Genomic DNA, 72089 nt, shown 5'->3' on the forward strand with positions numbered 1-72089 from the left:
TGCCTTCTTCCACCAGCCATTAAACAATCTGTCTAGAAGTCCCGCTGGGCGTGCCAATATGTTTGGCTCTTAAAAATCGTGGTTCCACTTTCCTGGTGAATGGAAAGTAGGAGTGGATGTCGGGTGTGCCAGGAACTGTTGTCGTTCCAAAGTAGATATCCGAACAACTATCTAATAGGAGATTGTAGGGATCAGGCGATTATATGAAGGACTAGAATTACCACCTTCAAAGGTTCTTTTTGCCTTGAAAAAGGACTTTCGGACTGAACTATGGCTAGTGGAAAGCAAAACGGTATTGAAAGTGTAGGATTTCAAAGTAAAGCGCTAGAAAGTAGGAATAATAAGTGCAGGACTTGAATTAAACATATTAAAACTGCATTACATGAATGTAAAGATACATGAATGTAAAGAAAATTAAAGTGCTGCTGGTTGTGTGTGTTGAATAGGGTTTGCAAACTAGCTCTAAGTGGTCTATTTATAGAGCTTTCCATGTATGCAGCAGCTTGATGTGGTAGCTTCAGCAGCTTCCACGTGGCCAAATTCTGGACTACCAAGTGTCCCATGTTCTTAGCAGTTGTAACTTCTTCCTTCCATCTTCTCTCTCCTCTGTTGCAGACTTCAGCCACGTTCTTCATAACCTTCATGAGCTCATATCGTAGTCTTCTCACAAACTGAAATGCGTCCCATATTTCATGCTCCTCCTCTATCTCCCACAAACCCCTTCTCCAATTTGAATACGATTTATATCATCATAATTCATGATCACCTTTTTTTAGTTAGTGGTAGCAGTTGCTTAAGACACCACCACTTCCAACTGATGCTGTCATAACGAATCAAGTGACCCATGTTCCTTAGTGATCCTTTCTTCTATAGAGTCCTATGTCTATGTAACTTCCATACATATATCATGCAGGTACATAGAAGTTAGTTGAAGGCCCACGTTATCCTCAATTCTAATAACCTCCTTCAATCTGACTTCCCTTCAAATAATGTCATGGCCTCTTAAATTTCAGCATCTTCTCATAGTGGGTCGGCATCCTTAATCCCTGTAACTTCCTTTCTTGGGACTCTCCTTCTGATTATAGAGTTCATTGCACCATGGATTTCTTTCTAAACTTCAGCGCCTTCCTTGATTCATGGTGGGCTTTCCACATTAACTTTACGGCATCATGGTCACCGAGTCTACACCGTGGGTTGTAGTCATGGTGAACTTCCTTAATTCTAGCAACCTCTCTTCAACCTTGCCTCATATGGGAGAAGAATTCAAGGCATCATGGACTCCCTTTTCACGATAATTACTCCATCATGGGTTAAATAAATATATATATTCACACATTTATATATATTCATAGAAACAAATTAAATTTCCATGCCCCGCTGAATTTTATCAACAGTAGTTGACCTGGCTTGAGTAATTGCTGAAGTCTCCTAAAAATAAGGAGGAAACCAATCCCACATTTTTCTCTCTTGACGTGGTCAATTTTGATCTTAAATGGAAAATATCCATTTAATTGTTATCTTATAAGAATAAGATCTTCTAATAAATTCAACTTTAAAAGAATTGATCTGACGTGGCAAGTTTAATAAAACTCGCCACATGTTGATGAATTACTGGTCTGTTGATCTTTTGACTTTAATCTTCTCATGAGATTGCACACATGGTAGTAACCCTATGTCACCTTCTTATCCTTTTAGGACTTTATATCCCAAGTTTGGTAAGTCCTAATGAGACTCGCCACTTTCTTTTAATTTCTCGTGGTTTTAATATTCCAAAGGAATATTGCTAGTATTACACTTTGACATGGCAAGTTCCGTTGGAATTCTCCATATACCTCTTTTCTATTAATAGGCCACATTAACAATTCCATGTCGCACCTTCCTATTCTTGGATAATTAGAATATTAGATTAATATAGTAAGCTTGTCAAAACTCGCCATCTGTCTTCTTTCCATTGGACAAAATAATAGGGTAAACACATATATCATCACATAACTCATTTTTGGTCATTTTTTTTTTCTTGCAAACCGTGGCTAGATTTCTCTCTCTACAAAGCAAACTTTCTCTCTATATCTACACCTTTAAGCCTTGATTTCTCCCTTTTCCACTTAGATTTGAACTTTGCCATTGAAGGCAAAGTTGACGATCTCGACGCGACCTATACTTTGATTGGAGCTGATTGCCATTTAGGCCACCTTTGGATTTTGAAAATTTGGGGCTTTTCTTGGTTATGCTCTTCTTTTGAGGTAGGGGTTTCCTAATGCCTATTTCTTTGAGCTTTGTGAATTATCTCTTTAAATTTGATGTATAAGCACACTTTGGTTGTGTTAAATGTTTTGAAAAATGAGCCTTATGTTGTATATATATGATTTTTATGATGTATATAATGTGTATATCTATGTGTTAATTGACATGTCAAGAATAAATATGCTTGAGTGAATTTATTTCATTCCTTATTGGTTAATATGCTGAATTCTTGTTATATAAAAGCATGATATGAATCTTGGGAATTTCTTATAAGCACGCTATGATGTTACGGTTTGAATGAGGGGTATGAGAATGTATACTTGACAGACATTGGAAGAGCATGAATTATTTATGCGTGGCATTGGGCAAAAATGGGAAAAGTTGTTTTAAAAAGAAAATAAATTTGTTTTGGGGAAAAAATTTGAAAGTGGTTTGTAAAAACTCGGGCACCCAGGAGTTACGTAGTGATTTATGAAAATTTTTTGCTGTGTTGTTGTTGACACACAAAAATGGCAGCCTTAGTTGTAGCCAATTTGGCATTCACGTGGAAAAATGTGGGAGAGACAAGTGGATCAAATTCATGGTCTAACAATAGATTGGCATGTAGGCTTCGTTGAAGGGAAATAAAATTCCAACACTTGTGTAGTCCGGTAGATAACAAATGTGTAATATTTCAACTGACACTTGGAAGAATGCAGAAGTTCACATGTGACAGAATTATATAGTAACAACTAGCTATATAATTTAGCCACAAAATGGGTATAATTAGTATTCCAAACAAGTCCTACAAAAAAGGGATGATAGGATACACTTGGGCTATTTACGAGAGGTATAAATCAGATTAAAATTATAAGTTATTAGTTTTCTAAATTCAAGAATAATGGGTGCTATAGTGAATTAGTTTAGTTCCTATAATTGAGGGTGTTAACTAGCTACATGGAACATGTTTTCAGAAAAGAGAGTGGGTCAACTCAATACTATAAATATGGAAGTGGCACTTAGCGATCATAAAGATGATGATAAAAGTGAAGGCTTAATATCAAGGTAATGGGTATCAGATTGTTGATAATGGCTATACAAGTTATAAGTTATAAATTCAAGTGGATAATTACATGCTTGATACTTAAACAAATGATGATAAATCATGGAGAAAGAAGACAAGACACCTGCCATAAAAAAAAGGAATTAAAACTAAAGAAGTTCAACTACATCAAAGTAGGTCTACAAGTTATAAGAGTGGTGGGACACATGGCACCACAAGATTAAAGCTCAGAAGTAAGCATGCAAATCATGGGTTTTGAGAATTAGTTTACAATAGATCGTGGGTCATCATGGCTGGTTACACGAAGACTTAGAAAATATATAAATAGAATACATATGACTATATTTCAAACCCTCTCAATGACATCAATCAAACATTCAATACTTGTCATTTCAATTCAAATAATTTCAATACAAGTTATTTCAATTCTTTTACATTCATCCACTTACTTTCAGTATTGCATTCCAATTCACCTGATAGCATTGTAGTCTTAACTAAAAGTCCTTTCATCGAAGGGAAACCTAAAACTTCTCAATCGCCTGATCGTTCCAAAAAGATCTTCCTTTTTGTTCGACCTCTCTGAATCTTTCGAGATTCTGGCATGCCTACGCATTCCAAGTGTCCCAATTTTGTGTGAACATTAATTGGCACGCCCGGTGGGACCTCCGATAAGATTGCAATGCCACAACCAATGATATTTCGACCAACTACAACAGGTGAATTGTAGATTGGATAGTGAAGGCTATCAACTGAATTAATGCTTGCTTGGATCGGATGGAAGAATCTGCCTCTCAATTATTTGCTACTTTTCAAAGTCAGCTGGTACAAACAGTCTCTTCTAGAGCCCAAAAATCTATTTCTTAGCCAATTGTTCAGCAAGTTGTTCAATCATCAATCATACAAACACCAATGGAAATTCCACCAGTAACGACTCAGTAGATCTAGTAACTTCCGCAGGCAGTAACTTTCTGGCCACTTCCAATAGCAAGTTTTTCATAAAATTTACCAACGGCTTGGCTTGAAGTTCCGATGTAACCTATCATTCTACCATTCTAGTAGCCGTTGGTGAAACTGCCACCTCCGTAGCTGTTGTATCAGCCATATGCACCGCCACAATGGCCACATGTATTTCCATAAGATGTCTCTGGGAGGGAACCTTCTGACCTGGGGGCAATCAAGTTAGGTGGAAAAACAATCCATTCTTTACCCGAGCGCCGTAATTTGTAGTACTCGGTGGGAAGTCAATGGCTAATCTTCCACAAGCTTGGCCAGAAAACTATCAATCACCTATGGCAAATCAGCCGCTAGTGATAAATCAGACACCACAACATAGTTTGTTCTTACCAAATTTTATGCCAAATCAATCAAAGATTTGGGAAGAAAATCACTAGCAGAGAAATTTTGGACCAGAAATGTCGTAACTTTCATGTCTGCAGCAAATTCTTCCACAAGTAATTTAAACTCCATCACAACTAAATCTTCCATAACCAGTTATTCAAGTTGTACCAAAAGTTCCTCTTATAGAGAAACCTCCTGACTCGGGGGGCAATCAAGTTAGATGGAAGGATCCAAATCCTTTGCATGACCCTACACCACATCATGTGTTGTTATAGTGGCTTGGAATGACAAATACACCAAATTGGTCTGAATTTAGTCCTCAGCCACAAGTTCATCAGCCGGATCATCAAGTTGTACTTGATCGAAAAATATCAGCTACTATCTTTCAACAAGAATTTAAGAAGAAGCCTAAAGTTATGGTTGATAATAATAACACATTTTTAGCCATGATGACTAAGAATGATGTTAGATATTATTCTAATCATCCTAAAGAGCAAAAGGATTTAGAAGAAAATAGACATGCGAATGAAAGAAAGCAGGAGTGTTTAGAAGAAACACCATCTGCCAATCAAGGCAGGAAGATAATGGAAGAACTTCTTAAGCAGCTTAGAGAAGTTCAACTCACTTTTAATCAGTATGGTTGTTGCTGATGAGCGCTAAAAAGTGCGTATTTAAACCTCTTAAGCTTAGGCATTCTAGTACCTTTATCTATCTTACTTTACCATTTTAGATTGATTTCATATTATTTCTATTTTCAGGCACTTATCCCAAAAATAAGCTAACTCAGCCAAATAGGAGCTTAATTGAAGCAATTCTGGGATTAAACGAAGAAAGGAGCAAAGTGGAGAAAGAAAGTAGCAAATGAAGCCAAAGGTGGAAAGCAGTAAAGTTCGATCGATCCAACTTCAAGATTCGATCGATCGAACATTGATCGATCTCAGCACTTCAAGATAGACCCAAACCTTGACCTAAAGCAGGAAATCCAAAGTTCGATCGATCCAACACCACCCTTCGATCGATCGAACACTTTTGTCCTTATTGAAATGATTGATCCTATCCACAGCTGTACCACCCACTAACCACTTTTGTCCTTTTCCCAAAAATATCCCCCAAAATATCTCGAATTTGTCTTTTTCCAAAAAGCTCAACCAGTTGGATCGATCCAGCCTAAGTTCAATGGATCTCAGCCAGTTCGATCGATCCAAGTTGATGGTTCGATCGATCGAACTTCCTCCAGTGCGAAAAATTTTAAATTCTAGCTCATTAAAAGTTGTCCTTTATCCAATCATTGGGAATATTATGTGCACGACCCCAGCTCAATTTGGGTGTTATTTGACCTACCTATAAAAGGAATATGATGTACTTTTTGGGAGAGCTTCTTAAAGAATTAGAGAGATAACCTTAGAGCCAAGTTTAAAGGAGGAGGAGGTCAGAGACACTATTGGAGACTCTTCATCATCCAAGGAACAAATCTCTCACATGGAGTTAGCCCTTGAGGGTTGGAGCAATATCACCATGAGTGGCTAGACATCCTCTTAGGGCTTGAGTTAGCCCCAAGCATGCTTTCTATATCTTAATCTTGTGTATTATTGAGGGATTAGTGTTGTAATTAATGTTTTGACACTATGATATATATAGATCTTGTTTATTCAATGATTTATGTGGTCTAATGCTTCCAATTGATCATTTCATTCTATCCATATGTCTATGTATGCTAGAGTAGATGTTTATATGTTTGCCTTTATTTCTTATGTTATTGATGCATGTCTATGTGTATTAATGCTATAGATTTAGAGATTGTCAAAACATTGTGCTTAAAAGAATGCTCTTGTGATTTTCTAGATGGTTCATACTTATTCCTTGATGGATTGTGCCTCTCCCCTAATTTATTTTCATGCTAGTAGTGTAGATGTAATATAGTGTTAAATGGAAGGACAATCTATGCTAGTTATTTGATGTTCCATGCTTTTGAATGCAAGTAGCATAAGTCTCTAACCTTGTGGTGTATTTGGCTTGTGAGTTTAATGAAAGGATTAATGACTTGCTAGATATGTTATGCTTTTCACATGCCATTTAAACAATATATACTTAATTGCTAGATATATTGTGCTTTTCACATGTTGATTAGACAATGTATGCTTAATTGGTCACCCTTGCTAATTGAATCAACCAAACACATACACACACCAATATTGCAACACACATTACCCTCATTAGTCACTAGTTAGATGTATAGAAAAGCATTACTTGGTGGTGACCTCTAAACCCCAAGATTTCTCTCTCTCTTACTTACTCTTTGTTGCATTCAATTATTTAGTTTAATTTAGTTGCTCTCTAGTTTAATCAACCAACCAACCAATTGTTTGATCACTCGACCTACTAACCCTAATTGCGATTCCACAACCAAGTACGACTCCAATCCCTTTGGACGATCCCTACTCGCCCTAACTATATTTTTAGTGAAGGTAATAGTGGCTTTTATAAATGCAAAACTCTTGGCCCTCGCCTTAATGCACACTCTTAAACTTGTGGTGCGGCGACACACCATAGTTTTGAGTGCCGTTGCCGGGGATTAGGCAACGTCGTATTTGTGGAATCAATTAGGAATTAGTACTCTTTTGATCGTGTCTTTACATTGTTTTTATTTTTTATTTTTAGATTACTTATTGTGTTTGTTCATCTTTGACAAGGAGCATTGAGCTAGGATCCAAGCAAAGGAGCCATCAAGTTAAGGAGCTAAGCAAGTAAGGAAAAGTGCTAAAATTTAAAAAAAAAAAGATTTGCTAAGCTAAGCTTTAAATTTGGAGTTGAAGTGCTAAAGGACCTTTGTGAGACTTTCTTACTCAATCCCTTAGTCAAATCGTCGGCCCGCGTGGAGGCTAGTTTTTAATTTCTTAGATAAATCGTGAGCCCGCGTGGAGGCAATTTATTTTTCTTTGCATTGTTATCAAAGCATGGGAGTATGGGAACATTGTATGTGGAGGAAGTTTGTTGATTGTTGATTTGTTGCGAAGGCGGAGTGCTTACTTGTTTTGTGGTGATTTGTATGTCATTTGTAGCCTTGTATAGACCTTGTCGTATTATACATTCTAGGCATTCACATGGAAAATCTAGAGGGTAATCTTGGCCACTTATGCGCACATTTCATGCAAAACCTACCTCTTAATCAACATGGCCCCGGAGTTCAAGCTCCTATCTATCCAATGGTCCTTCGTGATCATTATAATCTTCATGCATACCATACACCTACTTGCATTGTGTTGCCGAATTTTGAGGCTAGTCAATATGAAATCAAGCTCGAGACCATTCAAATGTGTCCACTCTTTTATGGCTTAGATGAAGAGGAACCATATAGGCATCTTAATGAATTTCTTGAACTATGTTCCACCGTGAGGTACATGGATGTCCTAGAGGAAGTTCTTAAATTACTCCTCTTCCCTTTCACGCTTAAAAATAAAGCAAAGCATTGGTTCAATACTTTAGGGGTAAATTCAATAACATCTTGGGCACAAATGCAAAACAAGTTTTTAAAAAAAATTTACCCCGTAAGTTTGACCAATGTAATGTGTGCTTCAATTAGAGAATTTTCTCGAAGGGAAGGAAAGTTGTTGCATGAGGCTTGGGAGAGATTGAATGACTTACTAAGAAAGTGTCCACATCATGGTATTCGAAAATGGCAAGTTGTCCAATACTTCTACGAAAGCCTATCCGATATGCAAAAGGACATGGTTGATACCTCATGTGGAGGTTCATATTTTGGAAAATATGAAGATGACATTTGGCACCTTTTTGAAAAAATAAGTGAAAATTCTTTACACAAATATTATACTTCACGGCTTGATCATGGTTTTACTAAAAAGGAGAAAAGTGAAACAGTGTGTCAAATAGAGAGTCCATTAGAAATTGTAGCCGAGATTAAAACTCTTTCCCAAAAATTTGATAAATTCTTGTTCAATCAAAAACCAGCTATCAATGCATCTCCTTTTCATCATACAACTCATCTTTGTGAGCCTTGCATAACATCTTCAAGTGTTTTGCATACTACTTTCAATTGTCCCCATGGACATATTGTTAATAAACACTTTAAACAAGTTAATGCTACATTTGCTTACCCTTATTCAAATGCATATGTTCCATTATGGAATGAAAGCTTAAGCCCTTATCAAGCTAAAAATCTTCAAAGAAAATACATTCCACCTCATAAAAGAAATGGAGGTTTTCAAGGATTTGCTTCTTCTTCCTCCCATCATCAAAGTATGAATAATTTTTCACATCCTCAAATGTTTGATTCTCAAGTGGATTTTTATTATCCTCATGCACTTTCTAGTAATTCTACATTTGAAGATAAGGTTTTAATGGCATTGGGTAGTTTAGAGAAGAATACCAATTTGTTGCATTCCCACGCTCAATCTATATCAAAGCTTGAATCCCAAATTGGGACCATAGCTAATGCCTTGAATGTTAGGGCAGCTAGTAAGTTACCTAGTCAACCCGAGACGAACCCAAAAGCCTAATTTTGTGTGGAAGCAAACCCTACATTGGGGTATTCTTCCCAAGCTCAAGCGCAAGCCATCACCACCTTGAGAAATGGTAAACAAGTTGACAATAGGGTAAAACTACTAAAGGAAGATAGCGAATCGGTGCATCCTAAAGTTGTCACCCATCCAATTCCCAATTCCACTCCTACATCCTTGAATGAAAATGTTCCTAACCGAAATTCTCAATCTTCTCCATCATCCTCTCAAATTGTAAAGTCTTGTGACCCAAAAGCTCCATCGTTTATGTTTTAAAAGAAACTTTGCCTTATGGGTGGCAAGAAGAGAAAACACATAACATGATGGAAGTTTTTAAGCAAGTCAACATCAATCTCCCTCTTTTGGATGCCATTAAGCAAATTCCACCTTATGTAAAATTCTTGAAAGATCTTATGACGGCCCAAGTTTTGTAAACTCGGTGCGTCAGTGATGACCAAAAGATGACTCGATAATGGATTCGAAATGCGGAAGTGAAAGGTGGAACAACGGTATCTAGAGATACAATGTGTCTCTAAGACACCAATGTGACCCTTAATGAGGTCACGAAACCCAAAGGAAACAAATGCAGAAGTGTCGTTTCAAAAACGGACAAAAAGAACCTAGGGGCAAAATGGTCATTTTGTAAAAAGTGGACTCAAGTGCTATCGAGTACACCACTGGAGAAACAATAAAAAATTAATCATAATGGCCACAAGAATTTCATCATTTAGGGTCCGGACGAAGGAGAAAGATCAAAAACAAAAATGATGTCGTGGCGGCTCGACGAGGACAACCCACCACTGCTGCAACTGAGAGTAAAAACGAGCATCTAAACGGACTTTTTTGGAAAAACTCAAAGAAAAAACCCCCCCCTAAAAGCAAGTTTTCTACCCTGCTCATGTACGGAAGCAAAAAAATGCATTGAAGAATGCCCAAAATGCCCCCAAGAAAATCAGGTCAAGAGGAAAAAAAATAATCCGAATGGCTGCCCAAGTTTTGGAAATAGGGCTTCGGGAGGTTTTTAAATTGCCTAAATTGAAAAGGCAATCTTAAAATACACCCACAAGACCTCCAGAAGTTTCGGATCGGTCGTGACGATTTTCAAAAAAAAGTCGATGAATAGTACCAACTACATTTGTACTAAAAATTTGCGAAACCTGGCAGCAAGGATTTTCTAGAAAAATATGGATTTTTGAGAGCCGAGATAATGTTTTCTGGAAAAACACAAAAAATAAACCCCCCTCAAAATCAAGTTTTCTACGTGACTACCAAGGAAAAATGAAAAAAACACATTTTGAAATACCTGAAATGCCCCTGTAACAGAATAGGGTCAAACAAAAAAATATGCAACTTTAGGTTTTTGCTTCATAAAGGAAGGTATTGTTTGCCAAAGTGAGCATGCAAGTGTATGTAATATGATAAAATAGATGTACTACAATGGCCTATGGCCTCATTACAACACATTTACAATATTTGACATGTCAAACCTCCAAGTTAGAAAAATTACATTTCATAGACAAATCATGAATATGCTAACACTTGCATGTGAACAAGAATGCTTCTAAAAAAGTTCAACCCAGCAAATCACCCAAGCAATCGCAATCTCTAATCTTGTATCCTGTACCTAAAATATGCCCCAGTATCGTAGGGGTGAGTAACATAAAGCTACTTGTACGAAATGAGCATACATCGACCTACGTTTTACAAGTGTAAAAATAGTGGAAGACTTGGACATCACGTCTCGGACTAAACCAAGAACAAATTAGTTATTCCGGGCATTAACCCACTGGGAAGACCACCCTAATGCGCACTATCTGAATTGGGGAGAACTCATACCTCCCGCACTAAAGCCGAACTTTAGCCATATCCCAGTAACAATGTCCCCAGACTCCAAAATAATCAAATAAGTTCACAACTTATACGTAATTTATATAATGCACTAAGTCACCTTCCATGCACAAGTAGGTTGTAACCACACAACACATGCTCTAAATCCACAACTACTATAGGATGACAATGTCAAATCTTCAGAGCGCGATTCGTTATGCACTATAATAATATCACATGTCAAATCTTCAGTGTGCGATTCGTTACACGCTATAACAATATAATTCAATATTGGAACATAAACTCATAATTCATTATAAGCCTAAAATCATGCCTTAAACATATTATCAATGTCAATTACATGATTCAATCAACGGTGCAACAAGGTAGAAATTTATTACATCATGATAATTAAATCTCTCAATTCTAAAACAACTCTAAATGGTCCCAAATTAACATATGCTAGTACATAAGTCATAGTTATCACAAATATCAAGTTAAACACTTAATTAGGCCAATGGAACCCTTAATTAGATTTTAATTAATTATTTTTATTAAAATCTCTAGATTTTCATACTTGTCCAAATGCTCTCAAATTAAAGTATGTTAAACAACATACCAAGACATAATTTAAAAGCATATCACAAGTCAATTTCATGTAAGGTACGGCCATGGGATTTAATCTTTCGCAAAAGATAAATATTAAATAAAATATGCAATTTTTTATTCAATCAATACCAATTTAATATATGTTAACGATCATATTAAAACATGATTTTCTAGCATGCCACAATTTAAATCAAAGTTATATATCATCATGAATTTTAAATCTTATACAAGGAAATAAAAATTACCAACTTTCTAAATTTGATACAAGGCATACATATAAGTTGTATAATCATGAGAAACACTCAATACAACACATATAAATCCTAAAACAATTCCTACCTCAATTTGAGATGAAAATCTCAAAAGCCATCAAAATGGAACGGCTCTGAATCCGACGAAACTACTCGGTTTTGTCGGGGACAACGCCGTGAACATAACCCCCATGAAAGCCCCATCAAAATCATAACTTGACGTCAAAACCAAACTCAAGAAATGGTCAAAACTGAATTCTAATAAGGGGGAAAGGTAGAGCACGGCGAGGGGAACAACAAACGTTAAGGCCGAAGACTTTCAATCAAGGAAAAATGAACCAAAACAGGAGAGAGAAGATGGCAGCATCCCTTGGGCTGCCATGGGAGCTCCAGGTCGTGCATGAAGAGGGGAGAAGATGAAAAATGAAATATCTCACCCCCTTTTTTATAGAAATCTCAAAAAGTGCCCCGAACGGGCCCCGCCAGATCCGAAAAAGTAAAATTTGAGCAAACGCACTCAAATGGCAAAACTTTGTGAACAAAAAAGATTCAAAATGATAAAAATATGAACAACAGAAGAAACAACGTGAAAAACTGAGTCCCGAGCAGAATGTTATGCCCAAAACAAGTTTGGCGCAAACTAGGGCCAAAAACCCTGAAACCGGAAAACTTCGACCAGGAGGAAATTCCAAGAGTACATAACTCGACGAAATGTGAAAATGAATCCTGCACGAGGATCCAAGCTCAAAATAAGACATTTTGCAATAACTTTCATTAATTGCACAATGGCCCCTCCAAAAAGTAAAAACTGCACTTTTGGCCCACAATAAAAATATCTTCCAAAAATATTTTCTTAAAAACCCCTGAAATAAAATATATTCAAAAGATATTTATAAAAAACACCCGAAGAAAAGAAAATAATTTCAAAGAACTTTGCAACCAGAGTACTTTCTTGCGAAAGTAAAGATACGTATTTCGTGAAAACCACTCAAGATGGAGATACATGAAGTCAAAAACCAACTCCAAACACAAGAAGTGTGGTTGCGCCAACAAAGTGTCAAACGGGGAAAAGACAAAATAGGGAAAAAGGACGAAATAGGGAAAATGACGAAAAGTGAATAGTGTAGAAAAATAAAAAATGCGAAACGACTCAGTCCTCAAAGGAAGTTATCAATCCACAGAAAAGAGTCTTGGAAATCACTCCAGAGCACTCGAGATGACACTAAGCGAAGAAGAACTGAACTCAGAAAGGAAAGACAACGGAAAAAAAATATTCGTGAAAATCTGGGTCATTACAACCTTCCCACCTTAAAGGGATTTCTTCCCCGAAATCCAGCCCCAACCAAAACAAAAAGGCAAAACCAGGATAACTACGGAGTACATCTCCGAGTATCCTACACAATGCGATACAAAAACAATCCCAAAGCTGAAAGACAACGCACAGACCAATGTCATTCGCACCCACGTGCTAATGACAGGACAACCTCTCAAAAGGAAAAGGGACTAAATGGCCACCCAACAAGTCGGAACTCACACACAGAACCCAAGGTGAGACAAAGGAATGGAAGATAATAACCGTAAACATCCCTCTAGATGAACCATCGTACCGATCCAAAAACGACCACCAAAAGATCTCCAAGATAACCACGTATCATATCAGGCTACCGAACAAGATGATGCGGCAGTACGAATAGCGATCAGAACCCGCCCACAATGTACTTAAATGTGTGGTAGCAATGACAGTGCCTAGTGCCCGCCCACACTTACTCGTCAGTAAGGTAGCACCGACGGCAACTAGTACTCGCCCAGAACACACAACTTCGTACGGTAGTATGACAATATAAGGCATTAATTCATAACCTGCCCCCCACTAGGTCTACCCATGAAACCTCTTGATACTAATGACATCAATGTCACAAAACGATCATAGCCAAAAGCAATATGGGAACCAGGCATCTGTGAGAGTTAGAATATGGTCCAAAGATGTTCCGGACCATCTCGGCCAATCCCAAACTCTGACAACAATGTCATAGGCACCATTATGCTTAAGGCCCCAAATCTTCAATACAACAAAACCCACTACTCTAATGTCTCAAAATGCTACTACCAACAACATCAATCGAGAATCCAAAGCCTAAGAAGCGAATCAAGACCTCCAAAAATCAAAATGAAACTCACCACAAGACATTCCATCAAAAGTCCTACATTTCTCCCTAAAACAGATCAACTACATGACCAATCACCATGATCAAATAGCAAATCCACAACCTTATCACGGATAACTAAATCCTCAAAATACAAGTCCACTAAGTGGCACTCACATCAAAATGCCAACAACTAAGGTCACAAAATGAATCTCTTAAAACCGTGCTTGGCATTACCAAGCTAAATCAAAATTCCTCAATTTCAATCCAAGAACCATCACTGGGACAACAATTCCTCAAAACTACACCTAGTCATAACTAGGACGAGAAAACTCCTCAACAAGCCATATCTAACAGTGATCCTCCAAAACTCTTCCTAAGAGTCAACCACATCAAGGCCTCCAAAATAAAAACAAGTCTCCGAAAGACATTCTCAAAAGTGCATCGAGCTTACCTCACGAATCAAACAAATCCTCAATGATATGGACATAAGTCCCCGAAAAAGAATCTCACATCAATTAACTCACTTTGAGCACCACCACCGTCAACAACCATGGCAGGAACTCCCCAAGGGAAGACACGAAAGAAAAAGGACCACTAGTCCTAAAAAGGACAACACCACGACTCCATCTCTGAAATGAAAGACAACAAGGTCAAAGACTTCACCCCCTACATGGAAGTAAGTCGACCAAAATCTATCAAATCCTCACCAAGGACTCAAAACAACAACAATGATCCTCATAGAACAACCAACTCTAAAACAGTGCATAACGCAACGGAGGGAAGAGACTCACTCCTTGTGAAGTCCCTAACATGAACCAACACAAAACCATTGTGGAAACCCGCATACAGACTACGTGCGACCAAGGGAAACAAATGGGAAAACCAAACCTGGAAGTCATGCATATGACAAGGAATGCAACTACCAGACAGAAAATCTACTCACATAGATGAAAATCAAAAGCACATGTTGCACGTCTCCACATAAACACAAAAGCATGTCATTAAAGCGCAATAACAACATGGTATCTCTAAGCATATAAAGAAGGCATACTAATGCCACACGACAAGAAGGCAAATGTGGATAGACCTCCACCTACTCAGGGATCACAATATCATGTATCAAACTACTAACATAGTAGAAAATGAAACTGCAGAAGATAAAAAAAAATGATGCAATAATGAATCCTATGGACATCGTGTCCTAGAGTGCCTAGGTAAAAAGGAAAGTAATTCCTAGCCATAAACTGTCTCCAAAAATTAGTGCGACAATAACCTGTCTCCAAACAAACGGGAGCCTTTACCACAATAGTAAGACTAACAATTCATCTTTGAAACTAGAGGCGACACTACAAGTGACACTAACAATGCAGTGCTCTCACTCTACCCGAAGGATCAATCAATCAACTTGATCTCAAAAGCGTCATCACGCAAGAACTCCTCAAAGAAAATGGCAACTACAGCCATACTAACAACAACCAAATCAATCACTACGACTGATCATCAAAACAAACACCATCATCATCGATCAAAAGGGCAACGCCTATCAAAACAAAATCGACACTGATTTTATCCGAACTGCACATGTAGCATGCCAGTATGGTAGCATGACAATGCCATGCACCCGCCCACAACGTACCCGCCCACGAAAAATGTAAGTTCCAGAGGAATCATCCTAAACAATCAAGGATCCTAAGAGGTCCATAACCTCATAATGGCCCCAAACCAACAAATCCAGCACTATGGTAACGCCAAACAACTTATCTCATGAGAGCCTAAACAAAAGGTGACCATCCACCTACCTTAAAAAGGTCGACAACAACTTATACTACCACGAAACTATGACTACAATCACCATCAACCTCAACTCGTGTCTCAATGACCAATCCCGTGTCATGCAAAATATGTAACACAATTATGCCTATACAATTCTAATCTAGCATACGTCATATGTCATGCTCTTTACATTAGAATAAAACAATGCTAAACGAACGGCATACAACATGTAGCACGTAAGCACATAAACATGTTATCAACCAAAACAAGTTATCATAAAGCATATAAACACATAGAGCATGGCAACAAAAGCATGATATACACCCAAAACCCGTCGTCCTAAGGTTTTCGAACCTAGGAGCTCTGATACCACTTGCGACGGCCCAAGTTTTGTAAACCCGGTGCGTCAATGATGACCAAAAGATGACCCGATAATGGATTCAAAATACGGAAGTGAAAGGTGGAACAACGGTCTCTAGAGATACAATGCATCTCTAAGACACCAATGTGACCCTCAATGAGGTCACAGAACCTAAAGGAAACAAATGCAGAAGTGTCGTTTCAAAAACGGACAAAAAGAATCTAGGGGCAAAATGGTCATTTTATAAAAACTGGATTCAAGTGCTATCGAGCACACCGCTGGAAAGACAATAAAAAATTAATCATAATGGACTCAAGAATTTCATCATTCAGAGTCCGGACGAAGGAGAAAGATCAAAAACAAAAATGATGTCGTGGCGGCCCGACGAGGACAACCCACCACTGCTGCAACTGAGAGTAAAAACGGGCATCTAAACGGACTTTTTTGGAAAAACTCAAAGAAGAAACCCCCTCTAAAATCAAGTTTCAACCCGACTCATGAACAGAAACAAAAAAAACTGCATTGGAGAATGCCCAGAATGCCCCCAAGAAAATCAGGTCAAGAGGAAAAAAAATAATCCGAGCTGCTGCCCAAGTTTTGGAAATAGGGCTTCGGGAGGTTTTTAAATTGCCTAAATTGAAAATGCAATCTTAAAATACACCCACAAGACCTCCAGAAGTTTCAGATCGGTCGTAATGATTATAAAAAAAAAAAAAAAGTCGATGAATAGTACCAACTACATTGGTACTAAAAATTTGCCAAACCTGGCAGCAAGGATTTTCTGGAAAAATATGGATTTTTGAGGGCCAAGATGATGTTTTCTGGAAAAACACAAAAAAGAAACCCCCCTCAAAATCAAGTTTTCTATATGAAAAGTGGGAAAAATGAAAAAAAAACTCATTTTAAAATACCCAAAATGCCCCTGTTACAGAATAGGGTCAAACAAAAAAATATACAACTTTATGTTCCTGTTTCATCAAGTAAGGTATTGTTTGCCAAAGTGAGCATGCAAGTGTACGTAATATGATAAAATAGATGTGCTACAATGGCCTATAGCCTCATTACAATACATTTACAACATTGGACATGTCAAACCTCCAAGTTAGAAAAATTACATTTCATAGACAAATCATGAACATGCTAACACTTGCATGGGAAAAAGAATGCTTCTAAAGAAGCTCAACTCAGCAAATCACCCAAGCAATTGCAATTTCCAATCTTGTATCCTGTACCTGAAATATGCCCCAGTATCGTAGGGGTGAGTAACATAAAGCTACTTGTAGGAAATGAGCATGCATCGACCTACGTTTTACAAGTGTACATGATTTAATCATTGTGGTTCATTCCACCTAACGTCTATGTCAAAGGTGAGACTCAGGGAGCATCCTAGCTACCTAATATCATTTCTAGCATAAAACACATCCTTTATGCAATTTCAACAACACAAGAGCATGTTACACATAGCAACAAGATATAACATGCTTACACAAAGCAACTAGTTAGAAACATGCGTACACAAAGCTAGCAGATAGAAACATGCTTACACAAAGCAACTATATATAGATTCTCAAAGTTATCAACTTGAAATCTAAATACTAAATCAACTAAATATAGCAATTTAGTATGGATGTAGTTAATAATATCAAATCGCCAATAGCCAAAACCACAGTCATAATATAAACATGATTGATAACTTGGAATTGAATGCAAAAACAAATAGCGGAAGACTTGGACATCACATCTCGGACTAAACCAAGAACAAATTGGTTATTCCGGGCATTAACCCGTTAGGAAGACCACCCTAGTGCGCACTATCTCAATTGGGGAGACCTCATACCTCCCGCACTAAAGCCGAACTTTAGCCATATCACAGTAACAATATCCCAAGACTCCAAAATAATCAAATAATTTCACAACTTATACGTAATTTATATAATGCACTAAGTCACCCTCTATGCACAAGTAGGTTGTAACCACACAACACATGCTCTAAATCCATAACTACTATAGGATGACAATGTCGAATCCTTAGAGCGCGATTCGTTACGCACTATAATAACATCACATGTCGAATCTTCAGTGTGCGATTCGTTACACGCTATAACAATATAATTCAATATTGGAACATAAACTCATAATTCCATTATAAGCCTAAAATCATGCCTTAAACATATTATTAATGTCAATTACATGATTCAATCAACGGTGCAACAAGGTAGAATTTAATTACATCATGATAATCATATCTCTCAATTCTAAAACAACTCTAAATGGTCCCAAATTAGCATATGCTAGTACATAAGTCATAGTTATCACAAATATCAAGTTAAACACTTAATTGCGCCAATGGAACCCTTAATTAGCTTTTAATTAATAATTTTAATTAAAATCTCTAGATTTTCATACTTGTCCAAATGCTCTCAAATTAAAGTATGTTAAACAACATGCCAAGACATAATTTAAAAGCATATCACAAGTCAATTTCATGCAAGGTACGGCCATGGGATTTAATCTTTCACAAAAGATAAATATTAAATAAAATATGCAATTATTATTCAATCAATACCAATTTAATATATGTTAACAAACATATTAAAACATGATTTTCTAGTATGTCACAGTTCAAATCAAAGTTATATGCCATCATGAATTTTAAATCTTATACAGAGAAATAAAAATTACCAACTTTCTAAATTTGATACAAGGCATACATATAAGTTTTATAATCATGAGAAACACTCAATACAACACATACAAATCCTAAAACATTTTCTACCTCAATTTGAGATGAAAATCTCAAAAGCCATCAAAATGGAACGGCTCCGAATCCAACGAAACTACTAGGTTTTGTCGGGGACAATGCCGTGAACATAACCCCCATGAAAGCCCCATCAAAATAATAACTTAACCTCAAAACCAAACTCAAGAAATGGTCAAAATTAAATTATAATAAGGGGGAAAGGTAGAGCACGGCGAGGGGAACAACAAACGTTAAGGCCGAAGACTTTTCATCAAGGAAAAGTGAACTAAAAGAGGAAAGAGAAGATGGCAGCACCCCTTGGGCTGCCATGGGAGCTCCAGGTCGTGTCTAAAGAGGGGAGAAGATGAAAAACAAAATATCTCACCCCCTTTTATAGAAATCTCAAAAAGTGCCCCGAACGGGCCCTGCTGGGTCCGAAAAAGTAAAATTTGAGTAAACGCACTCAAATCGCAAAACTTTGTGAACAAAAAAGATTCCAAATGATAAAATATAAACAATGGAAAAAACAACATCAAAAATTGAGTCCTAAGCAGAAAGTTATGCCCAAAACAAGTTTGGCGCAAACCGGGGCTAGAAACCTTGAAACTGGAAAACATCGACCAGGAGGAAATTCCAGGAGTACACAACTCAACAAAATTTGAAAATGAATCCCGTACAAGGATCCAGCCTCAAAAGAAGACATTTTGCAATAACTTTCATTAATTACATAATGGCCCTCTAAAAAGTGAAAACTGCACTTATGGCCCAGAATGAAAATTTCTTCCAAAAATATTTTCTTAAAAACCCCTGAAATAAAATATCTTCAAAAGATATTTACGAAAAACACCCTAAGAAAAGAAAATAATTTCAAAGAACTTTGCATCCATGCCCCTATGGACACCGAGAGCAACCAGAGTACTTTCTTGCGAAAGTAAATATACGTATTTCGTGGAAACCACTCAAGATGGAGATACATGAAGTCAAAAACCAACTTTGAACAGAAGAAGTGTGGTTACGCCAACAAAGTGTCAAACGGGGAAAAGACAAAATAGGGAAAAGACAAAATAGGGAAAATGACGAAAAGTGAATAGTGTCGAAAAACGAAAAATGCGAGAACGACTCGGTCCTCAAAGGAAGTTGTCAATCCACATAAAAGAGTCTCGAAAATCACTCTAGAGTGCTCGAGACGACACTAAGCAAAGAGGAACTGAACTCAGAAAGGAAAGACAACGAAAAAAAATATCCGTGAAAATCCGAGTCATTACGGATCTTTGCACACAAAAGAGGAAGAGCAAGGGACCAAGCCCTAAAAAAGTGTTTCTTATGGAGCATGTGAGCTCCATTCTTCAACAAAACACTCCACTTAAGTTCAAAGATCCCGGTGCTCTGACTATTTCTTGTGTAATTGGAACCCATGAAATTCGTAGAGCTCTTCTTGACTTAGGTGCAAATGTTAATTTGATTCCTTACTCCATATATGTCCAATTAGGGTTGAATGAGTTGAAGCCAACCTCGGTGGTGCTTCAAATGGCTGATAGATCCGTCAAAACACCTAGGGGCATGGTTGAAGACATCCTTGTCAAAATGGATAAATTATACTTTCCGGTTGACTTTGTAGTTCTTGATACCAAATCGGTTGCTAATCCCTCCACCCACATCCCAATCATCTTGGGAAGACCATTCCTTGCCACCGCAAATGCAACAATTAATTGTAGATCTGGGATTATGGACCTTTCTTTTGGAAATATAATGGTCAAACTCAGTGTTTTCCATGCAAGTCGACATCCCATAGATGAAGATGAGTGTTGCCTTGTTGATGTTGTTAGATGAGGTTGTTGAGGAATCAATTCTAACGATGGTAATGAAACAACCAATTGAGGATAATCTTTCATCTCTTTTATCCGATGATCCTCTTGCTTCTTGCCTTCTTGAAATGTATAGAAGATGTGGATTTGGTGATGAAAATCAATGAATGAAGTAAGCAATCTCATAGAATCTGTTACAAGCTTGGATTTTCCATCTTGGAAAACTCCAATAGAACCTCTTCCTCCACTCTCTAGCACTCCACCGGTCTCATCTTTAATTTCTCCACCAACTCTTGAGCTTAAAACTCTACCTTCCAATCTCAAGTATGCATTCTTAGGACCAAAAGAGACTCTTCCAGTTATCATTTCTTCAAGTCTTGAAAAAGACCAAGAAGATGCTCTCTTAAGTGTGCTTAAAGAAAATAAGGAAGCCATAGGATGAAGTGTGGCAGATCTTAAGGGAATTGATCCTTCTATTTGTATGCATCGTATACTTATAGAGGAGGATGCAAAACCCTTTAGGGATGCCCAAAGGAGACTTAACCCTAACATGAAAGAGGTAGTTAAGAAAGAAGTCGTCAAGCTTTTAGATGCCGGGATTATTTATCCAATCTCCGATAGCAAATGGGTGAGTCCTACCCAAGTAGGTCCCAAGAAATAGGGGATTACCGTGGTTGAGAATGCAAAGGGTGAGGAAATCTCTAAGCGTACTGCCAATTCATGGCGTGTATGCATTGATTACCGTAAATTGAATGCCGCCACTAGGAAGGATCACTTTCCCTTGCCATTTATTGATCAAATTCTAGAGAGATTGGCCGGGCAACAATATTATTGCTTCCTTGATGGTTATTCAGGGTACAATCAAGTAGCCCTCGACCTACTAGACCAAGAGAAAACCACATTTACATATCCATTCGGCACATTTGCTTATAAACGAATGCCTTTTGGTTTGTGCAATGCACCCGCCACATTCCAAAGGTGTATGATGTCAATTTTCTCGGATATAGTGGAAGAGTATCTAGAGGTTTTCATGGATGATTTTTCTATTTTTGGGTCTTCATTTAATACATGCCTCAAAAATTTAGATCTAGTGCTTAAGAGATTTTGTGAAACCAACCTTGTACTTAGCTGGGAGAAGAGCCATTTCATGGTTCAAAAGGGTATTGTTTTGGGTCACGTTATCTCAAGGAGAGGAATAGAGGTAGATAAAGCGAAGGTAGAGCTTATTTTTGAATTGTCTCCACCTTCAACGGTGAGAACAGTTCGCTCCTTTCTGCTGGCTTTTACTGCCGTTTTATCAAAGACTTTAGCAAAATTACTCGACCCTTGTGCAACCTTCTTGCCAAGGAAACTCCTTCTGTCTTTGATTAAGCATGCCTAGATGCTTTTCATAAATTACGTAAATTATTATCATCCGCTAGTATCATGCAACCTCCCAATTGGTCATTGCCTTTTGAAATTATGTGTGATGCTTTAGATTATGCCATGGGAGCAGTTTTAGGACAAAGAGTAGGTAAGCTTCCATGTGCCATCTACTATGCAAGTAAAACTTTCTCGGGGAGCTCAATTGAATTACTCCACTACCGAGAAGGAATTACTTATCGTAGTGTATGCTCTCGATAATTTTCGTTCCTACCTCTTAGGGTCCAAGGTTGTTATTTATTCTGATCATGCCGCCTTGAGACATCTATTGACAAAAAGGGAAACAAAACCTAGGTTAATTAGGTGGATTTTGCTTCTTCAGGAATTCGATTTTGAAATCAAGGACAAGAAAGGCACTGAAAATGTGGTTGCCGATCATCTTTTAAGGTTATCGATAGAGCCTTACCCTAGGCTACCAATCTGTGACTCTTTTCCGGATGAACAACTCTTTCAAATTTCTAATGAAAAAATGTCTTGGTTTGCTGACATTGTGAATTATTTGGCAGTAGGCAAGTTACCAACTTCTTGGTCAAAGAACGAAAAGAATCATTTCTTTGCCAACATCCGGAATTACTATTGGGAAGACCCTGTCTTGTACCGATATTGTCTGGATCAAATTGTGAGGAGATGCATTCCAGAGAGTGAAATTCTAGGCGTCCTAGTGTTATGTCACACTCTTGCATGTGGTGGGCATTTTAGTGCAAAGAAGACTGCCTTGAAGGTTCTTCAAAGTGGGCTCTTTTGGCCCACTATTCATAGAGATGCCTACAATTTTTGCAAATCATGTGAGAGATGTCAAAAGATGGGGACAATGTCTAGAAGAGATATGCTGCCCTTGACCAATATACTTGTTGTTGAGATCTTTGATATACGGGGCATTGATTTTATGGGTCCGTTTCCTATGTCCAATGGTTTTCAATTCATTCTACTTGTTGTTAATTATATTTCCTAGTGGGTGGAAGCATGTGCTACCAAAACAAATGACCACTCCGTGGTCATTCAATTCATTAAATCTAATATCTTTGCTCGTCTTGGTATGCCAAGGGCCATAATAAGTGATGAAGGAAAGCATTTTTGCAATCAATTCTTGAGGCACTTATTTCTTAAGTACTCCATCAGTCATAAGGTAGCCACTCCCTACCATCCTCAAACAAGTGGGCAAGTTGAAGTGTCTAACCGGGAAATTAAGCATATTCTTGAGAAAACGGTTAACATCACCTGGAAGGATTGGTCAAGGAAGCTAAATGATGCTTTGTGGGCTTACCGGACGGCATATAAGACTCCCATTGGCATGTCTCCCTATAGGCTTGTATATGGAAAGCCTTGCCATCTTCCGATTGAGTTAGAACATAAAGCCTTGTGGGCGGTTAAAAAACTCAATTTTGACCTTGATAAAGCCAAAGAAAATAGGCTGCTTCAATTGAGTGAGTTAGAAGAGTTGAGACACAATGCTTATGATAATGCCAAAATCTACAAAGAACGAACCAAAGCCTTTCATGATAAGCTTATTGTGAAAAAGTCTTTGGAACCCGGTAAAAAAGCTTGGCTTTTCAACTCTAGACTGAAACTCTTTCCTGGGAAATTAAGAACCAATGTCTCTGTTGCACCTCATGGGGCGGTTAAAATCAAAAACTTGAAGAAGGGGAACATTTTCAAAGTTAATGGACAAAGGTTGAAACCTTACATCGAGGGTTAAGTCTTTTAAAGACATTTAGAAGCTGCACATTTAATTGACCCGGTGTATGATCACATAAAAGATTGCATTGACAAGGAACCAAAAGCTCCTTTTGAGCTTAATCCAACAAGTTCTTCAAAGAACCGTTTGTTTTGAAAAGTTCAAAGCATTCATCACCTCAATAAGGAAGGGATGCATACCGAGATCTTTGATCTGGGCTAAAAGAGCCCAACGTCTTGCTAGAGAGGTTAAAGACTAGCAAAGGCATTCGTAGGGTATCAAAACCCTATTCCTCCCCCATTTCTATCTTCCATCTTATTTCTTGCGAAGTCTGGATACTTGTTTTTGGTTCATATGCATTGAAAAGAACTTTGGCAATGATTGCATGAGCTTTCATGTCATTATCGAGCATTCTGCATAGTTCGATCGATCTCAAACCTGAGTTCGATCGATCGAACTCCATTAAGCATCCAACACTTAGAAAATTTCTATCAATAGCTCTTCAATATCAGTATTAACCAAGTTTTTCTTATTTGTTGCTGCTGCTGGCCATCCCATCTTGTTAATGCCAACAAATTTGAGAGGTACAATAGTTTCATCAGAAAGTGCAGTCTCGGCCGAATACACCCTTGCTATAAAGGGTTTATTATCGGCCTCAACAATTTTTACCTCATTACCATCCCAAAAAATCAACATTTGATGCAATGTTAATGGGACACACATATTAGGGTGAATCCAATCTCAGCCTAAAAGGAGGTTATAGGCTGTAGTTGAATCAATGATAAAGAAGGCCGTAAAGGATGTTTTGCCACCAATAGTAATTTCCAAAGGCAGAATACTTTTGGTGTTACTAGATCCTCCATTGAAACCACTGATAGCCACGTTAGTTGGAACCACATCATCCATGGTCTTACCCAATTTCTTTAAAGTAGTTGCTAGAATGACATTTACCACCGAACCATTGTCGACCAATACCCTATTGATTAGCTATCCTTTAACCTATACCTTAACATACAAGGGCCTCAACTGTTGTGTCATGGCTAGAGGTGGTTTTTCAAAAATGATTTTATCGGCCTTAGTTGGTTGATACTCAGAAACCAATCCTACCCTGGCTGATGAACTTTGTGAATCATTCTTGATTTCTAATGATTCGGCCTCTCCCGTATGATTGGCTGATGTGACGTCCCTATTCATCTTTTGCTCCATCCTTGCTTCAAATATAAAATGCAAAACAAATACCATATTGCAATTTACCTCATCCAGAAGAGAAGCAAAATGAATCCTATACTTAACCACATGTTTTGGATCTTGATCTGACTGATCATCTTTCTCCTTATAGGAAGATACCTCATTCTGAAAAGATATAGCAACCTCCATGTCTTCAACCTCCCCTGGTTCATCTTTCTTAGTTAATTAAATCTGGTCGATTTTAGCCTCTTTTCTTCTAAGTTCTTCATTCTTCCTTTGCATCCTTCTTTTTTAAGTATGGGTAGGAGGCTCCTTAAGGAACTTCAGATGATTCACACGAGTCCATCTGCCATGATCAACTAAAGGAGGCCTAACCGTTCTTACATAACTAGATTTTTTCCACTTTTGAATCCATAATTCTGACTGGATTACTAGTTTCCTTTTGAAACTAGGATTGGAATGTTGTTCTAGTAGAACTCTATTGGCCACAGATCTTTCTGACAGAATGATTCTTACTGCCCTTGGCATGTTCTCTCTGAATATTGGTCGATTAACTTCTTCAAGATTCTATCTAGGCTGATGACCCAACCTTTCATGGACACAGCGCTTCCTAGTCGATTAAAATAGCTCCTCTTATCTTGATTATTCCCACGACCTTTACAATTTGGATAATAGCCGTGTTGATGAGGGCAATTTGAGCTTCCCTCAATTGATTTTTGATCGGTTGATCAACTATACATCAACCTTCGCAATAGCACGAATCATTGTAAAATAGGGCTATTGGTCGGGTAAGGCGAACCACTGGGACTGCGCTAGTCTATGGCAACCTAAGTGTCTAGAATTGTTCTTAGAATGATAAGGGGTTTATAGAGGTTTGTTGGATGTCACTTAAGCTAGGAAATTAAAAGTGCATAAAACAATAAACTGCAAGAATTCAAGGGAGTGAAGTACAAGTAAAGAAGGCTAGGGAAATGAATCCACCTCCATCCCTATACACATGCTAGGTTAAGAATAATTTAAGGGAAAAACAACATATATGATAGTCATGATACATAACAATACTAGGTTGCTATAATATCCTCAAGAAGTTCATTTAAATAGGAAAGCAAGAATAAACCATCAAAGGTTCACATGATCAACTACCTAAACTAAAATGTAGCTTAGAGCATGCTTACTAAGTCAAGGATTATCAAGCCCTAATTTAAATGGTGAATGCACATAAAGCAAAGAATCAAGTATAGACCATCAAAGGGAAACCTTAAGCTATGAACTATCTAGGTTCTCCAACTCCATGCCATTGAAACCATTCCATGATCTAACTTCCATTGTCACCATGGAAGTGCAAGCAATATGATTACGAAAAGCAACTATCCAAGACAAGATGAATAACTCACAATAATCATTTATAAACATTCAACATTCATTACAACAAAAATGAGGCTCTTGACCATGGAAAGACTATCAAAAATACATTGTAATCCCCAAAAATAAACTATACTAACACATGCTTACAAGGGAGGGGTTTCATCACCTCCCTAGAAGAAGAGTTAGTTACCCATTGGAGCCTTAGAATGAAGAAGAAGCTTGAACTCCATCTCCAATTTTCGAGCTCCCCCTTGTTAGCTTCAAGAACACCTTCCTTTCTTGCTCTCTTCTCTCTCCTCTATCTTGCAAAAATCAAAGATTCCTAATGTGTGGCCCTTGGGTAGCTTTTTATGCTCCAACAACACCCTCTCTCTCCTCCAAGGAACACCTCCAACCACTTCATAAAGAAGGAAGATGGCATTGAGGAAACCAATGTGCAAGTGGCTGAAATTGAGCCATTTCCGAGTGCAATCTGCTTGATTTTCGAGCACTCTAACTTAGTGCAATGTGCAACATGCTCCTCTTGCTCAGCGCTGACCTATTTTGGTAAAACTGCTATAACTTTGTACCCCGAACTCCGAATGATGATCTGTTTAAAGATTTGGAGAGCTGATTCAGTGCTTTAAAAATTTCATGTTTTGATGAAGACCCAATTCTCAAGTCTGGTTGGTCGAAAATGGGGAGAAAGGCAGTACTTCAGTGCTGCCAGGCAGTTCTGCGCACCTCTGTTACAAAGATCATAACTCTCTGCTCCAAACTCCGAATGATGAACCACTTGAAGATTTGGAAAGCTGATTCAGAGATCTAAATCTTTCATGTTATGATGAAAGTCTAGTTCTTGAGTTTGCTAGGTCGAAAATGGCGACAAAAGTCAGGATCACTGCTGCCAGAAATTCAGAAATGGCATCCTTTTTGTTCAAAATTCCATAAGGCATCATTTTTGCTTCCTTTTTGCACTTTAACCTGAAAATGCATAAAAACATGCAAATGGAGTTAATCTACATAAAATAATTAATAACTGGACTTTGTTAATGTAATTTAGGGCGCTTGAATTTACAATATTCGGCGCTTATCAATTTTCCAAATCCTCCACCCTCTACTCATCGCTGCAGGCTGATGGTGAACTATCAAGTACTCTTTGTAGCCTTTCTTGTTTACCATTATCAGTGGCTTTTCCAGTTGCCAAGCTGATTACATTGGTATTTACAATATTAGGGAATGGATCACCATCGACCCCCATCACTTCTAGCTTCTTTTTAGGGAACTTCAATACACCTTCATCAATTGCTTTATGTAATACATTTCTAAATACATGACAATTGTTAGTAGTATGATTCCATGAATTATGAAATTTGAAAAACTCTTTTCCCTTCAAATCAGTGGCTGAAAGTATATTGTGTCCTTTTGGCAGAATAATTTGTTTGTCGTCCAACAAATGATCAAAACTTTGTTCTGTCTTGGCCATATAAAATGTATAAACCTTACCAATATCGGCTATACCCTTCCTGGCCGATGAAGTTGATGGCTGAGTATCACTGGTAAATGCTTTGGTTTTGTCAAAGCCTCACATACATAAGGCTTTTTAAGAATAATTTCAGCCAAATTAGCATCAAGATCTTCATCTTTAACCACATCGGTTGAAAAAACTTCATAATTGGGGTCCCTATAGTATGTACCTTTAGAAGAATTTTTTCGTTCTTTCTCCTTCTTGAGGACCAACTCATACCTGGTAGCTTTCTCTGCCAGGTCATATATGTCACGAAATGGGACTCTTTCAAACCTCTTCTAGAGTTTAAAATCAAGGTCATTCAAAGTTAAACAGATGTACTCTTGTTCTGGAAGAGGTACACGGCATCTCAATCTTGCCCTCCTAAATGTTGCAATAAATGTCTTAACTGATTCCCTAGGAAATTGGCTTAGCTTGGATAAACCGGCCAGAGTTGGTTCTGTCTCCGTACGGTAGAATTGATTGTGAAATAACTCCTCCATCTGTGGCCAATTAAAAACAGAGTTAGGAGGTAAACAAATATACCATGAAAAAGCTACCCCTGCCAAGGAGTTAGGAAAAAGTCTTAGTTTTAACCAAGGGTTCACACTGGCCTCTCCACATTGAACTGTGAAGCGGCCAATGTGTTCCACGGTCGATTGATTCCCTTCTCCACTAAAGGTTACTAAGTCAGGGACTTTGTATCCTCTAGGGAACTCAACTTGATCTACCACTTCTGGATATGGAGTTCTATAGATTGGTCGACCGACACCTCTAAGTTCCAGGTTGTACTCTTATGCGAGTAAATCAACTAATTATCCTTTGTCTAATATGACCTATGCTAGCTGATTGACTACTGGTGGTACCTGATTAAAAATTGGCGGTTGATTAGCCACTGGTTGATAGTAATTCGGCCAATTATATTGTAATGACCAGGTCATTTTCATTCCTTTCCTTTTCTTGAAATTTTACAGATAAATTTTTTCCGTTTAACTTTCCTTTCTAAGCTCTGTTTCTCATCGCTTAATGCTATCTCGAGTGCTTGGAAATGGTTTCCAAGACTCTTTCATATGGATTGACAACTTCCTTTGAGGACCGAGTCATTTCCACATTTTCACTTTTCGGACACTATTCATTTTTTGTCCTTTTCCCTATTTCATCCTTTTCCCTATTCTGTTTTTTCCCCGTTTGTCACTTCGTTGGCAAAACCTCACCTTTCATGCTCAAAGTTGGTTTTTGACTTCACGTGTCTTCATTCGAAGTGGTTTCCACAAAATACGTATCATTACTTTTGCAAGAAAGTACTCTAGTTGCTCCCGGTATCCATAAGGGCATGGATGCACAGTTTTTCAGAATCTTTTTCTTTACTTGGGGTTTTTTTCATAAATATCTTTTGAAGATATTTTATTTCAAGGGTTTTTAATAAAATATTTTTGGAAGATATTTTCATTCTGGGGCATTAGTGCAATTTTCACTTTTTGGAGGGGTCATTGTGCAATTAACGAAAGTTATTGAAAAAATACCTCATCTGGAGCCTGGATCCTTGTACGGGATTCATTTTCACATTTCATCGAGTCGTGTACTCTTACAATTCCGTTCTGGTCATTCTTCTCCAGTTTCAGAGTTTCTTACCCCGGTTGCCGCCGAACTTATTCGGGGCATATGTCTTTGCTCGGGCTCGATTTTCGATGCCGTTTCTTCTGTTGTTTAGATTTTCTCATTTTAAATCTTTTTCGTTCATAGAGTTTTGCCATTTGAGCGCGTCTGCTCAAATTACACTTTTCCAGACCCGGTAGAGCCCTTTCGAGGCACTTTTTGAGATTTTCTATAAATAGGGGACTTAAAGAGAAAAAGTGTAATGACCCGGTCTTTTTCCTCCTTTTCCATTTTCGGCGATTTTCTTTTTTTCGTCTTTTTCCTATTTTGTCTTTTCTTTATTTTGTCTTTTAGTCGTTTTTCATTTTTCCTTGCATAACCACACTTGTTGTGCTCGGATTTGATTTTGGTTTTGCATGCATTCATGGTATTTGATTTCCAAGACATTGGTATTTTTACTTTTCTTGAAAAGCATGCTAGATTAGTACTTTTCTTGTAATGGGTATGAATGTGTAATTATTTATAACTTTTGGGGTTTTAGTGTAATTATGTAAAAAAATTATTTTTCATTTTAGGGACCTTTTTGCAATTTATTTTAGAAGATATTTTGAAAAATGACCATTTCACAAATTTTGGAAAGTGTGACAAGTGTAACACTCTCATGGAGCCATTTGTTGGCATTTAGGTGAGGAGACTTGGCACCATGACTTCTTGACATTTGGTGGGTGGAGATTCATCCATGTGTTGGCCTTAGATTAGTGCACATGTAGCCTTTGATTTGTGACAAGTGTGGGCTTGGGATTTAGTCTTAGAAGAGGTATTGGATTAGTGACAAGTGTAGGATCAAGGTTTAGTTTTGCATAGTGTATGTGAGAAAGGTAGTGCAAGAGCACATAGTGAGTTGAGGATTTCTAGCCCTTCCACTCACCATTTTTACACTTTACCTTCTTTATTTCATAATCTCTCATGAACCTTAGCAAATCCACCATTGGAGGAAAGCTTAGTTCATAGCTTCTCCCTTCAATTTGGTTCACTTCCTTACACCTTAGAGTAGAAACCTTGGGAGAGAAAAGATTCCTCTCACTCTCCTCTTCAATAACCCTAAACTTGTTTTACATTTAGGGCTTGGTTGTTTAGATTATAGAGATTCAATTCTCTATTGAGGTAGGGGTGGTTGTATGTTTATCCTCTTTGGGTTTTATATATATTGGAGCTTGATATATATGGATTACATGCTTTAAAATCCTTGTAATTGCATATAAATAGAGATTTTGTATTCTTGACTTAGGATTTGTGGATTAAAACATGTATATGACTATTAAATTGTGTAGGTAGGTTATTGTTTAATAATTTGCCTAATACTTGTGATTTCATTGAGGGTTTATGATGAATATCTTGAAATTACTCTTGTGTTGTTAAGTAATATAGATTTCATTGAAAGTCTTGTAAGTATCACTTGAAATTACTTGTAGGTAAATTGCTATGTTGCATAATTAGTTATTGTGGCCTACATTAATATTAAATCCATGTGGCATAATGTGTAGTATCATTAGTTTGCCACTTTAGACATGAAACCTTAGGGCATGGTTTGTGTGGTTTTACCCTACTTATGCTTGGTACGTAGTTCATGCGTTGAGATTGCATAAATGTCATGAACTTGTTAATTTTTGGAAGCGTGTAAGGGTATGAATTCTTTGATGGCTAGAGTTTGGCTCTAATATGGAGGATTTAAATTCCCCTAAGTCACAGTGCGCACTAGGCAGTACCTTGTGGGTCATAATTACCCAAAATAACTTGTATGGTCTCATGGCCACATATCCTAGTCTTTCCATTACTTGATTTCGCATTACTTTCCAAGTTGTAAATCATGGATTTCTTGTAGCTTGTGATTTGGTAAATCTTAGTTTTAATGTGGTTAGTGTACTTGCTTATGTATACTTGGATGTTATGTGTTTACTGTTTCAACATTTGTATAGCTTGAGATGATCCCTTAGAGCACCATGGGAACATAGACGTTAGGTGGAATGCACCCTTGTGATGGTCTATGTTTGGTTCGCATTATACTTGAAACTATAGGATATGCACATGCACCACATCCTACGAGTAAATTGATTACTCACCCTAGTGGTTTGGGTTGTTTTTCAGGTAAAGAGACTATGTTCTTGGAGGCTCATCATCCTTAGAAGCTTTTGAGCTAAATGAAACATTTTTGTATATTGACATGCAAGTGTTTAGCATGCCTTTCTTTTGATATCATATTTTGAATGCCATGGGTGTATGGTACTTTTGGAGCTTTAGTAGCTTTCTTGATATGTAATGACACTCAAACATTTACTTTTGCCATTATAAACATGTATGTAAAGAGGCCAAGGGCCAAACATGTATACTTTTGTACTTAAACACTTTTGGTACCAACCTTTGCATCAAAAGTGTATTTAAACCAAAGTTTGAGGTTTAACATATGAAAATCTTGAAAATGATGTGTATGTGGCCATGGGCCATTGTTTTATGTTTATTTATTCATATCAAGGTTGTTGGCATGTTCACATTCTTAAAACTCATGAAAAATCAGTTTTGCAAATTCTTTGTCAAACAAAACATCATGGGATTCAAAGTTGAGGTTGAACCTTAACACCTTAGACTCATAGCAGCCTTTTTAGCAGCTTTTCATGGTGTTTTGGTCGGCCGAAACTCCATTTTGGTCAACCGATGACAAAAGGAATTGCCAAAGCACAGTATAACCACATTCTAGTAGCTAAATGCACTGTTCATGAGTCATTTCGGTCGACCGAACCTTCATTTTGGTCTACCGAAGCAACACGAACCTTTTCTTCATGATTTCATTTCGGTCGTCCAAAAGTCCATTTCCAATGGTATCAATCCCAGTCTCAAATTCCAAACACAGTGGGAGTTATGTGTGTTTTAGTGAAGTAGTGTCAGTTTTTACTTCGACCTGGACGGGGCATTTTGTTGGATTCTTAGCCAATGTTCATGGAACCTCTTGGAATGTTTCAAAATGATTAGATTAGGTTGTATTAACCTTGTTTGACTTGTTTAGAGTCAAGTTTCTCCTTTTAATAGTGAATTGACCTTTTTGCCCCTTGGATAGCAAATTTTGTCCTTTTTGACATTTGTTTCCATTTTTGTCCTCTTTAAGTTCCGTGACCTTATGGAGGGTCACATTTATGTCTTAGGAGTGACTCCTATCTCTAGAGACCTTGGTTTACCTTTAGCTTCCGCATTTCAGATCTGCTATCGGATCATTTTCGGTTCATCACTGACACACCGGGTTGAAAAACTTGGGCCGTCACAAGTGGTATCAGAGCTCCTAGGTTTGAATACCTTAGGACGACGGGTTTTGTGCGCATATCATGCTTTTGTTGATGTACCTTGATGCATTCACATGCTTTTAATTACATGTTTTGGCAGTATAACATGTTTAGGTGTTTCTTGATAACATGCGTAGTAGTATGACATGTCCTTATGCTTATATGCCTATGTGGTTAAGAGCATCCTTGTTTAACATATATGCTTAATTGCTTGAGTGCTTAATTATTTAAAAGCTTTTGTTAATTGCTTTAGCGTGGCAGTATGTTGCATATCTCATCTTGCTTCATGTCTTGTGCATTCATAGTGTGAATTGCACTTGAGTTATTGTTGACCTCATTTCTTTTATGCATTTAACGTCATGGTTATCACTCGTGGAGAGTCTTTGCGTCAGGGCATTGAGGAACAGGTGGATGATATCGAGTTCAGACGGGGTTTGGGGAGGCCCAGGATTCTAGTTCGTGGCGTGGATGCTAATCCGCCATGGACATCGACTTATGAGAAGCGAGTAGCTCAGGGAATCAATCGGGGGATCGCTGAATCTCTACAGGAGTTGATACGTAGGCAGGTGACAGGGATACAGATTCCGGCACCGGCACCAGCACCAGTAATCAATGAGGCACTAGAGTACTTTATGCGATTATAGAGGGTCAAGATTAATCCATTTGCGGGGAGTTCAGGTCTGCTAGTCTCGAAAGCTTGGTTGGACCTTATGGTTCCCAAGTTAGACAGTATGGCGGTACCCACGGACAAGTTGAGGATTTCCTTAACTGCTTCTTTGTTCATGGGGGATGCAGATATCTGGTGGAGGTCTATGACCAATGTCCACAATGTCAAGTCGATGACTTGGAATGAGTTCAGAGATCTATTTTTTGAGCGCTTCTTTCCTAGGGCTATGAGGTGGGAGATGAGGACACAGTTCGCAAGCCTTTATCAGGGCACTATGAGTGTCATTGAGTATGAGACACGGTTTACTTCTCTCTCTCGTTACGCCGAGGATATGGTAGCGACAGACGAGGCCAGGGCAATGAAGTTTCTGGATGGGCTACATCTTGACATCAGGCCATGGGTCTTCATTCTTTATTTGAGGACCTACAAGGAAGTGGTCCAGAGGGCTATGCTAGCTGAAGCAGAGGAACGAGATCAGTTACGGATCAGGGGTTCATACAAGCAGCTTCGCGGCGACACTCCATCATCTTCTGGGGGCCAGTAGAAGAAGGCTAAGGCCAGTGATAGTTCACGCACTCAGGGACAGTCACAGTAGGCCCAGTCTGTATCTGCAGTTCTAGTATCTTCGGGGTCGGTCCGAGGAGTGATTTGTCACCATTGTCAGCAGCCGGGGCATATCAAGCCTCGCTGCCCACAGCTTCAACCACAAGCCAGTCAGTCATAGGCTAGTAAGCCTACAGCTTCGACGAAAGGGGTTCACGGAGCTTGTCATTATTGCAAGCAACCAGGTTACTTCAGGAGAGAGTGTCCAAAATTATAAAGCAGGACTCAGAGTGGCATAGGTTCATAGGTCACGCCGGCACAGTTAGCAGTTATGCAGTCAGGTTTTAGGGTACCTCAGGCACCACAGCCGGTGACACCGCCAGTTAGTTCTTATCCGGTTAGAGGTTCTACACCTATTACTTCCGGACATCAGTCAGGCCACAAGGGCAGTTCTCAATAGTCGGGGGCTTAGGGATAGGCTTACGCATTGCCACAGGCCGATACCTCTGCAGGGACTTCTACAGTTTGAGGTATCTTTCCAGTTTTCAGTTCTAAAGCTAGAGTTCTTATTGACACAGGTGCATCACATTCTTTCACTTCTGCATCATTTGCACATTCATTGGGTCTGGAAGTCATACTTCAGAACAGCCTTCTTTGTGTTGACACACTAGTTGGGTTTCCAGTGTCTTCGGATCGTGTTTGTTGAGGTTGTGCTATTGAGATAGCTGGGCAGACCTTAGAGTTCAATTTTGTTGTTCTCGACAGGACAAGCTTTGATGTCATTCTTGGAATGGATTAGTTGTCATTCTTTCAGGCTACGATTGATTGCTTCCACGGGAGGGTATCCGTTTGCACTCCCAAGGGAGATTGTTTCCATTTTGTGGGAGATCGGAGTGATTCCCACCCGGCAATGGTTTTTAGCATTAGTGACTGGAGTCACCACAGATCCTACTTTGCTAGTTTGCTAGTTGACGAAGATAATAATTTGGGCTGTATTCTTCCGGCAGTTGTTGAAGAGTTTTTTGATGTCTTTCCAGAGGAACTGATAGAGTTGCCTCCTTTAAGGGAAGTTGTTTTTGCCATTGACGTCATTCCCGGTACAACACCTATCTCTATGGCACCGTACCGTATGGCACCGGCAGAGCTTGATGAGTTGAAAGGTCAGTTGGATGATTTGAAAGCTAAGGGCTTTATTCGTCCTAGTGCTTCAACATGGGGAGCACTGGTTCTTTTTGCAAAGAAGAAGGATGGGTCTTTAAGACTTTGCATCGATTATCGCAAGTTGAATCACGCTACGATCAAGAACAGGTATCCTTTACCTAGGATTGATGACTTGTTTGATCAGTTAAAGGGAGGGACATGCTTTTTGAAGATTGATTTGAGATCAGGTTACTATTAGTTGAGGGTTAAGGATAAGGATATAATATCCAAGACCGCTTTTCGTACACGGTATGGCCATTATGAATTTCTGGTGATGCCATTTGGTTTGACCAATGCTCCAGCAGCTTTTATGGATTTGATAAATCGTGTATACAGTGACTATCTTGACAAATTTGTGGTGGTTTTTGTTGATGACATTCTCATGTACTCAGCTTCGAGAGAGGAGCATGAGTATCATCTGAGAGCAGTTTTACAGATCCTTTGGGATAACCAATTGTATGCCAAGTTTGAGAAGTGTGAATTTTGGCTACCAGAGGTGAAGTTCCTTGGACATGTTGTGTTAAGGGGCAGTGTTATAGTGGATCCAACAAAGATTGAGTCTGTGATGGATTGGGGGCGTCCGAAGACAGTGTTTGAGATTCGGAGCTTTCTTGGCCTAGCTGGCTACTACAGGAGATTTGTTCGGGATTTCTCTAACAACACCTATGACTCGACTTACTCACAAGGCGGTCAAGTTCATATGGAATGAGGCTTGTGATTTTGCTTTTTAGGAGTTGAAGGTCAGGCTGACATCAGCTCCAGTTTTGATCATACCTGAACATGGTTTGGGTTACATGGTCTATTATGATGCTTCGCGAGAAGGATTAGGTTGTGTCTTGATGCAGACAGAATGGGTAGTTACTTATGGTTCTCAACAGTTGAAGACTCACGAGTTAAACTATCTGACACATGACTTGGAGTTGGTAGCAATTATCTTTGCCCTGAAAGGGTGGAGACATTATTTGTACGGGGAGAAGTTTTAGATTTTCTCCGATCATAAGAGTCTCAAGTATCTCTTCTCTCAGAAGGATTTGAACTTGAGATAGCGCAGATGGGTTGAGTTCATGGAGGACTATGACTTTGTGCTACAGTATCATCCGGGAAAAGCCGATGTGGTGGCCGATGCATTGAGTAGGAAGTCACGGGGTACTCTTGCTAGCATTTCCATTCACAGATGGAAGATGCTAGAAGAGCTTGCAGATCTAGGTTTGCAGTTATATGAGGATGTTTCACCGGCTATTTTGTTTAGCCTTATAGCTTAGCCGGCTCTTGTCGGCACAGTTATTGAGGCACAGCAGGAGGATGAGGAGATGAAGTCCATCCACAATCAGATTTTAGGCGGCCAGAATGTAGAGGGTTAGACCTTGCACTCGGACGGTGGTCTCAGGTACAGAGGGAAGATGGTTGTTCCTTTGTCTTGTCGTGACGTTGTTCTTCAGGATTTTCACCATTCTCGACTCGCAGTTCATCCTGGTGGTACCAAAATGTATCACGATTTACGGAGATAGTTTTGGTGGAAAGGCATGAAATGGGATGTTTCTCAGTTCGTAACTAAATGCCTTACTTGTCAACAAGTGAAGGCAGAGCATCAGAGACCGGCAAGGTTGTTGCAACCACTACTGGCTCATGAAGGCAGAGCATTAATGACCCGGTCTTTTTCCACCTTTTCCATTTTCGGCAATTTTCTTTTTTTCGTCTTTTTCCTATTTTATCTTTTCCTTATTTCGTCTTTTAGTCATTTTTCGTTTTTCCTTGCATAACCTCAGTTGTTGTGCTCGGATTTCATTCTAGTTTTGCATACATTCATGGTATTTGATTTCCATGACATTGGTATTTTTACTTTTCTTGAAAAGCATACTAGAATAGTACTTTTCTTGTAAAGGGCATGAATGTGTAATTATTTATAACTTTTGGTGTTTTAGTGTAATTATGTAAAATAATTATTTTTCATTTTAGGGACCTTTTTGTAATTTATTTTAGAAGATATTTTGAAAAGGGACCATTTTGCAAATTTTGGAAAGTGTGACAAGTGTTACACTCTCATGGAGCCATTTGTTGGCATTTAGGTGAGGAGACTTGGCACCATGACTTCTTGACATTTGGTGGGTGGAGATTCACCCATGTGTTGGCCTTAGATTAGTGCACATGTAGCCTTTGACTTGTGATAAGTGTGGGCTTGGGATTTAGTCTTAGAAGAGGCATTGGATTAGTGACAAGTGTAGGATCAAGGTTTAGTCTTGCATAGTGTGTGTGAGAGAGGTAGTGCAAAAGCACATAGTGAGTGGAGGATTTCTAGCCCTTCCACTCACCATTTTTATACTTTACCTTCTTCATTTCATAATCTCTCATGAACCCTAGCAAATCCACTATTGGAGGAAAGCTTAGTTCATAGCTTCTCCCTTCAATTTGGTTCACTTCCTTACACCTTAGAGTAGAAACCTTGGGAGAGAAAAGATTCCTCTCACTCTCCTCTTCAATAACCATAAACTTGTTTTACATTTAGGGCTTGGTTACTTGGATTATAGAGATTCAATTCTCTATTGAGGTAGGGGTGGTTGTATGTTTATCCTGTTTGGGTTTTATATATATTGGAGCTTGATATATATTGATTACATGCTTTAAAATCCTTGTAATTACATATAAATAGAGATTTTGTATTCTTGACTTAGGATTTATGGATTAAAGCATGTATATGACTATTAAATTGTATAGGTAGGTTATTGTTTAATGATTTATCTAATACTTGTGATTTCATTGAGGGTTTATGATGAATATCTTGAAATTACTCTTGTGTTGTTAAGTAATATAGATTTCATTGAAAGTCTTGTAAGTATCACTTGAAATTACTTGTAGGTAAATTGCTATATTGCATAATTAGTAATTGTGGCCTACATTAATATTAAATCCATGTGGCATAATGTGTAATATCATTAGTTTGCCACTTTAGACATGAAACCTTAGGGCATGGTTTGTGTGGTTTTACCCTACTTGTGCTTGGTAGGTAGTTCATGCATTGAGATTGTATAAATGTCATGAACTTGTTGATTTTTGGAAGCTTGTAAGGATATGATTTTTTTGATGGCTAGAGTTTAGCTCTAGTACGGAGGAATAGAATTCTCCTAAGTCATAATGCGCACTAGGTAGTACCTTATGGGTCATAATTACCCAAAATAACTTGTATGGTCGCGTGGCCGTATATCCTAGTCTTTTCATTACCTGATTTCGTATTGCTTTCCAAGTTGTAAATCATGGATTTCCATTACTTGTATGCTTATGTATACTTGGATGTTATGTGTTTACCGTTTCAACATTTGTATAGCTTGAGATGATCCCTTAGAGCACCATGGGAACATAGACGTTAGGTGGAATACACCCTTGTGATGGTCTATGTTTGGTTCACATTATACTTGAAACTATAGGGTATGCGCATGCACCACATCCTACGAGTAACTTGATTACTTACCCTAGTGGTTTGGGTTGTTTTTCAAGTAAAGAGACTATGTTCTTGGAGGCTCATTATCCTTAAAAGCTTTTGAGCTAAATGAAGCATTTTTCTATATTGACATACAAGTGTTTAGCATGCCTTTCTTTGATATCATACTTTGAATGCCATGGGTGTATGATACTTTTGGAGCTTTAGTAGCTTTCTTGATATGTAATGACACTCGAACATTTACTTTTGCCATTATAAACATGTATGTAAAGAAGCCAAGGGCCAAACATGTATACTTTTGTACTTAGACACTTTTGGTACCAACCTTTGCATCAAAAGTGTATTTAAACCAAAGTTTGAGATTTGGCATATGAAAATCTTGCAAATGATGTGTATGAGGCCATGGGACATTGTTTTATGTTTATTTATTCATATCAAGGTTGTTGACATGTTCACATTCTCAAAACTCATGAAAAATCAGTTTTGTAAATTCATTGTGAACCAAAACGTCGTGGGATTCAAAGTTGAGGTTAAACATTAACACCTTGGACTCATAGTAGCCTTTTTAGCAGCTTTTCGTGGTGTTTTGGTCGACTAAAACTCCATTTCGGTTGACCAATGGCAAATGGAATTGCCAAAGCACAGTATAACCACGTTCCAGTAGCTAAATGCACTGTTCATGAGTTATTTCGGTCGACCGAACCTTCATTTCGGTCTACCAAAGCAACACGAACCTTTTCTTCATGATGTTAGGTCTCAGCACTTTCATTTCAGTCATCTGAAAGTCCATTTCGGTAGACCGAAATAGCTTGATCCCGAGCCTAGTCTCTGTGGAGTTCCATCACTGATCATCCAACTTCAAAGGGTCATAACTTCTTCGTTTTCAATCCAAATGGGGTGATTCTTAAGCCTAAACTCAAGGATTTTGAGTTATATTTCCAATGGTACCAATCCCAATCTGAAATTCCAAACACAGTGGGAGTTATGTATGTTTTAGTGAAGCAGTGTCAGTTTTCACTTTAACTGGGACGGGGCATTTTGTGTGATTCTTAGCCAATGTTCATGGAACCTCTTGGAATGTTTCAAAATGATTAGATTAGGTTGTATTAATCTTTTTTGACTTGTTTAGAGTCAATTTTCTCCTTTTAATAATGAATTGACCATTTTGCCCCTCGGATAACAAATTTTGTCCTTTTTGACCTTTGTTTCCGTTTCTGTCCTCTTTAAGTTCCGTGACCTCATGGAGGGTCACATTTGTGTCTTAGGAGTGACTCCTATCTCTAGAGACCTTGGTTTACCTTTAGCTTCCGCATTTCGAATCCGCTATCGGATCACTTTCGGTTCATCACTGACGCACCGGGTTGAAAAACTTGGGCCATCACAAAAAGTCAGATCTTCTTCTCTCTCTCCTCTCTCTTGGCCGGTAGCCATGGCTGCCAAGGGGCTGCCACCCTTCTTCTTCATTTTTCGGCCACTTCCCTCGCGTGAAACATCGTAGTGCCTTAACGTTTAATGCTTGTCTTGATGATGCGCATCTTTCACCCTTATTAGAACCCATTTCTGACCAAATTTTGAGTTTGGGTTTGAAGACAAGTTGTGATTTTCGTGGGGCTTCCTTCAGATTCTTGTTCATCGTGTTGTCGCTGACAAAAACCTTCGGTATCGTCGGATTCGGAACACATTTATTTTGGTGGGCTTTTGAGATTTTCATCTCAAATTGAGGTAGGGGGTGTTATAGTTTATTATTCTTGTTATATTGCATGCTAGTGATGTTATACAACTTATTTACATGATTAGGTAACAAATCTAGAGATTTCATTAGTTATTTTTCTTGTGAAGGATTTGATTTTCCCAGTTAGTTATAGCTTTGTTTAAACATGTGGCATGGAATTATATTACCTTTGACATGGTCATTGACATATATTAAATTGGGATTATTTGAATGAAAATTGCAACTTTTATTTAATATTTAACTTGGGTGAAAGTTTAATTTACATAGGTGTAACTTGCATGAAATAAGCTCGTAATGTGATATTACATTAAGCCTTGGCATGCTCCCTAACATGTATTAATTTGAGACCATTTGGATGAGTTTGAAAATCTAGAGATTTTAACTAAAGGAATTACTTAAAATCAATTTAAAGGTTCCATTAGCTTAATTAAGTTTTTAACTTAATATTTGTAATGACCATGACTTGTTTACAAGCATATGTTAATGTGGGATCATTTGACGTTGTTTTAGAAATTAGGGATTTGATTATCATGATTTAATTAAATTCCATTTTTATTGTTTCAATGGCTTAATTAAGTTTTGAATTGATATATGTAATGATCAAGTTATGTTGAATAGCATGTGTTAATTAGGGGCCATTTGGTTGAGAATTGAAACTTAGAGAAATTAATTAGTTTATTTAATTAATTTCCATTCCTATTGCATTAAGGATTTAATCATGTATTTGACGTTGGTTGTATGTTTAAATCATGATTTTGGACTTGTATTAGATTCATGAGTATTTGTTTTCAATATTAAATGATATTACCATAGCGTGTAACGAATCGCACACGGAAAATTCGACATTTGTCATGCCTTAGTAGTTGTGGACTTAGTGCATGTATCGTATGTGTTTCCAAATTCGGTTGTGCATGGTAGATAGTTGATATCTTATATATACATGTCAATATATATACATTGTTGCATAACTTGTTGATTTTGGAAACTTGGGGATGTCGTTGTTTGACTACGGCTAGGACATGGTTCTAGTACGGGGGATTGTCCCTCCACAGTCTAGTGCGCATATAAGGAGGTCACCCATAGGCTAGTAACCCTAAAGTAGCCATGGTGTCGGCTTGATTCGGTGTGATGTCCAAGTGTCCACTTGTTTGATTTTGCATTACATTTCTAGTTGATAACTAGAAGATATCATAACTTGTTGTTCCTTATTTGATTTCCCATTTTAAGTTTCATGATATTAACTTTGAGAAATCATGCTTTGATGCGTTGTATTAGAAATCCCAATGTTGGTTAAATTGCTTCGATATTGTGATTTATGTTTTGATGTTCAAATGTAGCTTAGGATTATTCCTTAGATTTATTAAAACATAGACGCTAGGTGGCATTACACACTTTAGTTATTTTCGTATCTTAAATTGCAAGTTGATACCTTTGAGAACCTATATCTTGTTGCTTGTATGACATGCTTCCATGTGTTTGAATTGTATGAACAAAGTGATTATACTAGAAATGATCAAGGGTAGCTTAGGATGCTCCATGAGTCTTATCTTGACATAGACGTTAGGTGGTGTGACCCCTTTCGAATTGTTTCATGTTAGTCTAAAAATCTGAAAGAAATCGAGTTTATGTATGCTCATTCTCTACGAGTAAACCTGTTTACTCACCCTGAAGTTACTGGGGGATTTGTTCAGATATGAAGACTTGGCTCATGATGCTTATTGCTCCTTGGATGGCTTGTAGATTTCAAGTTTCCATTTTATGCAAATGTTAGCATGAAATATCATTTTGTAGCCTTATGTATCAAAACTTGTATTATTTGATTCCAAACTTGTAATGTGTGCCTAAGCACACTTTTTTACACTTATTTCGTGTATATGATATGAGGCCAAGGGACAAACTTCATTTGAAATTCATGTATATTCACAAATGTAGAATATTGCCTTTAAAGAGAATATTATGAAAACTATGCATTTTAGTATGCTATTTTGCACCGGAGTGTGCATTATGTATGAAATTCATTATTTACCATTCATTTACCATGTATGAGGTGTGGCCAAGAGCCAAACACCATTTTTTTTTAGGTTTCACATTTTAGTTTCATGTTTTGCGTTTTGGGCTAAAATAGAAAAATCCGAGCCTTTAAGGGTTCATTTTCAAATCGGGTTGTACAAAGTGTGTTCTGGCACATCCACTAGGACTTATTTGGTATGCATGAAGTGTGGCCAAAGGCCAAATGGCTTTTTGATTGCATTTAGGTTTGATTCTCACATAATTTACCTTTAAAAGGCATTTTTCTCGCATTTGAGGTTTGAGGAGTCAGATTTTGCATCGGTAGTATTTTTAAGCTGTGGATCATTGTAGCGCATTCTAATAGGTAAGTTACATCTGCGTGCATGATCGTTTCCGGTTAAAACCCTCTCCTTGGTGAAATGAGCCTCTTTGGGATTCATTTCACATTTTCCTCGCATATTCTAGTTTAAGGGCATTTTGGCGCTTTCCTTTGGGAAATAAATTCCGGTCTTGACTCCTTCATATAGAAAATGTGATTTTAGGGTAGTTTTTCATGGTATTTTTCCAAAAAATGTCTTCTTGGCCTCGAAAATCCCAAATCCATTTCAGTTTTCCAGTTTTGTTATTTTTTCCCAAAGTAGCAGATTGCAGCATGCCTTAGCCCAAAAGAGCCAGCTCAGTTCCAAAAGAGCCGATTCTTTCATCAACCCAGCCGACTGGGTTCACAAAAGAGCCAACTGAATTCATCTTGGCATCAATTTTGATGCTCTCAGCCTAACTCAGGCGACTAAGTTCTCAACCGAGCCGACTCAGTTGCTCTTGGCCTAACTCAGCCGACTAAGTTGCCAACTCAGCCGACTAAGTTTGGCTGCAGCGATGACCTGTTTTCAAATGGTCATAACTTGCTCATCTGAGGTCTAAATTAGGTCATTTTTAAGCCTAAACTCAAGAGCTTGAAGTTAGATTTCCAATGGTGCCGACCACACCTTGAAACTCCAATTGTAGTGAGAGTTATAATGGTTTTAGTGAGGTAGGTTCCCGGTGTTGCTTAGTTGCAGGACACCGCTTTGTTCTATCTTCATATCTTTGTCGTCCGGATTTTGAATCAAGCAATTCTTGAGTCTATTCTTGTTGATTTTTTGTTGTCTTTCCAATGGTATGCACGGTGGCACCCATTTCAGTGTGAAATGACCATTTTGCCCTTGGTTCATTTTTTTTTGGGTTTAGCATTCTTGCTTCATTACTTGGCTCATTTGAGTTCCATGGCTTCATGTTCAGTCATTTTGGTGCCTTAGGGATGACGTACATCTCTAGAGGTTACCTTTCTTCTTTTGCTTCTGCATTTTGGATCCGTTTCAGGTCATCACAGGACACACTAGGTTGAAAAATCTAGGGTCGTCACACATATAGTTGATTAGCCATGTTATGCCCTCCGAGCCCAAGCTATGGTTGCACATGGTTATATAATGGGTTTGGGGGTCTCCACCTGATCTAATTGCCCCCCGAGTTCAAAGGTACCCGAGGAGGGTCTAGTGGAATTACCTGTGGCCGTGAAACTATTATTGGTGGCTAATTAAAACATGACATAGTAGGTTGTGGATAATTCTCTACTCAGGTTCGTAGAGTATTCACCGGCTGACTTGATGTTGCACCTAGTTAGAGTGTTATTGCTGGCAGCCATGGCTGTAATGATTCAACGGCTCTGGCAGAGTAGGTTATGATGGATTCAGCTGAGGAGCTGATTCCTGATTGTTGGAATTGCTAGCCTGATTCGGCCTGTTCAAGATGGTAATTGAGAGTTGGGACATAGTTTTATGCATATCGTTGTAACGTGCACCCCTTATTCCCATTGCCTTTACCAAGGAGCTCACCTGTGCTTGAATTATTGCTAACTCATCCGTAGGGCCTAATGCAGAGCTCAGCCTGAACTGGCTGATGTCCTTCCTCCAGATCTTCCTTAGTAACTTCGGCTTTAGAATTTTTGGTAAGCCGTGGCATTTTTTGCTTCTTCCAACACCCACTAGTGGTCCCACCAAGCATGCCAAAACATGTTTGCGTGATTTTTACGCCGGTCGATAGACTCTTGTGGGCATGCCAAAGTATTTGTATAAAACACCTAAAATTATGAAATGAACACCAGCCTATCCTTTTTTCCGATAGCTGACTTTCAGGCGAATGTGTGGGAGAGAGACTAGTAAGAACTCCCAGCAAGGTTGTTTTATGCCTTGATGCAAGGAATTTTTATCTGGGTGCTATAAAGAATGCAAAGACTGAAGAAAAATTTAAATGAAAAGAGCTGAATGTAAACGCCAAATGAAAAATGGGTGGCAAGAATTTAATCGATTGCCATCAAAATGCAATGACAAGAATTTAATCAATTGCCATTGAATTGAAAACATTTTTAATTAAAATTGCATAATTAAATCTGGCAAACTGAAAAGTGCATGGAAATGTAATACCCCTAATTTTAAAATGATAGTCTCGGCATTTTATTTATTGATTTATTTTATTTTTGTGTGATTAATTGCTTATTTGCTTAATTATTTAATTATTTTATTAGTTGGTTTGCTTTACCTGTTTAATCGTGTATTTAACTCTTTTATTTTATTTAACAATTTTACTTTATTTGACTATTTTATTTTATTCGGTGAATTAACTGTTGAATTGATTATGTTATTTGGTGAATTAAAAGTTTTAATTAATTAATTTTGTTTTATGAAATTGGTAGCAGACATAGCGTGTATAAAAATAGGTTTTGTTTATGGGCCGATTATGTCTAGGTTTAGGGTTTAGTTTGACTTAGGTATTGTGGTCTATAAATATGTACCATATGTCTAGTTAGGGTTTTAGAACCCCATTCATGATTGTGGAGGCAGAGAGAGAACGTAGGAGGATTTCAGTATGTGGTTTTCGCCGGAGAACTTAGGAAGACGACGGTGCAAGGCTAAAGGCAAGTTCTAATCCTAACTCTTTTCCTTTGGCTTGTGTTCTTTACGTTCTTAACACAACATCAGGAGTAAAGAAATATAAACGTTAATCTGGTTTGCATGTCAGATGTAATTAAATCAGTATATGTTTCTATATATGACTAGGATATTCCAGGAGACTTAAACAATTAAAAAGGATAAATTATGCCTGCTTAATCGGACTAAAATAGAGAGTTTCATGATCATATATGCTTGTGCGTGATTTCTTTATTCTTAGATTTTTATGCATGAACTGTTGTTTAAGTTGAATCTTTGCCTACTAAAACACTTAAAATAATTTAGTATGGATGTATGGGACTTAGGTTGAAGCTTAGAGGCCTTAACCATGGAGTTTTAAGGTTTACAGAGGCTGAACAGTTGAAGAAGACGACTTCAGCACCAACTCAGCCGACTAAGTTGGGAACACAGCCTGCTCAGTTGGACCGTGACCTGGATGTTGGTTTTAATTGCCCATAAATATTTTTAAACCTATTTTAATTAATCTAAATGGGTTAAATAGACTTTGGAAGGTTCTAGAATGCATAATACACTTCATATGCTTAAGGAATTGGACAATACAGAGTTATAAAACAATTTCTTAACAATTTATGCGTGTTGGTTTTGGCTATGGAAAAGTAAAATTGCTTGGATTTATTTTACCAATTTTCTGTTAGTGATTATATGTTTCAAATCATGTATCAATGACAAAATAAGCATGTCAAATCTTATATTTTTGTTATACTTGTTAAGGATTAAATTGATGTTTAAATTTTAGCATTTGTCGCTTCAATTGTTGGACTGAAAATATAAGCATGATAATTGGCCAATGTTATTATGCTCGCTATGGAATTAATTGATGTAAACATTTATCCATGTTATGTCAGTTATATGGATTCTGTGGATTAGTTGGTATTTGCATTCATTATTTGTTTTATCAATTGTTGGATGGATGGATTGTATGCACCGGTATGGGACGGTGGCATACTAGGGACAGATTAGTTTCAAAATACTATATCCTACCTATACGGAATAAGTGAATGGATTATAAATATAGAATCCTACTTATATTTAGTCTGTGCAGTTGAACAAGCTGAACGACTAACTAGATTTCCTCTGGATGTTTAGTCTGTGCAGTTGAATAAGTTGAACGACTAACTGGATTTCTTCTGGATGGATAGGATAGGACTTTAAATATATATTTATGGTATCGTAGCATGAGCTTGACTCTCACTGTCAATGGTTAGGGAGCGTATATGCAGTAGGATGCGTAGCTAGCTATGTTGGTTGAGGTATACCCTGTTAGGCTTAGGTACTCATGCCCACTTAGGTGCGTTCTACATGTTGCCTTCTATTCAGGTTAAGACCATCTTTATAGTTCAGTAAGAGTCCCGTAGTGTGGATATATTTATGTACGGACTATTAGCTATTGTTAAGTTGGTTAGAATGTACATACTTATCGAGTCTCTTCTTGGATTATAGTAGGATAAAACTTATTCGTGGGTCTGACCCACTTCTATTTTTCAAGTACTCGTCAGTTCCAGACTTAAACTTGTTTATGCTGAGCAGAGACTACTACTCACTCTTCCGATAACGTAGAACTTCTCTCCATAACTTAATTCTAGATGTTCCTTCAGTTATTTATATTTCGGTTGGATTGTTGTTAGGGGTCCACTAGAGATAGATTCCTGAGTTGTTTAAACTGATGGAGGTTTTGGAAAGGATTTGGATTTTATTAATATTTATTATATGAGGTTCTTATTTAGAGATCTTTCAGCTTTTTTTATTTATACTTAATTCATTTTGTAATCTGTGTTCATTTTAAATATTAATTGTTTGATATTCCCTTGGGTTTAGGCTTGGGCCTGGGCCTGGGCTTGATCAACCCGTGTCTCGGATCCGATGGGTTTCACAGTTGGTATCAGAGCACTCCAAGTTCAAGTGTCTCTAGGATGTTTTGTATTAAGACTTCCGCGTAGCATTTTCTCTTGATTAGAGCTTAAGTTTAGGTTTCATTTAATTCCTTTATGGTTCGGTTTAAATCGTTTTGATGTCTGTTCTTTTCGTGTTAACAGATGGTTAATGCTAGGAAGGGACGGAACCTGCCAGGGAACAGGCAACAGAGGAGAGCGGCACGTAGGCAGCACGAACGCCTACAATGTTAGCTAATGGAGGAAGAGCAGTATTTGCTAGAGTTTCAGGATGATGATGGTCAGTTTCAGGAGGAGCAGGAGGAGGTTCAGCAGACTCGGGATCAGGTAGGAGATCCAAAGTATCCTCCTCACATCAACGACCTCATTACTCAGGATATAGAAGCAGGGGTAACAGCTGCACTTCAGAATCAGCCTCAGGTACAGCCGGCACCGTTACCAGCACCAGTTGTTCAAAATAATATTGTAATGACCCGGTCATTTCCTTCTTTTTCTTTTTCCTAAGAATTTCATGAATGAAATTTTTTGGTTGAAATTTCTTGTCTAAGTTCCGTTTCTCATCGCTTAGTGTCATCTCGAGTGCTCAAAAACGGTTTCTGAGACTCTTTCCTTTAGATTGACAACTTCCTTTGAGGACCGAGACATTTCCACATTTTTCGTTTTTTTGACACTATTCACTTTTCGTCCTTTTTCCTGTTTCATCATTTTCCCTATTTTGTCTTTTCCCCGTTTGTCACTTTGTTGGTATAACCTCACTCCTTATGTTCAGAATTGGTTTTCGACTTCACGTATCTTCATTCTAAGTGGTTTCCATGAAATATGTATTATTACTTTTGCAAGAAAGTACTCTGGTTGCTCCCAGTATCCATAGGGGCATGGATCCACAGTTTTTCAGAATCTTTTTCTTTTCTTGCGGTGTTTTTCGTAAATATCTTTTGAAGATATTTTATTTCAGGAGTTTTTAAGAAAATATTTTTAGAAGATATTTTCATTCTGGGTTATTAGTGCAGTTTTCACTTTTTGGAGGGGCCATTGTGCAATTAATGAAAGTTATTGCAAAATACCTCATCTGTAGCCTGGATTCTCATACGGGATTCATTTTCACATTTCGTCAAGTCGTGTACTCTTAGAATTTTGTTCTGATCATTTTTCTCCAGTTTCAGAGTTTCTGACCCCGGTTGCCGCCGAACTTGTTCAGGGCATATCTCTCTATTTGGGACTCGGTTTCCAATGCTGTTTCTTCTGTTCTTCATTTTTTCTCATTTTGAATCTTTTCTGTTCACAGAGTTTTGTTGTTTGAGCACGTCTGCTCAAATTCCACTTTTCTAGACCTGGCGGGGCCCTTTCGGGGCACTTTTTGAGATTTTATATAAATAGGGGACTTAAAGAAGAAAAGTCAGATTTTGATCATCTTCCTCCCCCTCTTGGCCTACAGCCATGGGAGCTCCTTGGGCTTCCACCTTTTCTTCTTCTTCTCCACTTGATTTCCTAAGTGAAAAGTCTTCGGCCTTCACTTTTATTGTTCCCCTCGACGTGCTCTACCTTTCACCCTTATTAGAATTCATTTTTGGCCATTTCTTGAGTTTGGGTTTGAAATTAAGTTGTGATTTTGATGGGGCTTCTTGTGGGTTCATGTAGATCGTGTTGTCCCCGACAAAACCTAAGAGTTTCGTCGGATTCGGAGCACTTTTTTTTCGGTGGGCTTTTGAGATTTTCATCTCAAATTGAGGTAGGGGATGTCTTAGGTTTATATTATTGTTGTATTAAATGTTTTATAAGCATATACAACTTGTGAGCATGCCATGTTCAAGTTTTTAGAATTTAATTTATTTATTTTCTTTGTTTAGGATTTAATTCTACTGATGGTATATAGTTTAGAATTAAATTGTGGCATGTTGCTAAATTAGGCGTTGGTGAGTTGTGTAACATATATTAAATTTGGGGCATTTGAATAAGAATTGCAAAACTTATTTAATATTTATCTTTTGTAAAAGATTAATTCACATAGTCGTATTAAGCATGAAATCAACTTGTAATGTGATATTAAAGTAGGCCCTGGTGAGTTCTTTAACATATGTTCAATTAAGGTTATTTGGATATGTCTGAAAATTTAGGAAAATTTTTTATTAATTAGCTTAATTAATTTTATTTTAAGTGTGTTAGTCACTTAAATTGATATTAGATGTAGTAGGTAGATAAATTCCTGGAAATGTAATCCGTTTAATTACCGTGTGAGTATGCTACTAACTTGTTGTAGAATTAGTACTTGTAGCCTCTAAAGATGGTAATTTGACTTAGCATAATAGGTGATATCATTGTCTTGAATAGCTCATTTAAATATATCTTGTGTAGGTATATAGCTGGTTAGAATATTACAATTGCTTAGCTTGAAAGTTTGTTACTAAATTGTAACTTATTTAGTACTTGTGGCTTAGAATGGTAATGTGGTTCCATTATTGTAAAATATTCTTGCTTTGTGTATAAATTATATAATGGAGACTTGACATGTCATATGCTATCTAGACTTGAATTCTAGGACATGGTTTGTGTAGATTTAACCTTACTTGTGTATGTAAATTGATTCCTAGACATTATTTGAAATGTATAAGTTTGGTTTAACTTATTGATTTTGCATAAGTTTTGAACTTATTATTTTTGGAGGCTTGTAAGGATCATGTTCATGTGATGGCTTGGGTCTAGCCCTAGTACGGATTCATGAGTTTCCTGAGTTATATGAAGTGCACAGTAGGTAGTACCTTGTGGGTCGTAATTATCCGGAATGACTTATACACGTGCGCACTAGGTAGTACCTTGCGGGCAAGTAACCCAGAATAACTCGAATGGTCTGCAGCCAAGGATCCCAGTCTTTCCACTATTTGATTTCGCATTTAATTTCAAGTTGTTAATCATGGATTACTTATAGCTTGAGAGTTGATGCTTACTTTGGGTATTTGAATACTATTTAGTATACTTGCTCCGTGAGGTTAGATTACATTTAGTATACTTGTTCCATTTATACTTGTCTTATACGTATTTTCTTTAGCTTAGTATACTTGTGTTTGAATACTTGATTCATGTGTACTCTATATATATATATTGAATATTTGTGTATGTATGTTGGAGATTGCTTATCTTGTTTAAACACGATTTAGAGTACTTGAACATGTACGTTTGTATGTCGTGTACCATGTTTAAATACGATTTGGTGTACTTGAGCATGTATACTTGTATACCATTGTTCATTTCAATTGCATGAGTAGCTTAAGATGATCCCTGAGTCTCATTGTGACATAGATGTTAGGTGGTATGAGCCCCTTTGACATGTTTCACCTTAGGGTGATAAAATTGTAAAATCTTAGGTTGATGGAAGCTCATTTCCTACGAGTAGCTTTATGTTGCTCAACTCAAAGTTATTGGGGTATATTTCAGGTACAGGATTCGAGATTTGGAGATTTGCACTTGCCTTGAGTAACTGGTAGATTGAAGTTTCTTTTAAAGTATTCTTGTTCACATGCAAATGTTAGAATGTTTATATTTTACTTTTGATGTTGTAATACTTGGTTAGGTTCAATATGTCATTCTTGCCTTATGACATCTAAAGTGTACTTAGATACACTATTTGGGACCTACTTCACATGTATGACATGCGGCCAAGGGCCAAGCATGTTTGTATTTGCACTTGTATTCAATTAGTGCCACATTTTGTTTTGAAATGTATTTTTATCAAACTTGGGGGTTTGGCATGTCAAATCTTGTACTTGGAATGTAATGAGGCCGTAGGCCATTGTAACATGTTTAAAATGTCATATTACACTTGCGTGTATGTTCACATCAACACACATTAGCATATAATGGAAATTGAACATGCCAAAGGGGATTCAAATGAAGCTTAGGGACTTCTCTTCATTTCTAGTGCATAATAGGAAATTTTGCACTTTCTCGAGTCATTTCGGTAGACCGAAATGCTATTTTGGTTGACTGAAACCTTTTGGGTTTCATTTGCACAGTAAAACGTGCATTCCAGTAGCCATTTTTCACTTAGAGCCTCAAACCGGTCGACCGGTTTGTTATTTCGGTCGACTGAAATGAAGGCGCATTCCCCTTCTCTTCTTGGTTCATTTCGGCAGACCGAAACTCCATTTCGGTTAACCGAAATGGAGCTGCCTTGTGAGTTTTGCTTGGTTTGTTGCTTAGACAGGTTAACTCCGTTTGTTTGTTTTCATAAGACCTTGTTTATCTTGTTTAAGCCATTTAATGGCGTACGTGATCTAGTTTGTACTAGATCTTATTTCCTTGGGTGTCATTGATGCCATGGGGTACCATTTGACCTTTTCATTCTAGATTTCGCTTCCGGTTATTTCCTTGAGTTCGGTGACTTCATGGAAGGTCACATTGGTGTCTCGGGGATGATTTATATCTCTTAAGACTTTGGTTCTATCTTTTGCTTCCGCATCTCGAATTCGGTTCGGGTAATCATAGGATATACTGGGTGGAAAAACCCAGGGTCGTTACAAGTGGTATCAGAGCTCCTAGGTTCGAAAACCTTAGGACGACGGGTTTTGGGTGCATATCATGCTTGTGTTACCATGCTCTATGTTTTTATTTGATTCTTGATAACACGTTGAATGTGATCACATGTTTACGTGCTTATGTGGATGTATGTTTAGAAGTTTACCTTAACTGTCTTAGCATGATATATATGGTGGTTGCTTTAGTATATTGTATGTGCTAGTCTGTCTGAGTACATTGTATATACTTGTAAGTCTTAGTACATTGTATGTGCTTGTCTATTTTAGCATTTTGATTTACATTTGTCTGCTAAGCATGAGGGTTAGGCTTGTTTGCTTCAGCGTATTGCATGTGCTTGTTTTTCTTAGCATGATCGTATGATGCTTACATTAACATGCCTTATGTGATTCTTTTCTACTTGTGTGAGTACGTAGTCCATTGTTGTGTTATGTGTCAACTACTTACTTTATGTTTAGGCATTGTGGGTTATCCCATCTTGGTTGATTGAGATTGATGCTAGGGCATCATCTCTTGGAGTTTCGTGATGACCTTGATGTGATGACGTCATTGGGGTCTTGTTTCTAAAGTCATAGGATGACGAGTCGAATTGACTCGAGTCCTTCATTGGGGATTGGGAGATTTGTTTTCGTGAGCCTCACGGCGAGGTCCTCGCGTCTCTTCTTCTTAAAATGATGGTTAGGGATTTAATAGGTGCATTGACCTGGGATTCTTCTTGTCTTGCCTTGGACAGCTCTTACGAGCTAAGGTTGGGGTGTGAGTGTTTTCGTGTAATTAATTACATTGGTGCAATCAATTACTCTTCATCGTCATTAGAGTCTTGGGGTTGTGTTTAAGGTCTCGATAGGATCCTGTAGAGTTCTCATCGAACTCGTCGACATTTTAAGTTGAGTTTTCTTGTTGGTGTCTCGTAATGGTTAGTATTGGGGCTACCCATTACCTCATTGTTTGTTTTTTTTTGGCGTTAGGACTCCACCTTGGGTTTAAGTCAATCTTAGGAAAGACTTGCAGACCCTTTGTTTTAGGAACCTTAGTGTTCATTCTGGGGAGATGATTCCTTTCCTCACGAAGAGAGATCGGACTCATCCTGGTTTTTAGATTCCTTTTTGTGAGTCTGAGAGGCATTCCATTCCTTCTTGCTTTTGATTTTGTGGGGTTGTTATTTGCATAGTCATTCCTACCTGTTTATATGGCTTGTTGTTTTGAGCATGCCTTAGGAACATGTCAGGGGATGTGACTATTTGGTGGTTGTATGATGATATAGATGATGTGTTTTTCATTTACTATATCTACTTGTCATACTAGCGTCATAGGTGATGTGTAGCGTGTCTCTTATGCTTGACCCCTATGTGATAGGTAGCATATTTGATTGCCCATGTACACTATGTGTTTAGTTGTATGGTGCGTGGATTTTTGTTTACGTTTAGTATACTTGTACCTAGTGTGCTTGCGCATTATATATTTCAGTTCATTTTGGTTTTAGTATACTTGAGCCTGTATACTTATCTACCATAGATTTATTACTACTTAATATACTTATGAGTGTATACTTGTACCTATACATATGTTACGTGTCCGTTTTGACATTTCTTAGTACACTTGTGAATGTATACTTGCATAGATATGTATATATTTTATAACTAATTGCTTTATTAGTTTATTCCTTTTTATCATTCCTGTACTGTGCCTGGGGTTTGTGACTTTGGTTGTCAGGGATTGTGTGTGTGAGCTTGATTCGATGTCTGGATTTCTAGGCATAGCCTTGTAGTAGGTTAGCTTTAGGATGACATAGAGGTTCTTGGGTGCATTGTTTTGTCGGGAGTCATTGTGACTAGGATGACGGTGATGTAGTTTGATTTTGTAAAGTCTGATCCATTAGCTTAAGGGCACAGCCTTGTCAGGCTTTGGATTCGTGGCTGGTGTTGTTAACAACGATGTTTAGAGACTTGGGGTTGTCAGTTTTTCCAATATCGAGGATTTAAGGCCTTAAGCGTAGCAGTGCCTATGACATTATTGTCAGAGTTTTGGATTGGCCAGAATGGTCCGGCCGGACATTTTGGACCATATCGCAACTCTCACAGAATGCCTAGTTCCCGTGGTGCTTTGGGTAATGATCGTCTGACATTGATGTCATTTGTATCGATAGGTTTCGTAGGTAAGCTTGTTAGGGGTAGGTGATGAATTAGGGCTTTATACTATCATGCTACCATACAGGTTATGTGTGGGCGAGTGCTAGCTACCGTCAATGCTACCTTGTATTACCTAGCTAGTAATGTGAGTGTGGGCAGGCACTTGATAATGTGGATGCTACCACACCTTGGGTACGTTGTGGGCTGGTTTTAGTCAGTATTTGTGCTGCCATGCGTTGATCTCCTTTGGGGTGGTTGACATTGGGTGAGTATGTTAATTCGTTGGAGAGGTGTCTCACGATTCGTGGTTTCATGTCTTTTCGTTGATCTTGAGACCTTTGGAGTTGTCTTTGGGTACTTTATGATCTATTCCTTGGTGTGACCTTGTGTACAGTCCTTCTTCAGTTCTTCTAGGAATGTTCCTGATTACGGGGATGAAATTTCTTTAAGGAGGATAAGTTGTAATGACCCGGTCATTTCCTTCATTTTCTTTTTCCTTAAAATTTCACGGATGAATTTTTTTCGTTAAAATTTCTTGTCTAAGTTTAGTTTCTCGTCGCTTGATGTCATCTCGAGTGCTCAGAAATGGTTTCTGAGACTCTTTCCTTTGGGTTGACAACTTCCTTTGAGGATCGAGTCATTACCACATTTTTCGTTTTTTGACACTATTCACATTTCGTCCTTTTCCTTATTTCGTCCTTTTCCTTATTTCGTCCTTTCCCCGTTTGTCACTTTGTTGGCATAACCTCACTCCTTGTGTTCGGAGTTGGTTTTTGACTTCACGTATCTTTATTCTAAGTGGTTTCCACGAAATACGTATCATTACTTTTGTGAGAAAGTACTCTGGTTGCTCCTGGTGTCCATAGGGGCATGAATGCATAGTTTTTCAGAATCTCTTTCTTTTCTTGGGGTGTTTTTCGTAAATATCTTTTGAAGATATTTTATTTTAGGAGTTTTTAAGAAAATATTTTTGGAAGATATTTTCATTCTGGGTCATTAGCACAGTTTTCACTTTTTTGAGGGGCCATTGTGCAATTAATGAAAGTTATTGCAAAATACCTCATCTGGAGCCTGGATCCTCTTATGGGATTCATTTTCACATTTCGTCGAGTCGGGTACTCTTAGAATTTTGTTCTGGTCGTTTTTCTCCAGTTTCAGAGTTTCTGACCCCGGTTGCTGCCGAGCTTGTTCAGGGCATATCTTTCTGTTCGGGACTCAGTTTTTGACGTCGATTCTTCCGTTGTTCATGTATTCTCATTTTGAATATTTTTTATTCACAAACTTTTGTCGTTTGAGTGCGTCTGCTCAAATTTCACTTTTCCAGACCCAGCGGGGCCCTTCCGGGGCACTTTTTGAGATTTTATATAAGTAGGGGACTTAAAGAAGAACAGTCAGATTTTGATCATCTTCCTCCCCCTCTTAGCCGGCAGCCATGGGAGCTCCTTGGGCTGCCACCTTTTCTTCTTCTTGTCCACTTGATTTCCTAAGTGAAAAGTCTTCAGCCTTCACATTTATTGTTCCCCTCGACGTGCTCTACCTTTCACCCTTATTAGAATTCATTTTTGAATGTTTCTTGAGTTTGGGTTTAAAGTCAAGTTGTGATTTTGATGGGGCTTCTTGTGGGTTCATGTAGATAGTGTTGTCCTCGACAAAACCTAGGAGTTTAGTCGGATTCAGAGCACTTTTTTTTCGGTGGGCTTTTGAGATTGTCATCTCAAATTGAGGTAGGGGATGTCTTAGGTTTATATTATTGTTGTATTGATTGTTTTATAAGCATATACAACTTGTGAGCATGCCTTGTCCAAGTTTTTAGAATTTAATTTATTTATTTTCTTTGTTTAGGATTTAATTCTAATGATGGTATATAGTTTATAATTAAATTGTGGTATGCTAGTAAATTAGGCATTGGTGAGTTGTGTATCATATATTAAATTTGGGGCATTTGAATAAGAATTGCAAAACTTATTTAATATTTATCTTTTGTAAAAGATTAATTCACATAGTCGTATTAAGCATGAAATCAACTTGTAATGTGATATTAAAGTAGGCCTTGGTGAGTTCTTTAACATATGTTAAATTGAGGTTATTTAGATATGTCTGAAAATCTAGAGAAAAATTAATTAATTAGCTTAATTAATTTTATTTTAAGTATGTTAGTCTTAAATTGATATTGGATGTAATAGATTGATAATTCCTTGAAATGTAGTCCATTTAATTACCTTATGACCATGCTACTAACCTGTTGTAGAATTAGTACTTGTAGCCTCTAAAGATGGTAATTTGACTTAGCATGATAGGTGATATCATTGTCTTGAATAGCTTGTTTAAATATATTTGGTGTAGGTATATAGCTTGTTAGAATATTACAATTGCTTACCTTGAAAACTTGTTACTAAATTGTAGCTTATTTAGTACTTTTGGCTTAGGATGGTAATGTGGTTCCATTATTGTAAAATATTCTTGCTTTGTGTATAAATTGCATAATGGAGACTTAACATGTCATATGCTATCTAGACTTGAATTCTAGGACATGGTTTGTGTAGATTTAACCTTACTTGTGCAGGTGAATTGATTCCTAGACATTATTTGAAATGTATAAGTTTGGTTTAACTTATTGATTTTGCATAAGTTTTGAACTTATTATTTTTGGAGGCTTGTAAGGATCATGTTCCTGTGATGGCTAGGGTCTGCCCTAGTACGGATTCGTGACTTTCCTGAGTCATCTGAAGTGTGCAGTAGGTAGTACCTTGTGGGTCATAATTACCCGGAATAACTTATACACGTGCGCACTAGGTAATACCTTGCGGCCTAGTAACCCAAAATAACTCGATTGGTCTGCAGCCAAGGATCATAGTCATTCCACTATTTAATTTCACATTTAATTTCAAGTTGTTAATCATAGATTACTTGTAGCTTGAGAGTTGATGCTTACTTTGTGTATTTTATTACTATTTAGTATACTTGAACTTGTATACTTGCTCCGTGAGGTTAGATTGCATTTAGTATATTTGTGCCACGTATACTTGTCTTATGCGTATTTTATTTAGCTTAGTATACTTGCATTTGCATACTTGATTCATAAGTACTACATATATATATATTGAATATTTGTGTATATATGTTGGATATTGCTTATCTTATTTAAATACGATTTAGAGTACTTGAACATGTACATTTGTATGTCGTGTACCATGTTTAAATACGGTTTGGTGTACTTGGGCATGTATACTTGTATGCCATTGTTCATTTCAATTGCATGAGTAGTTTAGGATGATCCCTGAGTCTCAGTGTGACATAGACATTAGGTGGCATGAGCCCCTTTGACATGTTTCACCTTAAGGTGATAAAATTATAAAATGCTAGGTCGATACATGCTTATTTCCTACGAGTAGCTTTATGTTGCTCACCCCAAAGTTGCTGGGCATATTTCAGGTACAGGATTTGAGATTTGGAGATTTGCACTTGCCATGAGTAACTGGTAGATTGAAGTTTCTTTTAAAGTATTCTTGTTCACATGCAAGTGTTAGCATGTTTATGTTTTACTTTTGATGTTGTAATACTTGGTTAGGTTCAATATGTCATTCTTCCCTTATGATATGTAAAGTGTACTTAGATACACTATTTGGGACCTACTTCACATGTATGACATGAGGCCAAGGGCCAAGCGTGTTTGTTTTTGCACTTATATTCAATTAGTGCCACATTTTGTTTTGAAATGTATTTTTTATCAAACTTGGGGGTTTGGCATGTCAAATCTTGTACATGGAATGTAATGAGGCCGTAAGCCATTGTAACATATTTAAAATGTCATATTACATTTGCGTGTATGTTCACATCATCACACATTAGCATAAAATGGAAATTGAACATGCCATGGGGAATTCAAATGAAGCTTAGGGACTTCTCTTCATTTCTAGTGCATAATAGGAAATTTTGCACTTTCTCGAGTCACTTCGGTAGACCGAAATTCTATTTTGGTTGACCGAAACCTTTTAGGTTTCATTTGCACAGTAAAACATGTATTCCAGCAGCCATTTTTCACTTCGAGCCTCAAACCGGTCGACCGGTTTGTTATTTCAGTTGACCGAAATGAAGGCGCATTCCCCTTCTCTTATTGGCTCATTTCGGTAGACCGAAGCTCCATTTTGGTTGATCGAAATGGAGCTGCCTTGTGAGTTTTGCTTGGTTTGTTGCTTAAATAAGTTAACTCCGTTTGTTTATTCTCATAGGACCTTGTTTATCTTGTTTAAGCCATTTAATGGCGTACGTGGTCTAGTTTGAACTAGATCTTATTTTCTTAGGTGTCATTGATGCCATGGGGTACCATTTGACCTTTTCATTCTAGCTTTCACTTTCGGTTATTTCCTTGAGTTCGGTGACTTAATGGAAGGTCACATTGGTGTCTCGGGGATGATTTATATCTCTTAAGACTTTGGTTCTATCTTTTGCTTCTGTATCTCGGATCCGGTTCGGGTCATCACAGGACACGCTGGGTTGAAAAACCTAGGGTCGTTAGAAATACTTGGGAGAAGGCTAGGAGTTTTACAAAGGGGAGCTCACCTAAGTTCACTTGCTCCACCAATGCAAAAGTAGCTCACCAGTGGAAATAGGACATTGTGCTGCATCTTCGCTGGGTTCAGTGCATGGAGGTTCAGAAGTAGATGCTTGCTACCTTCAAGCTAGTTGGGGTTACACTATAGTGTGGGAGTCAGTTACCACCATAGAGGAGAGGATGACATTGACTTACGATCAGTTCAGTACTCACTTTGATGAGAAGTATTTTCCTTATGCAGTTCGGGCAGCTATGAAGATAGAGTTTCTAAATCTGCAGCAGGGGAATATGACAGTGGCGGAGTATGAGCAGCAATTCACACGTTTATCTCTTTTTGCACCTGAGGAGGTGGATATAGAGGAGAAGAAGCGCAACACTTTCGTTAAGGGACTGATGTGGCCTATCAAGAGAGCTATTACAAGTAGTCCAGCCTATACTACATATGCTCAGGTGGTAGATGCCGCTCTTTAGCAATATCAGTTGACCGTGGACTTTAGACAGGCAAAGGGTGAGAAGCGGGGTGACAGAGACTCTGTTAATCGGTCAGCTGAGAAAGGAAATAGGAATGGACACCTACAGAATGACAAGGGCAAATCTAAGGACAGCACCCTTAGAAGAAGCACAAGGGTGGTTCAGATGCTCTTAGGGATGTGGCACCTATTCAGCAACAACAGAATGGGGGACCACAGGCAGGATAGGGTTAGCCACAGGTTAACCGACAGAGAAGGCCATTTGGTACTTTCCAGGGTAGTTACTACACTTGTGGAGAGTATGGGCATACTTCCAGGCAGTGTCCTAGAGCAAGACAGGGACAGCATGTGCAGTAGGGGCAAAGGGCGCCAGAGCTCCACAGGCTCCACAAATTCAGGGGCAGACGTATTCGGCTTTACCAACGCCGCCGCAGCCTCAGTGACAGGCACCGCAGCAGCTACATTATGGCAGGGTGTACAACCCCATGCCACAGGATATGCAGGCACCTCAGACTGTTGAGGGTAAGTTTTCTATTCATGGTTTACATGGACATGTTTTATTTGATATGGGTGCTACACACTCATTTGTAGCTAGATCTTTTGTTGCTTCGTCTGGGATGATAACTTGGGTATGCAGTAGACCACAGGGTATTTCTACACCATTAGGCAATACCGCCATTCCTCACGAGAGTGATGGGCCTGTGACACTAGATATTGGTGACTCAGATTTCTAGCCAATCTTTTGGTCCTGGACATGCACACCTATGATATGATACTTGGGATGGATTGGTTATCGCATTACCGTGCCCAAGTTGATTGTTATGATAGGTCAGTGGTTTTCACCATACCTGGTTAGGACATATATGTCGTCGCTATGCCGCGTTCTAGCGGGGTCACTAGCACCTATTTGTTTCTTATGGGGGAGGAAGCGGAAGAGGGAATTACTGTATCATTGGATAGCATACCGATTCTACAGTTTTTTTTGGATTTATTTTAGGAGATTCCAAGGTTGCTACCTAGTCGAGAGATCGATTTCGTGATTAACTTAGCTCCAGGCACTACGCCTATTGCTAGGGTGCCGTATAGGATGGCACCAGTGGAGATACGAGAGCAAAGGGATCAGATTCAGCATTTACTTAGCCAGGGTTTTATTTGCAGGAGTATTTCACCCTGGGGAGCACCGGTTTTGTTTGTGAAGAAAAAGGATAGTTTGCTCCGCCTGTGTATAGATTACAGGGAGTTAAACAAGGTTATTATTCATAACAAGTACCCTTTGCCCAAGATTGATGATCTTTTTGATTAGTTGAAGGGAGCTACATATTTCTCTAAGATTGATCTGCGGTCTGGATATCATTAACTTCGGGTTAGGGAACAGGATGTTCCAAGGACGATGTTTCTCACTAGATATGGATCTTATGAGTTTCGTGTGATGTCGTTCGGGTTTACTAATGAACCAGCGGTCTTCATGAATTTAATAAACAGAGTCTTTAGGGCCTATTTGGATCAGTTTGTCATTGTTTTAATTGATGATATCTTGATCTATTCTAGTTCTGAGGATGATCATACTAGACATCTATGGATTATGTTCAGACGCTTCGTGAACACCAGTTATATGCCAAGTTCGAGAAATGTGAATTTTGGTAGCAGGAAGTGAAGTTTTTGGGTTACGTGGTGTAAGAAAGGGGGATAACGGTAGATCACGCTAAAGTTTTAGTGGTAGTTGAACGGGGACAACCTACATCACCTATCGTGACTCAGAGTTTCCTCGGATTGGCCGGATATTATCGTCGGTTTATATAGGGGTTCTCTAGGATTGCGGGACCACTCACTCATTTGACTAAAAAGGGTGTACGGTTCGTCTGGGATGACCATTTTCAGAAAGCTTTTGATGAGCTGAAGATTAAGTTAACTTTTGCACCGGTTTTGTCTACCCCACAGAGCGGGATTGAGTATCTCGTCTACACGGTTGCTTCGTTACAGGGTTATGGATGTGTTTTGATGTAGAAAGAGCGACCGATTTCGTATGGATCTCGAAAGCTTAAGCCTCACGAGCTTAATTACCCAACATATGATTTGGAGTTGGTAGCTGTGGTCTTTGCCTTACGTATTTGGAAGCATTATCTGTTGGGTGAGTCCTTCAGATTATTTAGCGATCACAAGAGTCTACAGTATTTGTTCACTCAGTGGGAGCTAAATATGTGATAGCGCAGATGGTTGGAGTTTGTAAAAGACTATCACTTTTCTATATAGTACCATCTAGGGAAAATGAATGTGGTGGCGGATGCACTCAGTCGCCGACCTGTTTGTAGTCTTTCTGCTCTATTCACTACTGAGTGGAATACTTTGAGGATAGTAGATGAGTTATCGGATGCTTTAATGGCTTGCATGGTGGTTACACCTTCAATCATTCACAAGGTTTTAAAGGCACAACCTACGGATCAGCAGTGCATTAACAAAGTTGTAGAGATAGCTTCCGGGGAGGTTCCATTTTACTATGTTGGGGTTGATGGAGGTTTGAGGTACAAGGGACGGTAGTGGTACCTTCTACTGATAATTTGAGGAAGGATGTGATGACTGAGACTCACCACTCTGAGTTTTCTGTTCATCTAGGTGGCGATAAGATGTATCAGGATATCAAGCAGCAGTTTTGGTGGGCAGGTATGAAGAGGGACATTGCTCTTTTTGTTTCGTATCAGATGGTTAAGATTGATCATCAGAGGCCGCCAAGAGCTTTACAGCCACTGCCGATATTGGAGTAGAAATGGGAGAGCATTTCTATGGATTTTGTGGAGGGGTTGCCAAATTCCTTCAAGGATCACAATTCCATTTGGGTCATTGTGGACAGATTGACGAAATCAGCTCATTTCTTACCTATTCGCACTGACTTCACCTCGGAGCAGTTGGCTAGACTTTACATTACAGAGATTGTGAAGTTACATGGCATTCTGTTGTCTATTATATCGGATAGGGATTTAAGCTTTGTGTCAGGATTTTGGAAGCGTTTTTAGCAGGCTTTGGGTACAGAGTTGCATCTTAGCACTGCTTACCATCATCAGACTGATGGACAGACTGAGAGGGTTAATTAGATTATGGAAGATATGCTTCGGTCGTGTGTTCTTGATTTTAAGGGCCACTGGGAGGATTATTTGCCACTTGTAGAGTTTGCATATAACAATAGTTTTTAGAAGACTATTGGGATGGCACCATTTGAGGCATTGTACGGCTGATCGCGTTAATCGCCTATTTGTTGGATGGAGGTTGGTGAGAGCAGATTCTTGGGTCCTGAGTTCATTAAGGATACTTCTGAGAACATTGCTCTTACTAGGAATCACATGCGTACTGCCCAAAGTAGGTAGAAGAGTTATGCAGATTGTTGCAAACGTGCTTTGGAGTTTCAGGTTGGGGATTAGGTTCTACTCAAAGTGTCTCCTATGAAAGGGGTAATGCGCTTTGGGAAGAAAGGGAAGTTGTCTCCGCAATTTGTCGGTCCATTTATGATTACGGATCGAGTTGGAGCTGTCGCTTATCGGTTGGCACTTCCGGATAATTTGGATCGTGTGCATAATATGTTCCAGGTTTCCATATTACCGAAATTTCTGCGAGATGAGGATCGGTATCAGAATATCGATGTTGGGGAGATTGAGTTGCAGCCAAATGCAACCTATCTGGAGCCACCATGTCATATTGTCGACCGTCGGGATCAAATCCTTCGTAACAAGGTTATCTCTTTAGTTCATGTTCAGTGGAGTCGTCACAATGAGGCTGAGTCTACTTGGGAATGGGAGGATGTTATTTGCTCGCAGTTTCCTAAAATATTAGAAGAAGGTAAGAGTGAATTCCGGGATAAAATTCCTTTTGTTAGGGGGGAAGAATGTAATACCCCTAATTTTAAAACGATAGTCTCGGCGTTTTATTTATTGATTTATTTTATTTTTGTGTGATTAATTGCGTATTTGCTTAATTATTTAATTATTTTATTAGTTGATTTGCATTACCTGTTTAATCGTGTATTTAACTGTTTTATTTTATTTAACGGTTTTACTTTACTTGACTGTTTTATTTTATTCGGTGATTTAACTATTTATTGATTATGTTATTTGGTGAATTAAAAGTTTTAATTAATTAATTTTGTTTTATGAAATTGGTAGCAGACATAGCGTGTATAAAAGTAGGTTTTGTTTATGGGTCGATTATGCTTAGGTTTAGGGTTTAGTTGGACTTAGGTATTGTGGTCTATAAATATGTACCACACGTCTAGCTAGGGTTTTAGAACCCTGTTCACGATTGTGGAGGCAGAGAGAGAACAGAGGAGGATTTCAGTAGGTGGTTTTCGCCGGAGAACTTAGGAAGACGACTATGCAAGGCTAAAGGCAAGTTATAATCCCAACTCTTTTCCTTTGGCTCGTGTTTTTTACGTTCTTAACACAACTTTAGGAGTAAAGAAATATAAACATTAATCTAGTTTGCATGTCAGATGTAATTAAATCAGTATGTGTTTCTATACATGCCTAGGATATTCCAGGAGACTTAAACAATTAAAATGGATAAATCATGCATGCTAAATCAGACTAAAATAGAGAGTTTCATGATTATATATGCTTGTGCGTAATTTCTTTATTCTTAGATTTTTATACATGAACTGTTGTTTAAGTTGAATCTTTGCCTACTAAAACACTTAAAATAATTTAGTATGGACATATGGGACTTAGGTTGAAGATTAGAGGCCTTAACTATGGATTTTTAGGGTTTACAGAGGCTGAACAGACGAAGACGAGGACTTTAACACTAACTCAGCCGACTAAGTTGGGAACTCAACCTGCTCAGTTGGACCGCGACTTGGATGTTGGTTTTAATTGCCTAGAAACACTTTTAAACCTATTTTAATTAATCTAAATGGGTTAAATGGACTTTGGAAGGTTCTAAAATGCATAATACACTTTATATGCTTAAGGAATTGGACAATACGGAGTTATAAAACCACTTCTTAATAATTTATCCCTCTTGGTTTTGGCTATGGAAAAGTTCAATTGCTTGGATTTATTTTAGCAATTTTCTATTAGTGATTATATGTTTCAAATCATGTACCAATGGAAAAATAAGCATGTCAAATCTTATATTTTTGTTATGCTCGTTAAGGTTTAAATTGATGTTTAAATTTCAACATTTGTCTCATCAATTGTTGGACAAAAAATATAAGCATGATAATTGGCCAACGTTATTATGCTTGCTATGGAATTAATTGATGTAAACATTTATCCATATTCTGTCAGTTATATGGATTATGTGGATTAGTTGGCATTTGCATTCATTATTTGTGTTATCAACTGCTGGATGGATGGATTGTATGCACCGGTATGGGATGGTGGCATACTAGGGACGGATTAGTTTCAAAATACTATATCCTACCTACACAGAATAAGTGAATGGATTATAAATATAGAATCCTACTTATATTTAGTCTGTGCAGTTGAATAAGCTGAACGACTAACTAGATTTCCTCTGGAAGTTTAGTCTGTGCAATTGAACAAGCTGAACGATTACTGGATTTCTTCTGGATGGATAGGATAGGACTTTAAATATATATTTATGGTACCGTGGCATGAGCTTGAGTCTCAGTGTCGACGGTTAGGGAGCGTATATGCAGTAGGATGCGTAGCTGGCTATGTTGGTTGAGGTATACCTTGTTAGGCTTAGGTACTCATGCCCACTTAGGTGCGTTTTGTATGTTGCCTTCTATTTAGGTTGAGACCCTCTTCATAGTTCAGTGAGAGTCCCGTAGTGTGGATATATTTATGTACGGACTATTAGCTATTGTTGAGTTGGTTAGAATGTATATGCGTATCGAGTCTCTGCTTGGATTGTAATAGGATAGAACTTGTTCGTGGGCGTCACCCACTTTTAGTTTTTAGGTACTCGTCAGTTCCAGACTTAGACTTATCCGTGCTGAGCAGAGACTACTAGTCATTCTTCCAATGATGTAAGGCTTCTCTTTATAGCTTAATTCTGGATGTTCTTTCAGTTATTTATATTTCAGTTGGATTGTTATTAGGGGTCCACTAGAGATGGATTCCCGAGTTGTTTAAACTGGTGGAGGTTTTGGAAAGGATTTGGATTTTATTAATATTTATTATCTGAAGTTCTTATTTAGAGATCTTTCAGCTTTTATTATTTATACTCAATTCATTTTGTAATCTATGTTCATTTTAAATATTAATTGTTTGATATTCCCTCGGTTTTGGGCTTGGTCCTGTTCAACCCGTGTCTCGGATCCGAGGGGTATCACAGGAAAATAAATGAACAAAAACAAAATGAAGTGGCAAGAATTTAATCAATTTCCATAAAAAAATTGATAAAATGACATAGAGTCAATTGAATAAGAAATGCATTTTTTGTGGGTGGTGCTGGACAAATTGGTATAAGATTACAATACTTCTATTTATAGAAGTTTTAATTAACTTATTTTCCTAACTTTTCGCTCTGAAAATCTTCTTCTCCTTGATTTTCTTCTCTTTGTGATTTAAATTGGGTCAAAACCCATAAATAGTTCTGCTTCTTTTTATTTCTTGCTTCAATTGAAAACCTTTAGTAAAAAACCTTCCCTGATTTAGTCAGCTTTAGTTGCTAATTTTTAGCAACTTCTTTCTGTAAACATGGCAGCCGTTTCATTCCTTAAATGACCCAACTTTTGATACTCGTAAAAGCTATTTGTCACTGTCCCACGCGGCTGCCATTCTTTCATAGCTTTCCTTCTTCCATCAAACAAAAATTCCTCTAAAATATGAATTCAGTTGTCTAATTTCCTTAAAACTTTAGTCTTTCCTTTCCTGTTGATAACCCAACTTGAATAAAGTCAAATGCTTGTTGCTATATTTTAGTAACAGCCTTGTTGATGAGGTGGCTGAGTATCTTTCTCCAATATTTGCTCCTAATATTTCCTAACTGGCCGATTCCTTTGATGCCATGTTGAAAATACCTCTCTGCTTTTCATTTGTCCACGTCATCGCTGAGGTGGCTGATGTGTCTCTCACAATTGTACGATATCGTGTATGATATAGCTCTATGCAAAGAGGATGTCGAACCCACAGGAAGAAGAGATTCGTAGTTTAGCTTTTCACTTTGTTTTATAGTTTACTAGTAACTCAATTGGGAAGTTTGTTGGTTATCACGATTTAATAAACTTAAACTATAAATAATCAGTTAAAACAAATTAAACTAAATTAAACGACCAGAGAGGGAAAGTCTTAGGGCTTTGATTTCACCACAATCATTATACTATGGTCAATTTAATCAACTCTGGGATTTTAACCAATTCTATTTTCAAATGAACTGAACTCAATAACATTCGTTCAGTTTGGAGTTTAAGAAAGATGTTTTACAAATTTCGCTAACTATAACCTATCTGAGATTAGCATGGACTATTCACCTACCTATTCTACCTACTTTAACTACTATGTGAATGAACCACCTTTCCTAAGCATAGATTATGAAAACACTCATTTGTAAAATTCATTGGAACACTATTATATGACCTTTATCCATGTGTCCATCAGGGCTCCGCTAGATACCGTATAATGAGGTAAGTTGAGAATAGAACATAAATTATTCTATCTAAGACAAGGTAATAACAATTTATATTCTACTAAAGCATGAAAAATAACTTGAGTTGTCTCAAGTACTCATAGTCATATAATCAAGAAAACATAATATATTGAAATAAACCCAGAGTCAAAACAATCAAACCATAATATAACATTGGCTTACCTCAGTGCCCTTAGAAAGGGATTAGCTACACATGGCAAGGTTGGATAACATCTGTGTTGAGTTCAACTCCATCGTCACGGACGGCACCTCTCTTCTCATGATCTGCACTTTCAAGGTTATAGAAACCCTAAAAGCTACCACACCTTCAGCCTTCTGAATAATACGTAAAAGAGATTGGAATTTTGGACCTTTTCTTTGAAGGCTTACACCTTCTTTTATAAAAGAAAATATGTCTTTGGTGGGATTTTAGGTCTTCTAGCCAATTGGGATGAGATACGGTTGAAAAGATAGCAATCCCGTAGCTTTTAATCTGACACGTCATGCAATGCTCGAGCTTCAGGAACGGATGCTTGAGCTTTAAGGCTCATGCTCAAGCTTCGGAAACCAATGCTCAAGCAATACTGGGTGGATGCTCGAGCTTCAGTGAATGGTGCTCGATCATCACATTAACACTTAGCCAATTTTCTTCAACTATTTTTCGAAGCGTCTTTTCCTTTTAACATTGCTCGATCCAAGTTTCTTGGGCTCGATCACTAGGTACCATGCTCGAACATCTGGGGCTCAATGCTCGAGCATCAAGGGACGATGCTCGATCCTTTGTTAATAGTGCTCGATCATGGAAGTGATGCACGAGATCTAGAAGCATAGCCTTTAATTCAAAATTAACTCATTAATTTCTGATGCCTCATGCTCGAGCTTTTGGGTCAAGGCTCGAGCACATTTGCAGTAAGGCCTGAGAATCAAGGTACTAATGCTTGAGCATTTGGCCTTGTTGACTTTTCTTCTTTTCTTTGTTGAAATACGTGAGCCTAAACACTTTGGCTCGAGCTCTAAGGCTTCAATTGCTTTAAACTTCACCAATTTAACTCTTGGCATGCTCTGAATGACCTGCAATGACTTCGTAAGCTTCGACATCAGCATAAAGTCCTGATTTTAATCATTTATCTGGGAAAGTACCTGAAACACACATTAAGCATAAATTAGTCTAATAATGGATAGAAGTATCACTTTAGGCCCTAACATATACGTACTTAGGGGCTCGAATATGCATATATTCAGTGCTCATCACACCACCAAACTTATATATTGCTAGTCCCTTAGCAATATAAAACTAAAAAGCCACTTTCATGGGAATCACGGTTGTATTTAGCTTATGCAACAAGCCTTTAAACCCCTAGGTTACCCCTAGTGGACGAGTTATAGTCTCGTAAAGGTTTCTAGTGAAGATACCCACAAACTTCTCACATCAATGCCTTTAATGCACAATAAGCTTATTCAAGTCTATTTTCAAATCATATCATCCTGGCATATACATCACACATCTTAGATCAAGTAAAGACTCTGGGTTTTCAGCAAGCCACTGCAATTCATCCATCAATCAAATACAACAAGTATACCAATCATGTAATCAGAAGAACTTTCAACTTCCAATCTCAGTTAAGCAACCATAGTCCCCATATATCAGTTCAATCATTTATACAACAATTTTAATCTCTAAAGATGCTTTTTGAAAGTGATCCTGCAATTCATCGTGCGGCTTACTGTCCATACTTGAATTTATTCCTTATTATTCATCAATTCACAAAGCAAACTCTTCAAATTCCAACTCCCAAGGCAGTTTTATTATTTTTGCTTTTTGGTATGCATTTTTTTCAAAAAGGATACTTGTGCAATGTCCAGGTTTATTAACCTTTCTAAATTACCCTTGTAGCGAACTTTCAGCCAATGACTCCCAGACCAGACGATCTTAGGACATTAAGTGTTAAACACCCATAAGGACTTAATTGTTCAAGTAATCTAGGCAACCTAAACCCCTTATGTAACAAGCTTTCAGCCAATGACTCCCAAACCAGACGATCTTAGGGCATTAGGTATCAGAACACACCCCTAAGGACTTAATCACTCAAGTAATCTAAGTATAAACCTGAACTTGATCCTTTTCTACTTTTTTTTTTTTTTTTCCTTTCATATATATATATTTTTTATTTTTCATTCACATTGGTGAACATTTTTCTTCTTTTTGTTGCATAGATACCAAATTTTTTTTATTTTGTCTATTTTATGCCTTAGTCATCAAAATTATCAAATCTACCTAATCATTTCAGTCTAACTCAAAATAAAACAAGACTTTCAATTTCTACCCCGCAGATTTCATGCAAGTGTGAATATTGTGAAAAGTATAGCATCGCAGAGATCAGCATCATTAAACAATAATTATCCTAATAGAGTGAACCACAAGCTACCAACTGATTTCAAAAAATTTCAACGACTTCTTCAGGGACTCCTTTTTCATAATAATTTAGCATACAAACCATTTCCAACCAACTTCAGATTACAAACAGAGTATATAATCATCAATAGACTCAAACACATACTTATATCAGCAAAGCATATCCTTATGTCAGCAAAAATTTCTAGAATTTCAAAAATTCAAAAATGATATTCTTACCCCCAAACTTACAATACACATTATCCTCAATGTGTGAGAACAAACGAAAGACAAAAAGATATTACCAGACAAGCAGACCAGCAAAGATAGGACAAAATAATGCACAGGTGAGTAAAAATGAATTTTCAGCATCACCTCCTTCAACATAGTGGTTCCTCAAAACCAGCCAAGGTTGCTGTCATTCAAATCACCCCCAAACTTGATCTGTAGTATCTGGCAAAATCAATAAATTCCAACACACATCAGAGTATCAAGCATATAGAGTAAGCATAGAGTAATATCAGAATGCACGAAAATATCAACACATGGATACTATAAGTAAAAAACATATATATATATATCTAAAATCAGTACAATGCTTTTAAATAGAAAGACTTAGGGCAGATATATATCATATGGAAAATAAATGCAGCCAAAAAAAACTGCCCTAGTCAACAAAAATATAGAAAAGTCTTAAGAACTAATCCGTAGGTGGTGGTGGTGGTGGAATAGAAGAAGTAGAAAGATCAGACGGAGTGCGGCGCAATAACTCCTCAAGAATGCTCTGCTGTGCAGCCAGTGGCCTGTAAATCTCTAATCTCAGCCTGAGAAGAACTCTCAGGCTGGGCTGCAGGAGCGGGTCTCCTCCTAACCTGAGGCGTAGAATCGGATAGGTATATCTCCTCATCCGTAGCCTTATCATCATCATCGTCGACCACATCCTCATCCGGCCCTGGCATCACCACGTCAGCAGGGTCGGTAGATAAAATAGTAGGTGGGCTGGGGTGGATAAGGTGGAAAGTGCAGCTTATAAGGCACACCCATCGCCTCAGTGTCCCTACACCGTCGATCCTCCCGGATCTCATCATCAATACCCCACTCCAGCTTCATCTCCTTGGGCATATGCCCGAAGACGTTGTTCCACTACGTGAAATGGTACTGGGTGAAGACAGTAACATCATCCTCATTTGGGGGTATCAGAACTCTCGTAATCTCTATTAGGCGTGTGACCAGACTAAGAAAGTGAAGATGATGAATAGGAGGGCATCGAACCTCTCCCATCTCCTCATATAGCCGGTGGAGCTGTACTAAAACTAACTGGGGAATAGACACCCAGTAGTCGGCATGGAATGCATAGGTCACATCCACCACCTTAGCACATCGCATTATCTTATGTCCGATAGGGCGAGCATTGGCCTCTAGGGCCGTATCTAAAACCAGATATGTCTCTAAAGCTAGGAATTCTGGATCGTCTCTAAAGTGGAGGAATGCTACCCCTGGCCCAAAGCACAGACCATCACCTCCTGAGTCATGCCCGAGGGAATTTGTGGGAATCTGGTTTGAAGAGGCACCTATGATGGCAACCCATAGCCTGAGTAATAGTGTCACAGCTCACTGTCAGCTGTACACCCTCAACAGTGGCTGTGATGTGGTCCTCCTTATCCTCCTCCTCGTTTCCTGCATGGAAGCGCAAGGAGCGATAAAATGCTCGTACCAACCTGGGGTAGAAAATCTGTGCTGGATGAATCAAAAACCCAAAGAGCTAACGAGCCTGCAAGGCCTCTACTGCCCAAAAAGTATCACGCTGCCTCTTAAAATCCTTGATAACAAAATCTGTCTCATCACAGATCTTGCTATACCGCCATGAATCATCTAATGCCATAGCCGGCGTTCTAATAACTCTCTACCTCGGCCGTCATGGCATCTCTATAATCCAAGAAAAATATCCAAGTTAAACCCCCAATTCTGTGCTCCAATGCTCGAGCCTGAGGTGTTGATGCTCAAGCCTTGGACTAGCTAATGCTCGAGCTTCAAGGTCCTGATGCTCGAGCATGCTGCAAACAATTGCTCGAGCCTCAATCTGAAGGCTCAAGCTTCTTGGTTTTCAACAGAAGTAAATCCTCTCCCAAATCTTCCAAAACTGATCCCAACTATTCCAAATCGATCCCAACCCTTCTATTCAATCAACTAAGAACCCCAAATGTCGATAAACTTCTCCTCAAACACCCCAAATCTTCCTCACCCGAGTTCTTCAAATCCATTTGAGAATTGGAATTTCTGTGAGTTAGGATTATAGATTAAACATTAGATTGAAGTGTATAAATTCATAAAGAAAGTTTTGATTAGGTTTGAGCATCAATTGGAGATGAAATTAGGATATATATATAAATAATATATATATATACACATATATATATATATCTATATAAAACTAAGAGGAAGGAAGAAATCCATAAATTTTTGACGAAGATTGATACCCGAAAACAATGTGAAACAGGAATTTGAAGAGCTTGGAGAGATTTGGAACAAAGAGGAAGCACAAATGGGCAAACGAACGAGGGTTTGAGTCTATGGCTCGAGGGTTTCTTTTATTGTACCATACAGAGGCTCGAGCATCAATTGGGATGCTCGAGCATGGCCGCTGAAAACCCTAGATCTTACGATGATGAAGGCTCGAGCTTTAGGTATTGATGGTCGAGCATTTCACTGCTGATGCTCGAGCATGGAGTTAATGATGCTCGAGCATGGAGACAAATTTTTTGATTTTTTTTGGATTTTCTTCATTTTTTTATTTTATTTTTCTATTTTATTCAAACCTAAATTAAAATTAAAATAAAAACTAAAGCAAACCTAAGACCTACAAAAGAAAACAACAAATCAAAAACTTAAAATAACGAAATAAAAAAAAAATCAAAATAAACTACAGTACAACATACAAATGCTAAGTTTAACGTCGATAGCTCGACAAAAACCTGACCTCTCTAGTCCAAGTAAATAGGATCATGAAGTTCCACTGCCTCAATTGTGCCTCTGTGCACACTACCCTCTATGTAGGGTTTAAGTGTCTGTCCATTAACCATGGACAGTTAGCTAGTCTTGAAATCTTGTATTTTTATTGCACCCTAAGGTGCAACAGAAATAACCATGTATAGACCTTCCCAACATGACTTTAACTTTCCAAGAAAAAGTTTCAGTTGTGTATTAAATAACCAAACCTTTGTCCTAGTCTCAAAAGTCTTACGCAAGATAT

General features: G+C 38.1%; 1 protein-coding gene across 1 annotated transcript; it reads right to left on the reverse strand.

Annotated features, from left to right (window-relative positions):
• Positions 1–27397: 27397 nt before the first annotated feature.
• Positions 27398–32625, reverse strand: LOC132277518 (uncharacterized). Its single transcript, XM_059779375.1, has 4 exons — positions 32611–32625; positions 28168–28290; positions 27978–28086; positions 27398–27864 (listed from the first exon to the last, which is right to left on the reverse strand). Exons 1-4 carry the CDS (start codon positions 32623–32625, stop codon positions 27398–27400), a joined length of 714 nt encoding a protein of 237 aa, XP_059635358.1.
• Positions 32626–72089: the final 39464 nt, after the last annotated feature.

This window comes from Cornus florida, unplaced genomic scaffold, assembly GCF_030987335.1.
Source record: "Cornus florida cultivar Cherokee Brave unplaced genomic scaffold, ASM3098733v1 CherokeeBrave_3.0.0_Hap2_Chr10, whole genome shotgun sequence".
In the NCBI taxonomy this organism is placed as follows: Eukaryota; Viridiplantae; Streptophyta; class Magnoliopsida; order Cornales; family Cornaceae; genus Cornus; species Cornus florida.

Excerpts from the sequence above, each read along its gene's own strand:
- LOC132277518 (XM_059779375.1), bottom strand. Across the intron at positions 28,087-28,167 it reads TTATTGCAACATTTAGGAGG|AAGAGGTTTGAAAGAGTCCC; the intron begins GCAAGATTGAGA and ends TTTAAACTCTAG. Across the intron at positions 27,865-27,977 it reads ACGAAAAAATTCTTCTAAAG|GCTTTGACAAAACCAAAGCA; the intron begins GTACATACTATA and ends TATGTATGTGAG.